The following is a 72,089-nucleotide window of genomic DNA, read 5'->3' on the forward strand; positions in this document are numbered from 1 at the left end:
GCCTTACCACCAGGTGGCAGGCTTACTCTACACAGATGCCTTGGCTGGAGCATTTACCTGGCAATGGCCAGAGGGGTCGGAGGATGCCAAATCTGCCCGCAGTCCTGGGATTGTTGAGACCATAGTTTGTGGTTTCAGAAGCAGAGCCGAGACACCTCAAATAGGAATTGGGTTCCTGCTGGGATTCTAGCCCCTAGGGCACTTTGGTTTTCTGGAAGAGCCTCTAGGCTGCCAGGTGTTTGGGGGTGAGCGCCCCCTGGAGTAGGAAGGCTGACTGGCCTCCCTTGGGTGTGTGTGTTAGCTGGGTTAGTGGAGGACTAAGGGGGCAGAAGGAGATCTAATACATTTGAGGGCCTTCCAAGGACTCCGCTTCTGGATGCAACAGTATCTCCTAGCCAGCGGGTGCCAGTTTTAGGAGTGGTGATGCCTGATTACTGCGGTGACTCACCTGTCTCCACCTATCACCTGGACCTCTCCTGAGCCCACGTATAGCAGGCAGCCTGAACAACTGTTCACCTCTCCCACTGTCTGACTGCCAGTGGTGGCAGCATGGTCCCTTCGGTGCTCTGGGCTCTCCCTGGAGCCAGGGGTCCAACCACACCTAAGCCCAGGACCCTCTCTGCCCCAAGAGGCAAACAGGGAAAGACCCAAGCCCTGGTTGGTCCAGTGCCAAGGAGAGAAAGGAAGAGCTGGAAATGAAAGGGCGAGGCAGAGTTCTGGCCTAGGCTTACTGGAAACGCTTGAGATACTTCAGGTCCTGGAAGCTGCGGGAGGCCACCATGTCTGGCTCCTCTTTCTAGGGGAGGACAGGTTCTCTCCAGAGCCTGAGTCCTCCCAGGATTCTCGAGTGGCATCCCCTTCCTTGGCTGGTTGCCATCCCCACCCCAGTCCTCACCAACTTCCTCGGTTTTTAGCTCCTGTTCCAAAATCCACAGTGCCCCCTGTGCAGGGGTCTCTCTGCCCCATCCCAATGGCGTCTGACTGCGGGTGCCCCTCTCGGACACCCCACGCCAGCGCCTCCGTGCCCCTTCCTCTGTGGGCACAGAACTCACAGCGGCCTGCGGAGCCGCATGCTCAGGCTGACCCAGGGGTCTCCCGTGATGAGGGTTCCAGGGGGACGAGTGTGAAGTGAAGCTCATCAGAGACAAAGGAAGGAAACCAAAGCAGAGCGGCAGAGAGAGAAGGGCTGGGGTGGAGGGAGGAGGAACCAACCAACAAACAAACCAAAAGACAGTGTGGGTGCAGGGAAAGAGAGCGAGACAGAAAAGCGGGAGTGCAGAGAGACGGAGAGAGAGAAAGGAAAAGAGACAGAAAAGAAGAAGAAAAATAACAAAAGAAGGAAAGAGTGGAAATTAGATATATTGCAAAATAAGGAGGGAGAGAAACAAAAGGAGGAAGTACCCAAGTGCGGAGAAGGCCAAGCATGCAGCCGGGCACACGCAGCCGGGCATGCGGGCGGCCGAGGGCACCAGGATGCACAGGTGAGGGCCAGGCCATGCCGTGCCCTCTGTGCCTCATCTCTTGCCCTGCCCTGGGCTCCTGGTATTGGCAGTGCCTGTGCCCAGCCCAGCCCCAAATATTCCACTTAGTCTGGGATGCACAGAGGCCAGAATCTTCACGCCTCACACTTGTCACCCCAAATTGGATCTAACCGTCTCTCTCCCTTCCTCTCTCCTCCTAGTTTCCTTAGTAACTGACAGTTCCCCAGTGAATGCCAGACCCCAGGTGACAGACCGCCGTCACTGTCACAGAGCACTCTGCCTCTGTCTCTTTCTCTCTCCACTGCCCCCCCCAACCCACACAGACTCACAGATTTGGGCGGGGGTGTGTGAGGACGCCTGGGCAGGCTCAGGGGTAATTAAAACATGTACCATTGATTCCATAACAGGGAGCCGAACTTTAATTACTCACTCTGACGGTGAGGGCGTGAGCGAGGGGGTGGCTATTGGGGTAGCGGGGAGGGGGCCCCCAGACGTGTCAGCTTTTCTTCTTCCCTTTCTGTTTGCCGTCTTGGGTTAGAGAGGAGAGGTGGGAGGTGGGTCTGGGGAAGCGAGGGGGCGCTGAGTGTGTGTGGGGGGGCAGCAGAGGGTGAAACCTGATTGTGTTCATTAAGGCAACACAAAACTGGGAGCCGTAATAATAATTAAATTAATTATAAAAGCAATTTGCTTTTGAAAATTTGATTTGACAGCTTACTAGTGGCTGCACTGATCTAGCAGCTCTGGCTTAAAAATAGTCAGAACAAAAACCAACTAGAAGAACCATCAGCTAATTTTAATTAGACGCCAGGATTGGTAAACAAAATCCTGCACCTCCCTTTCATTGTGGCTGACTTCGATTTAAGGGGATGTCGGGATTGATTTGGGGACCAGCAGAGGAAAGGAAGGTGCCTTTCTTTTCTCGGAGAGGGGACGGAGGCTCTGGGGTCCAGGGTGGCGTCCCTCCCTCACCTGCCACATCAGCTCAGAGGCGCGTTTTAGGCCACTCCCTGTTCCCTGTGTGACCTTGAGAAAAGTGGCCTTGCTTTGCTGCACTTACTACACTGAGCTGGGTGACAACGTGTGTGTGTGTGTGTGTGTGTGTGTGTGTGTGTGTGTGTGTGTGTGTGTTGAGGGGACATCGTGTAGACAGTGTTCAGCAAAGGGAGAGAAACTCTGCTGAGAAGGAAAAAGAGGGAGAGAGCTGGTGGAGTGTTGGCCATTCTCTCTCTTCCTGCCTCAGTTCCATCCAGAGTGATCTAAGGTGCCAGGAAGCAGACACAGTAGCTGAGAGCTCTTATGAAGACTGAAAAAGGCTGGATCCCTGCAGCCCATGGTCCCTAGGCCCCACACTCCCCCAGCCTCCAGGGCCTGTCCTGGCATCTTTAGTGCCCGCTCTGGTCTCCGGAGCCACATGGGCATGCCCTGGCTCAGGCCTTTGCCATGGTACCCCTTTCCTTCCCTCCCTGCCATGCACAGGAATTCCATTCACCCCTGGGCCCACCTGCCTGGCACACAGCGGTGTGTAACCAACACCCAGCAGGCGTCTGTTGAGTGGAACAAAGCACCATCTAATCGTGACCTTTCCATCCACCTCTCCCAGCTAACACCTGATTGCACACTGCTCTCTTTCTCTCTTCCCTGAGCCCATTCACTCCCTGCGGTGCTGTGTTGGCTGAAGACTCTCCAAGCACGCCCAGGTCTCCTCATCCCATCCAGGGTTCCTCCCCTTCCTCACCCCTGGGGCTCTGGCCAGCCCTGTAGACCACTCCTAGGAGCTGCTGCCTGCTGAGTCTCCACACCCCTACCTTAGTGATCCTCTGGGCCCTGGGCACCCTTGGGGGACAGAGCCAGAGCTGTTGTAAACCATGGCCACTGACAGGATGTGGTCACAGGCCTTCATTCAGTAGCTTTCTTTGGAGGCCTGTGGTGTCAGCCCCTGGCTGTGTAGGCTCAGCTCAGGGGAGAGAAGACATGGTCCCTCCCTCCCTCCCTTAGGCAGCTCACAGAAAGGCCCTAAGGTCCCTGTCCTGCATTTTCCCTGCTGTTCTGGGCATGTTTTTTCTAAATCTCTCAATAGAAATTTTTCACTTGAAAATCCTTCTGTCATTTCAAGACTGGTGTTTGAAACTAACTCTCTCTCTCTCTCTCTCTCTCTCTCTCTCTCTCTCTTTCTCTCACTCTCTTAAACACACACACACACACACACACACACACACACACACACCCCACAGCCTTGGCTCCCTTCTGCTCCCCCTTCTGTTTTTCAGGGTCATCATCCATCACAAACCCAGTGGCTTCTTGCCTTAAAATTCCTCTCCACTTTTGGGGGAATCCCTGACTCTCTCTCCTTTGCTGTCCTCAGGCCAAGCCAGTGACTGCCTGTCCTTCAGGCTTTTCCCCTCCAACCCACCAACATCCTAAGTTGCTGTTAAGCCCACATAGATAGAGAGGTGCTGGCTGTGGGGGCTCCAGGCACTTGCCCATCCGGCCCCCTCTAGGTCCCCAGCACAAGGCCTCATGTGGGGCCATGTTCCAGATGGTATGGAGAAAAAAGGTGGAATTCCCACAGTGCCAAGGGAGGCTGGACATCAGCATGCCAAGGGCCTTGAAACACTCAGGACCGCACTGGGAAGACATTGGAATAGCAGGGATTGGGTGAGGCAGGGCATGGAACACACAAGGTACAGTTCTGGGATGGAGCCACGGGCTGCAGGGAGGATGGGAGGGAGCTCGGAGGAGCCAGGGAAAAGATTTGAAGCAAAAGGCAGGAAGTGAATAATAAGATTATGGGGAATGGAGCTATTTCCTCTGGCACAGAAAGTTAGACTGGTGCTCTGACAAATCTATGGGATTGGGACTGTGCCGTAAAGTTAGGGCCATACTGATATCAGAGGAGAGGTGAGGAGGCCAGAATAATCCTCCAGGATGACTGTGGGAGGCAGTCTCCACTGCATCTCTGCAGCCACCAGCTGAAAGAGGAGAGAGAGAGAGAGAGAGAGAGAGAGAGAGAGAGAGAGAGAGAGAGAGAGAGAGAGAGAGAGGTGGGAAGAAGAGGAGGAGAGAAACCACATAGTTGCAGCCTCACTGATTACAAGCTGTATGACCTCGGACAATCACTTAATCTCTCTGAGCCTCAGTTGCATCATTTATAAGATAAAGATAATTATAGTATCTGGGAGATTGTTGTGAGGATCAAAGGAAAGACAGTGGAGCCCAGAGCTGGGTTCTTGGATGCTGTCCGGTGTTTAGTGCTCTGAGCTGTGACTGCTGCTCAGCCCCGTCTCCTTCAGAGCTTGCATTTTTACCCCTCCTCTTCTCTTCTTCCCACAGCTGCAGAGCACGGTGTGGCAGAGCTGAGGTATGGGGGTTGGAATGACTTAGTCCAACAGCCTTCAGCTCACAGGTGGGGCCACAGACACCCTGAACATTTAGGTGGCTTATCTGAGGTTGCCTGGGAGTAGGTTCAGAACCGAAGTTGGGCCCAGGACTCTTGGACTCCCAGTCTAGTGCTGTGCTCAGGATGTCTCAGTTTTGAGGACATAAACCAATGAAATAGAGGTTGAAGTAGGGACCTCAAAGTCCATCCCTGCTTGTAGATCACAGCCTGTGGGACAGAAGTGGGAACATGCCCTCCTCTCTGTCCTGCTTCCCAGCACAGCCTGAACAGGCCTGCCTGGAGGGGGTGAGGACCATTGCAGAGCACTGTCAGGCACTTGCAATCTTCTTGCTGAAAATCCTTCACACGTCTCTGTGATGCAGGATGCATGTGAGAATGAGAGCGAGCAGTGCAAAGTTGCCTCTTCCCCCAAATCCCACCATATGCTCCAATACAACTGGAAGCAAATGCCATCCACCCCAGCCCTGCCCGGGCTCTGGTAGAAGTGAGGGCAAGATCTGGGCTTCGTGAGCTCACGATGCAGGACCTGGGTCCAACTCCAGGGCCCATCCTAGCTCTTCTACTGTGAGACCCTGGACAAGCTAATTCACCTCTCTGGACCCCATATGGGCTCCTCATAAGTAAAACAACAGGCTCAGAGAATCTCTCAAATATTCTGTGATTCTCCACCCTTGGAAAATGTTAGTTTCCTTTTCTAAAGAATACTTTATGGTTGGATCCCTTTGTGCCATTAGGCAATAGCAGGGACAATTCTGGCAGTGTCGCATGGTGGTCTGTGTCAGGAAAACGTTTGGCTAAGGCCTGACCCTGTCTTGTAGAAGAAGTCAGGAGTCAAGAGAACCAGTCTTTCTGGATTTTGTTTCTGCCCTTGACCACTATGTCTCATCTAGAAATGGGATCATGTACCTACCTGAATGTAACTCACTGTAAGATTCAATTAAGATAATAGGAAGATCTGGGGGAATCTTCAAGATTCTTTAAATGTTTTTATTTCTGATGAGTAAAAGCCAACTGTTTCTTTGGCTATGAGGCAGACCCAGAAGAGCAGGCAAAGCAGGGCTGTCCCAGAGAGCTGGATTTTCCTTCTTTGGAAAGGAACTTTAACAGGGATCCTATCAAGAGTCCGAGCCAGGAGACAGGTCCTGTCACTCCATCAAAGCTGCCAGTGGCCAGGGGCTATATATAGCTGCTGGGATTTGTCCATCCCTGTGTCTCCCTGGAGCCCCTCCTCACCCTGCTCTGGCACATCCTATGGCCAGGGGGCGCTCCACTTTATCTACAGGACAGCCTCAGTAGACCTGTGGGGCGGAGCTGCTGATGCCCTGTGGTTGGACACCAGAGTCTTGGCATCTGATTCTGTCAGAGGTGGATGAAGTTGGGTGGAGCTGGGCTGGGAGATCAGGAGGTCTTATCCAGAGGGCCAGGAACATTTCCATTCAGCATTGGAAGGGAAGGGGGCTGGAGTAGGGCTGGTTTCTTGAAACTGCTTCTCTCCCCCCATTTTTTATTTTATTTGTTTGTTTGTTTGTTTATTTTCCAGTACCAAGGATGCAACCCAGGGCACTCTACCTCCAAGCTATACCCCCAGCCCTATTTTTTATTTTTTATTTTGAAACAGGGTCTCACTGAGATGCCAAGGACCTCATTAAGTAGCTGAGGCTGTACTCAGACCGCAGTCCTTCTGTCTCAGCTCCCAGATGCTGGGATTGTAAGCATGCGCCACCATGTCTGGCTTTCCCCCCATCCTTTTACCTCCATCCTCACTACTTTTTATGGTTTGAATATAGAATGTCCCCTGAAAATGCTCATGCATTGGCAGTGGAAAAAGGTTCAGAGGTGAAATCATTGAATCATGAGAGCTCTAAAATCATCAGTGGATAAATCCATTGATGGGTTAATAATTTGAATGGACTTACTGGGTGGTCAGGTAAGCAGGCAGGGTGTAGGTGAGGAGGCAGGTCACTGAGGATATGGCCTTGGGGGCAATATATGTCCCTCATCCCCTCCCCTTGCTTTCTGCTTGCGGACCTTTGCACACCCCTAGTGCCGAGGCCAACGTGTATGCTTTCGAGCTGAGCCTATGAATGGTCACCTCTGAAATCGTGAGACCCCATACATGTCTCATCCTCTAAGTTGTTCTTGTCGGGTTTTTGGGTTACAATGAACTGACTTAAACTCTCCACATCTCTCTAAGGAGGTGCTGGAGAGGTCAGGGGTCTGAAAGGACTAGGTTATGGTTATTATTCATGGCCAAAAGCTTTGGCCAAAGTATCTCCTTATTTTAGAATTGTTTTGCCCTTTTACCAACCTTGGCAGAGAGAGGCCCAGGCCAAGGGGGCAGCAGTCAAAGAGCTCTGTACTTTTCTTTCACAGTGAGTTCTGTTTATGAGTGAGGATACATGTATTTTTTAAAGAGGTTCTCTTTTTTTGTGTCTTTTTTGGAACCGGTGATCGAACCCAGAGTGCCACACCTGCAAAGCAGGCACTTTGCCACTGAGCTACATCCCGGCCCCTGGGATACATGTATTTTAATTAAAATTGTATATCCCTTCCTCCTCCCTTCATGGATGTTTTGTTTATTTTAAATATAAAACTACACCAAGTATATTGTATTTCCACATACTTTGTTTAATTGACTGCTTTGGGGGAACTTTTCATGTCAGTACCTATTGCTTCTCTTCACTCAGTTTCCACGGCCATCTAATGATCCACAATATGACTGTCGGATGGCATCATTTCACAATTCCCTCATCCGTTGTGAGCTTCTGTTGTTTATTGTTATAAACAATGCTGAATCACACATCCTTATGCATATGTCTTCAGGTGGAATGCGAAGGGTTTTAGATAGTAATTCCTTGAAGAAGCTTTGGATCAGGAAGCATGTGATTTCTTAGCTTGGGATATCCTTCCTTTTTACCCTGAGCTTAGAGGTTGGAACATTCTTTGTTTGGAGATGAATCTGCCTGAATTGAAAGGAGCAGAGATTAGCCAAACCCAGGACCTTCTGCCATCCCCATGGATTATTGACCCCTCCATGAAAAGCAAAGAGATGAAAGCAAAGGGAACCTGTCCCCATCCCAGGGCAGCTGAGAGTGCCTGCCAAGGGGCCTCTGAGGCTCTAGAGCCCTGCTGACCAGGGCCAAGGTGCCCATGGGGGCCCCTTGCAGAGGGCCTTTCGATAAGCACATGCAGAGGCCAGGGTAACCTAAAACCAAAGGATGATCCGCAATTAATTTCATTTTTTATTGGAATTCATGAAATGATTAGATTTTCAAAAGAGATTGACCTACTCTTCCATGCTTGAATTTGACTGAGATTAGACAGCAGATCTGCATCCTCCTAGTGTGTTCCTGAAGCCAACCACACTGGGAAGTGGGCAGATGTGCAGTGTGGACAGAGACCCTCATGCTGACCTGAGCAGGGGCCCAAGGGCAGACTTCTGAGGTTGTTGTGTTTATCATTGCATCTCCAGTGCCCAAACAGACCCCAGAATGCACAGAGGGGGCTCATCGTGTATTTGCTAAGTGAGCACAGAAGCTTTGGAAGTAACATAACAACAAGAGCCCAGACTCAACATCCAGAAACAGACCCTGTGGGCCAGCCATAGGCTCTAAATGACTGACTCTCTTGAAAGTTCAGTTGTCTCACCTGTATAATGGGAATAGTAATATTCTCTAACAGCACCAACCTCATCGGATTGTTATGAAGATTTATAGTAAAAGCTAATAATACCATATATTATTATTATTTATTATTATTATTATTATTATTATTATTATTATTATTATTATTATTATTTTGGTAGTACTGGGGTTCCTGGAAGCCCTTCTACCTCCGGGCTACACTCCCAGACCTATTTTACATTTTTATTTAGAAACAGGGTCTCCTAAACCAGCGCGCACGGCTGACTTCGAACCTGTGTGATCCTCTTGTCTCTGCTTGTTGTCCCAAGCGCGGGGATTACAAGCGTGCGCCACCACGCCCGGCACCATGTATTATTTTAAGGATGATACATCCTTAGCCTAACTGCTCAGAAATTTCACCTTCTCAAATTTCTTTCAATCTCTATCTCATCTCATTTTTCTTGAATATTGTTGAAAGCCCCATAAGGACCCCACAATTTATTTTCCTCTGCCTGTTAGCAGCCAAGTTCAGAGTGTTAATCTTTAGACCAGCAGGGTGCAAAGTCACAGGGCGGGAGTAGTAGGTCGTATGGCCACCATAGCCCAGACTTTCTGTTGCTCTGATTTCAGACTCCCTCAGGCTCTTGCCAGGCTGGGAATCTCTAGCAATGGAGCCAGCTCCTCCCGCCGTAGGACTGGACTGCTTACGTTATAATCACCAGGCACTGGGGACCCCACCCAGTTGTCATTGGTGGACCCAAGGAATCTGTGAGCAGGATGAGATTCCTCCTCCCAGCTCTTTCTAGGAAACCAGGAGGACAATCACCATTACTGAGCACCTACTATGTGCCAGGCATGGATGTAAAGCATCCATTATGATCCCTCGCCTAAGGGATCATATGATGAGAGACATAGCCCCTGAGAGTCGAGGTGAGGACCCACTTCCTGAGCCAGGAAGTGTCAGAGGCGGGTCTACGCCTGGCCTAGGTGTACTCACTGCAGAGCGCAGAGCGCAGAGGTCTGCTCCTGCAGCGCTGCTCACCAAGCTCTTGTTCCTTCATCCCTGGCTGTGTCACTCTGGCAGCCCCAGCTATGCCTGGCCCTGGAAGAAGGGATGCTGAAATCTTATATAATTACCCAAATTATGGCTCCTAAATGGCCTCTGATTACAGCACTATAGCCCCTTTCTGCAGTGTGGCCCTGGCTTTCCTGACTAGAGCTGCGGCCACTTTGTTTCGGAATTTCATTTTTCTTCTAATGCGAAGAAGATGGCTTATCCGCATGCAAAGTAGGTCAGAACCTTAGCAAAGATCTTTTCAAACACTTGGCTTTTTTGAAGTCCCGCTACGAAACTCCTTTTGTTTCTCTTGCCTTTGCTTCTTCCCTCCCACCCTTCTCCTTTTTCCAAAGGCTCAACGACATCAAATGGTTCTAACCGACAGCTACAGTAAGAGTTGCACATGATAAGCTCAATTATAAATAATGCCTGGTTAGCCTCGCTGGCCAAGGGTGCCGGCTACAGCCAGGCAGCCTCGGGCAGGCACCGCCCAGGCAGGCAGCATAACAGGCGCCTGTCCAGTGGGTCTGGAACATGAATGCCCCTTGTCCTCCGTCTCACCAGCCCAGCTGAGAGGTGGGGAATGCACTCATGCCTGAGCCTGTGGCATGCCTTATTAATCCAGACTTGCAGAAAGTATTTCCTCCAGGAAGAAATCAATCAGCCAATTTGGTTGGTTGATCAAAGGACCAATTTGGCACTTTGCCTCATGGTTTGCCTTCTTGGGGGTATTTCTTCTCCTTTTCTACTTGCTATTTTATCATCCCCCAGTGCCACCATTATCAGCTATAGGCAGCAATCAAAAATATGTGTAGGCCTTAAGGATGTTTTCAGTAGGATGCTATGCCTGATGTGGTCACACCCGATGCCATACCTCAGCCAATCTGAATGAGCAGGTGGGGTGAATCAAGCGAGGTCATTGCTGGCACTTAAGACTGCAAAACTCGGAGACTAGAACCAGAGTCTGCAGCTCTTTTCCTCAAACTTCAATAACTAGGTGAGGGGAATGGGTTGCATGTGCCTGTACATATGTGTTCATATGTGTATGTGTGTGTCCTCAATGCAGGAGAGACTAGTGAGCAAGACGAATTTTTTCTTTGTACATGGGTGAGGGTGTCATCTGGGATTATGAGGGACTTTCACCAGAGTGTGTCACTCACCCACATCCCACTTTTTCTGGACCTTCAGGAGGATGTCCTTATCCTTTTAGCCCCTGCTGCCTTTCAACCTGCCCAGGCTCAAGTGGGTCGAAAGAACAGGTAGTTTTCCAGAAACATTGGTACCTTCAGAGGCAATTAGAGGGGTCATTGTTATCCAGACTTGTAGTGGAAGGCATAGGAGCAGTCATAGGGATGTTTCCTTTATTTGATGAATAGCTATTGAGCTCCTGCCATCTGCCAAAAGGTTTCTCAGTGTTGAGGATACAACAGTGAACAAAAGAGTCCAAACCCCCTGCATTCACCCAGTGTGGACTCCAGTGAGGGATACAGATATTCAGCGAGGTATATAAAAGTAGTCATTAAAACAAAGAAAAATGAAACAGGGAAGAGGGATAGGAATTTGGGGGCTTGGCTGCAGATTTAGACAGATTGAAACACAGGACTGAAAGAATGAAGTGTGAGAACATCTGGGGACTGACTGTTCTGCAGGCAGATGGAAGCAAGTGCCAAGGTCCTGAGGCCCAAGGGTGTCAGTGTGACTGGGGAGTATAGTCCAGAGGAGACACTGTGACTGGGTCCGAGCAGAGCTGAAACCGTGTCTATGGGGGTTGGATGGGTAATGGGTTGGAGGAAGGTGTGTGTGCAGATTTGGGCCTTGATGTAAGTAAGCACTTCTGCCTTGCTCAGGAGTATCGATGCAAGGCTCTGTGTGTAAGGCAAGGCTCTGTTAGTAGCAAGCACTCCTCCTACTAAGACTATTCCGGGGAACCCCACATCCCCGCCCTAGCCTCCTACTTTACATCTCTGTGCTCTTGAAAGAGACCGGAGGGGAAGTTGAGTCCTTTTCTGTTATGGAAGGCAGAGAAAGAGTAACAAAGTTCAGGTATGGGGACTTTGGCCACTGGTACCCCTGAGGCTTTACTGGATTGCAGTAGTACTGGTCCATCAGCCACTCCCAGGAGTCAGGACTTGGGAGCTGGGACTGCTCCAAGGACCAGGGTGACGCCCATCTTTCTTTCAAGATGTTCAAGTGCACGTCTATCTGTCCACATCGCTTTCCTTTCATTTCCCACTCTTCGGGGTGTCCGGCTTCCATCCATCCTGTGGGTTCTCTCTAATGACTGTGAGATGAGGTACTGCGTGCTGCCGAGGAGCCAGCAGTGTGGGCAGGTCTGAAGATGCTGGATTTCTCACCTCTCCTGCTTGCTCCCTCTCTTGGCGCCACCTCTCCCCCGCCCCTCTTCTCACCCCTTTGCAGAAGAGAACGACAATACATGTGTGAAGATTGCTGGCTGGCTGGAGCTATTCCAGCGCCTCCCTCACTCGCAGCAACAGTCTTTCTTTCCACATCCACCCTGGCCCTGCCTGTTCCAGGGGTCCTGGTGCCGTCATCCCTCCCCTCCCCATCCAACTGCCTTTGGAGGATACACCCATCCCTTCCTCCTGTAGGAGGATTCCCATGTTGCTGGATGTGGACTGGTGGCACTGTGATGCTTAATCTATGATGCAGTGTCTGGCCAGGGAAAAGACTGGAGATACTAGTGTACCTAGTTGGCGTTACTTCTCCCTGTGTAAGGGATCCGGGCCTCCTGGTCAATTACAAGTCCAAAGCTAATGGCTAAAGACTTCCACTTGCATTCGCAATACATGTGTGGCTCTGAGCTTCCTCCTCCCCAAGGGCGAGAGGAAAGGGAAAGATTCTAGGTTTCCTTTTGGCCTCCCCAGCCCTCTTTCTCTCCCTGGGGAACTCCTTCCAGTTGTAGGACACAGATCCAGGGTGCTCCCTTCCTCTCTCAGAAGCAGGTCAGCCACCATGGAAAGGCAGCTTCCCACACCCCCTTTCAGGGGCAGGGTGGGGTTTGTTTGCCTGTGTAAATTGCCTCTGCTTTTTGAGAGACACCAAGAAGAGAGAAAATGAAACACTGCTGCCACCTCCTCCTTAGCCGGGGTCCCAGGTGAGCTGGGAGCCTCTCAGCTCCTTTTGTGTGGCTGCGGCGTCTCCATGGCGATGCCTGGAGGCTGCAGCTGGGGGCCAGCCTCCCACAGCACATTTGCCAGGCTGCTGGCATTGGGGTGGGTGGGGCAGAGGGGCCAGAGGAGCCCTGCAGAATCAATAGGGGTCTAGATTGGGTTGGCTTGGGGGCCAGCAGTGTCTTCTGCTGAGGCCTGGGACCCAATAAAAAAACACAAGCACGGTGAGACAGCAAGACAGTCCAGAACTTGGGTCACACTATCCAGGTTTGCCCCCTATGACTTTCCTACCCCAAGCCACTTTGTGAGCCTGGCCGAGCTCACTGCTTCCCTCTGAAACAGTCTTTGTTTCTAACTCTGTATTTGCCCCATCAGCACCTCTTGCCTGGGGCCTTTCACTTCCTTACGATTTCTCTGACTCCATTACAGAGCCACTGTCTCCAGGAAGACTTTCCTGGTACAGACCTGAACCCTCAGGCTTTCCTCTCCCTCCTCTTAATCCAGAGAACACCCACTGCTTCTGTGGGTCTGGCTTGCTCCTGGGAACACATGACAACTTGTGCTAGTGGGGACAGATGGTTCTTTGGGGCTGACAGACCTGGGCTTGAATCATGACTCTAGCACCTTGTTAATGTGCCCCAAAGGACCAGTGCCACTTGCCAGCTGTCTTCCAGGGCTGTCGGGCAGCCTGTGGGCTTTAGTTTCTTCACCTGCAAAATGGGGCTGTTAGTAACTTCTAGACTTCTTAGGATAATTATTGCAGGTGAAGGTAAAAGTGTTGGCATGTATCTGGCACAGCATGGGAATAGTCCTTACTCTGTCTCCTGCCCCTCCTCTGCTTTAGACACCATCTTTTGCTCCTCCAATACCTTATCTTCCCCTTGAGGACTTTTGCTCACATCCATTGTAGTTAATCATTGGTTTATTGTATTGATTTACTACATGCTTCTCTTGGAGGGGGCTACAGAGAACTCCCTCTAATAGGTCTGATAGGTTCACCATGTGTTATCTCTCTATACTTTGCATAGAATCTGGGTAAGTAGGTGCTTGAGAAATGTTGGTTGATTGGCTGTCTGAACATGGATGAGGGATGCTGCATAGCTGGAGAAGATGCTCCTAAAATGCTGGGACTGTTTTTTTTTTTTAATTTCTTTGATCTTCATGAAGCCTTGCGTCTATAAAGTGTTCAACAGGTGACACGCTGGAAACAGTCTTTGGTTGGACATCATGCCTTATAGGAATGGGTGATCTTCTGGGTGATTTCTAGAATCTGGCATTTGGGAGGCAGAAAGGTAGACCCACTGAATATCTCAGCGTCTTTTCTAATCTTGAAGTTTATGGTCCAGAGGAGCAGGAAACATTTTTTCCAGAATCTATTAGTCATGCCAGTAAGACCACTTCCTGGGGCCAGATGGAGGGGATAGAGCCTTGTCCTCTTAGAGATTAGGTCTAGAGATAAGTCCTATGAGCATTGCTGAAGTTGGGACAAACTCAATTGTAAGTTAAGTGGAAATATTTTGATTTGAGTTAATGTACATTGGATCTGGTAAACACACAGAGTATATTACTACGCACTCTGGAAAACGTACAGTCCGATCAGCAAACAGATTAGTTTTAAGTGAAAAGACACTGGCAGACGTTAAAATTCATTGACTTGTTGAGAATGTCTAGATTTGGATACAAATGCACTGGAACGCTAGATCAGTTTGGTGTCTCAGCCCATCCGCACGGAGAAACTATTGATTTTAGTTGATATGCATTGATTCCCAGAAAACAGGACGGCTTTTGAAAATGAACTTCCAGTAATTTCAGGGAGAAGCTGGCGCGTTCATCTCCATGCGAGGCTGACTTGTTTTGTTAAACGCGCCTCTGCCCCTCGAAAGAAGGGAGCAGCAGACAAATATCTTTGTATGAATTAAAATGCATTGATTCTTGGAAGGAAATGATGGTCTGTGTTAAAAGCTTTTTGGAGATGTTAGCATGCAAGAGTTTGAATAAGGCCTTTGTTCAGCAGCCTTCCTCTCTCTCCACCTTCTCCTTTCCCCTAAAGAGTGGCAGTTTTCAGAGTCCTCCCAAAGTAGTAGGAGTGGTCGTGGGGATGTGGGGATAAAGGAGGAGGACACCGGTTGTACTGACAATCTCCTAAAGAGCAAGGACACTAACAGCTCTCCTCTGGGAAAAGATTGTGGAGAGGAAAAGCCTCAATGCTGTTGATCTTATAACAAGGCAGAGTCAGATATGATCAGGTGCCAAGGTAGGAAGGAAAAACACAGGTTCCATTCATAAAGGAAAGGGAGAGGCCCGGAGGTCACATGTGGGATGCAGAAATGAAGGTGGGGGCGTGCAGTTTGGGTCATTTGGTCAATGGCCTCTCTGTGCTGAAGGGGAAACTACTCAATGATAATCATCCAAATGATGCGGGAGTGAGTTATCTTACTTTCTTACCATCTGAATGAGTTGGACATGAACCAGAGGTGTAATTTAGGCATTTCTCACCCTTGTTAATGAATAGCTCCCATGGGGTGTGCAGACAGCAGGGCTGGAAAAATGATTCCAGGAGCCAGGAAGGAAGCGACTAGCCCGGAACTTATTTTTCATGTGTTGAGACTCCCTGGATCTTTCTGGATCACAGCCACCTAGGGAAACTCTGAGGGCCCATCATGGAGGATATTATACATACATATACATGTACATATACATATACATATACACATATAATAGGTACTATTATATGTGTATATGTATAGGGATCAAGTCCAGAGATATTCTATCTCCAAGCTATGTTCCAGCCCTTTTAATTTCAAAACAGGGTCTCACTAAGTTACTGATGTTGGCCTTGAACCTGCAATCATCCTATCTCAGCCTCCCAAGTACTGGAATTACAAGTATATGCTATTATGCCCTGCTGAGATTCAGCTTCTTTTAGTTAGCTCCTCTCTAGCCCCCAGATACATCCTGGGTGGGCAATTATACTAATTTGAGGTGGATTTGTTGATTGGGATGCCATAGAAAAACACTGACTGATAACACTGTCGATGGAGGCCAAACCTCCTATCTGGGCATCAGGAGGGAACTCAGTTGAGAAAGACCTTGGGAGAGGGGGTTAACTGTGAAGCTTCTACCTTTTGCCATTGGCTGCACCTGTTATAAATCAAGGGTCAGAGGTCCACATATACTTACCCCAGGCTGTAGATTCCCTCCCCCTGCACTCCTTTCCACTCCCTTCCATTTGCCTTTTCTCTGCTTAGAATGGTTGTGCCAACTATTCACAATGGCCAAGATGTGAAATCAACTTAGGTGTCCATCAGTGGAAGAATATATTACAAGATCAAATGAAATCCAGGCCCCATAACACATGCCTGTAATCTCAAGTACTAGGGAGGCTGAGGCACAAGTTCAAGGCCATCTTGGGCAAGTTAGTGAGGTCCTGTCTCAAAATAAAAGAAATATAAAAAGTGAGTAGATGTAGCTTAGTGGTAAAGTGCCTTTGAGTTCTATCATTACTAACAACAATAATCATCCATATGATGCGGGAGTGAGTTATCTTACTTTCTTACCATCTGAATGAGTTGGACATGAACCAGAGGTGTAATTTAGGCATTTCTTGCCCTTGTTAATGAATAGCTCCCATGGAGCTATTCATTATACAATGGAATATTGTCCAACCATAAAAAGGAATGGAATCCTGTTATTTGTGTCAACATGGAACGAAGTGGAGGACATTAAATAAAACAAGTCAGATATAGACAATTACTGCATGTTCTTACTCAGGAGTGAGCTAAAAATGTTATTTCATGTATGTAGAGAGTAAAATGTGGTCACTAGAGTTAGGAAGAGTAAATGGGAGAGGAGACAAAAGAGAGGTTAGATAACAGGTTTTAAAATATAATTACATAGGAATGAACTCTAGTGTTCTACAGCACAGTAGGATGACTATAGTTGATAGCAATTTATTATAGATTTTATAGAAAACTAGAAGAAAAGAGTTTTGAGTTTCCTAATGCGTGATAAATGTTTAAGGAGATGGAAATGCTACTTACTCTGATTTGATCATTATACATTGTATATATGTGTTGAATAAATATATACTGTACCCCACAAATACATATAATTATTATATGTCAATTCAAAATCACAAAAGAAAAGAAGAGAGGGGATTGCTTAGCCATGGAAACTGCTAATAGTTGAAATGTTTGTCCTCTCTAAAATTCATGTGATTTCCTTCCCCATGTGACGGTACTGGGAGGTGGGAGCTTTACAGTGCTTGGGTCACCAGGGTTCTGCCCTCATGAATAGACTAATGCTGTCACAGCAGGAGTGCGTTTGTCTCTGTTTACTTTCTCTTTTGCACTGTCAGCCATAAGAGGAAGCAATAAGAAGACCTTCATCGGATACTGGCAGCTTGGTGTTGGACTTTCCAGCCTTCACATCTGCAAAGTAATAAAGTTCTGTTCATTATAAATCCCTCAGAGTTGAGGATTCTGCTATAGCAACATGAATGGACCAAGTCAGAAGCAAGGGGTTAAAGCACCAGAAGGGATTTTGGGAGTCCTTCAGTCCAACCCCCATTTGACGCTCCAACCTTTATCTCTACAATATCCTATGGCAAATATAGTTCTCATTTGAGTTTCTCTGATCATAGGCTGCACATCACCATTCAGGCACATTTTTTCCTATAATTCTACTCAATGTAAAATACCTCCCCATCCCCGCCTGCCAGCACCAACACCAAACCCTAAAGGGCCTTAACTCCATGGCTCTGGCTCTGTCCCTTGGGGTCACGCAAAGGCAGCCTCATTCTCTCACATGCCTTGGTTTGGGCTTTGGAAGATAGTTAACATGCCATAGCTAAGGTGTCCCTTCTTCAGGCAACAACATCTTAGGTCTTTATCCATTTTTCATATGACATGGTATCATGTCCCTCCACCATATGCAAGACCAGCTACATAATAATTTGTGGTGCTTCCCAGTGCAAAATTGAAAGGCAGGTCTCTTTATTAAATAATTATAGAAATTTCAAGATGGTAACATCAGCCAGCATGAAAGCCCAGGACCCTTCTGAGCAACTTTCCAGGTTATATACCATGAATTCACCCTACCTTCATGGGAAATATTTTGTCAGCAATGTCCTTCAAAGCTAATGTTCCAGGGTTAGTCTCGCCAGGGGAGAAGAACTATCACATTTTTTCCCTGGATATATCCTTTGGTGTTATTGAAGCAATGGACGATCATATCAGTTTTATAGGCTGGAAGTGCATTCAGGTGAGTCACACTCAGTGTTTACTCAGCCTCTCGGTTTGATGCAAACCTGAAGCAGCTGAGCCATTTCTCTCACTCATGTGTAGTTTCACGAATCTATAGTGAAGAATCTTGCTTTGCCCATGGAGCTCATCCCAGCGTCTAAACACGGGCATTGTCCTTTAGGAAATCTTTTCTCTCATTCATTCCATTGACAGACTTTACTGACAGCCGCCTATGTTTCAGTCAACATTCTTACTACTCTAACTCAAAATACCTGACAGCCACAACTTAGGGGAAAGAAAATTTATTTACTCCCAGTTCTGGAAGTTTCAGTCCACCTTAGGAAAGGTCAAGTCTGAAGAGTTCAGCACATGGTGAGAGAAAGAGAGAAGAAAGCTTGTTGCCAACTCATGGAGGCAGGGAAGGAAGGGAAGCAGGAAACTGCAGCAGCCTGTCCTGGAAACACTGTGCCTGGCTGCACCCCAGCAACCAAGTCCTGTCTCCAATATGGCTGCTTTGTCTGCCATGAGAGGCCTGGGGGACATTCTAAATAAAAACCATGACAGACTATGGTTTAAACACAGTGATAGAAGCCAGAATACAATATAGAGCCTGACCTTGGCCTTAACGATTTATGGTTTAAAAAATAAAAGATATTTAAAGAATGATTAGATGAAAACATACCAATTTCCATAATAGAGAAGTACTAGAGAAGAGGGAAGGTAATCAATTATTCTGTGTTGGAAGTTATGGGGAGTTTCAAAGAAGAGGTCTCATTTGAGTTCTTGGAGGATGAGTACAAATTTGACATGTAGAGACAGGAGGAAGCACAGGCCACTTTTTGAGAGCCTGGCTCCCTCCTGATGAATTCTCAACTTATTGTTTCTGCCCATTCTTCTGTGGCAGCATCTCTTCCTGAAACTTGTCCCTTGCGGCTTTCCAGAGATTTCCACGGCCTCTTCCCTCTCCGAGGCCTTTCAGGCAGACCCCACTGCCTTGATGAGAAGACACTGCTGAAGTTTCTGCTGCAGTTTTAATTTCTCGACATCATCTGGGTGCGTTGGGAAAAATGAGATCTAATAATGAATGATTACAACTCTCAAGTTAAGTCTAGTTGGTTGACTAATCAATTTGGTTAAGTGAAAATCCATAGCAAATGAGTCGACCGCAGTATGACATTTCTCCATCCAATTTAAATTAAAATCACCAACCATAATAATTTCACAATTACTCAGGGAGGGCACACTGGAGACTTGACCCCCGGAGCAGAGAAATTGCAAATGCCGCAAAGAACGGGCTGAGAGTGGGCTGATGAGGGAGTCACTTAAGATGAACTCTGCCTGAACTGCTGAGCTTCGTCAGCTCCCGGGGGTGGTGGGTCTGTAAAGCACACTGAGTTGCAGTTTCATGTTCTTGGGTGCAGCCCTTCTCCCATTCGTATGAAGCCACGAATTCATTTCTCCTGGCTAGAAAGCCTGCCATGGCCTCAGAGCGCACTGTAGTCCACTAAAAGAGCAGGGCCTTTCTTCTCTGGATAAGTAGGTGGGTAAAGAGAACTGCCTTTCTTTCCATTTTAAATTTTCCTAAATTTAGACTATAAAGGTCCTGGACAGTGGATGCTATGTCTGTTTATCTTGAGTTATAGTGCTAAGTGCATGAAACAGCTAATTAGTAATTTCTGATAATGAGAGTCATGAGGATAGACCAAAGGAAAAGGTGAACTTGATTTCATATGACAAATGTATATTTGCTGAATATCTATTTTATGCCAAGCATAATATTATGCACCAAGAAGAGATGAATTAAACATGTACCCCATTCACTCAAGGAGCTCATAATTTCTTGTTGCTGATAGTTAAACAGTTAATATTAATACAGGGTAGAACGTTATTGTGTTTATTTTTGATTTTTAAAAAAAATATTGGTGCACTATCATTGTTTGTAATAGTGAGATTCATAGTTTGTTGACATGTATTAAGTAAGTTGAAAGATAATGTTTTTCAACAAGGAGTTTCATGCAAAAATTTTGCATGTCATTTACTTGATCTGTTAGGGGCATTGGACAACAGTACTCCCTCAAAATGTTGTCATGAAGTAAATAATGTGATTGATGTTGCTCACTGTCTCATTGTCTCTCAGTCACTCTCTCTGTGTCTTTCACAGTAGTAAAATTCCCATATGCTAGTTAATCATATGACTTCTGGAAACCAGGACTACATTTCCTAGCCTCCTTTGCTTAGTCAGCCACATGACTAAGTTCAGCCCAATGGGATGCAAATGGAAGCATGTGCAACTTCCAGGAAGTGTTCCTAAAGAGAGGGATGGTGCTCTTTCCCTTTTATTTCCTCTCTGCTGGAAGAAATTCAGACATTCTGGCTAGAGCTGGAACATAAAGCATAAATTGGAGCATTAAGAGAATTTGGAAATGGAGGGCAGGCAGGCAGAGCAACAACATAGAAAGAACCTGGGTTATGACCCCCCCTGTGATGAGCATACCAGTCCTGGACAGCTTAACATACAGAGCTGTAATAAACTATCTGTCTTGCTTATACCACTGTTATTTGGGTTTTGCTATCACTGCAAGCCAAGACTAATTCTAATTAAGTCAAATGAGTTGTTGGGTTTACAGCATTTAGAAGATTTTTTAGCACAAAATAAAGGTTTGAGAAAAATGATTGATAATATTTTTAGTCATTAGTCTAGAGGAGACAGAGAAGCAAGATGCTTGCTTTATTTATCTAAGGGAACTGGTGGCTAGGTGGCCCAGTATTTTGCAATGTGGTCAAATCTAGCTTTTTAGCCTCCCCTCCTCCCACCATCTGCTCTTCTTATCCTCTCTGCTTACCACCCTGACCTTCCTTCCCTTCCTCATACCAGACTTAAATTCTACTGTCACCTGCTTAGCCATTACTTGTTGAGAGAAGGAGCAATGGCAGCCCAGGAGAAGTATGAGCAGAGAGTTGGTCCTGTGGATCAATTTGTAATTTTTCTTGTGGCAGCAAGAGGAGCATGAGAGATGTGTGCACTAAATTCCCAGCAATAGCAGCAGCACTGCGGCATGTCTTGGCTTGAATTATTTATATCTTTGGGTCCTTTGGCCAAGTGGGACTCTGTCCCTGGGAGGATGAAAAACAGAGGGTCCATGTCAGTACTTCCCAGCTTAGGCCATCATGGGAGTTTGGAGAAGTGGCAAAGCTGTTGACATTTTTTCTGGGGGTCCTCTTAACTACCGAGTCCCTTGCTATAGAAGAGGCCAAGGGAATTTGGTCACTTGGAAGGTGCAGGAACATCCCATTTCTGGACAGTTGATAATCAGAGCCACTCCTTTCTACTGCTGGGAGGTATATTAGAGAAATGCTGAGATGATTGACTTAGAAATAATGGATGGCTCTTTGCCTGTTGTTAGGCCTGTGTGTTGAGAATATTTAACTAGACATTCTGTTTCTGGCAGGGGGAAAGAGAATGCAGGGGCTTTTCTGGCTAGAGGGGACTCAAGGTTTTTAGATAAAAGTCTGAGGCATGGACATTATTAGTATTTACCAATATTTATGAATCTTCCTTTCTGACACACACAAGAGAGTCAAGAATAGGTGGCTAGTTCTAGTCAACAGAATGTAACAGAAATGATCTCTGAGCATTTAAGAGTTGGTGTATATTTTTCAACTCCCCCCACCCACTACCCTCTGGCAGAGAACTCTAAAATAGTGATGTTACAATCTATGGAATTTAAATCAGCCTGGGTTCCCAAGTGACTGTGTGGAGCATATCCCCATGCCCAACAGTGTTGGAAATATAGATTAGTGAGAAATAAACTTGTTGTCTTAAGTGACTGATATTTTGCAACTGTTAGTAACTGCAGCACAGTCTAATCTATCCTAATGAGTGATGAGAAAACCAAAGGAGTGTGCATATCCTTTTGCTTCAGCAGGAGGCCAAGGCTAGCAAACCAGAAACTGGAGTCTGCATGGGCCACTGGACCCATATGAAAGTGTCCTGGGCAAAGAAAAGGCCAATAGCCCATGCTGACATAGAGTGGGGGTGGGCGGGCCTGGAAGTGATAACAGTAGCAGTGTCAGTGTCAGTGTCAGTGACTGAGCGTGTTCCTGGGTCAGATGACATAGTCATGCTGACATTCTGCTGTGACACAGATCATGGGAGGGTGGGTCCAGGTAAAGGCCCAAGGCCAGAGGGACTATTCCAGAACCCTTCTTAGACTTGGGTCCCTCAAAATTCATACATTGAAGCCCTAGCCCTGATCCCTCAGAGAATGACCTTATTTAGAGAGAGAATATTTATAGAAGTAGTTGAATTAAAATGAAGTCACTAGAATGGGCCTTACCCCAACATGATTGGTGCTCTGGACTGAATGTGCCCCTCTAAAATTCACACATTGAAGCCCAACCCTCAATGGGACAATATTTGTAAATAGAGCCTTTAGGGATATAATTAAAGTTAAATGAGCTGGCCTTATGGAAAGAGAAGACACTAGAGACCTATCTTACCCATGTCAGGCTACAGCAAAAAAGGTACCTCTACAAGCCAGGAGGAGAGGCCAGGAAGCGAGGCCTTACCAGACCCCAGCTCTGACTATGCCTGGAACTTGGATGCCTCATCTTTCAAGCTATTAGACAATGAATTTACTGTTTAATCCTGGAACCTAATGTGATGTATTTTTTATGGAAGCCTGAGTCAACTAAGAAGGACCTTGGCCTTGCCTCCTAATATTCTCTCCTCTACTCAGAAGCCCCCAAGTTTTCTGAGCCAGACCAGGTAAGCCCTGGGTGGGACTTTCTGTAAGGAGTTGGATTTTCTTGAGGTAGAGAAGAGAGAGGAGTCGTGAAGATATTAACACCTCCTCGCACTTTTAACAAAATGCTTTTCTCTACATTATCACTCTAGATTTCTATTACAGCCTTGTAAAATAGGGATAATTATCCTGGGCTTATGGATTTTATTCATTTACTTGGTAACATTTTTTGGCACCTACTACATGTTGGGTAATTGTGCTAAGGGCTGGTTGGGGTGCAGGGTGGAGTACATACTCTGAGAAGGTGCTAGCTTGATCTGACAAGGCTAGTTCGCATCCCATTCTGGATGTTCAGCTCTGTGCTCAGGTGCTTGGCAAAGGAGGAAGAAAGTAAAGATGTAGGCTATAACAAATGCTGACAGATTCTTGTGTTTCTGCAAGAGCTGTCTCTTCATTGTCTCCAGGAAGCCAGAAACCATCATCACACCTAGCAGCACATTCAGCGATTGGAGGCCTCCATTTCCGTCAGCTCTCAGCTTCTCCTTTGTTTGCTGGAAGAATCCTTACTTTGTCCAGCTCTCCTACACCCAGTTCTTCATGGAAAGCTGGTTTCCCTCAGAGAGTAAGTCATGTAGAGAGCCAACCAAGCAATAGAAATCGATTCTATTGATAATTCTAACCAACAAGACACTGTGTTGCCAGCAGGGGAGTCTTGGAAGAATTTTCACCCTAAAATGGGCACAAAAGAAGGACATCCTATTTTTTTAGTGACATTACTGTGTGCAATCATGATATTTAGGGTTATTACTGTGTGACTTACTGATGATTAGGGTCACTACAGCCACTTTGCTACCACAAACAGACAAGCCTGAGGACATTAGCAATAGACTGAGGATTGCAGAGCGAGGATTGCAGAGCAGAGAGAAAAAGAACCTAAGTTTTAGATATTGACTGAATTAACAATGCTTCCTATTATATCAGATAATACATTTTCTTGTTCTTAAATCCTTTTGGCTTGGGCATTTTGTTACTTGCAACTAAAAGCTTCCTAACAGATATGGGCAGAAACAATCAGCCAGCATGTACTTACTGAGTGGTCGTAGCACCCGTGACTACCTGTGTAACCAAGGCAGGTTGCATGACCTTTCTGAGCCTAGATCTTCTCCTCTGTAAGGAGGGTAGAGATGAGCTCCATTCCAGAACTAACCCATCCCCTTTGTACTCTAGATTCAGCACTGGGGAGAGAAACCCCGAGGTATACAGAGGAAGATGAGAAGAGCTCCCTGGAATTAGAGAAAGCCATATGTAATGTGGCCAGTGGAGGAGAAGAGGAAGGTCTCCCTCCTCAGATCAGAAGGAAGGAAAGCTTGTGTGAGGATGGAAGTGTGGGCTGCCTGCTAAGGTCACATTTGGGTTGCATGGAGCCCCCAAAGTTGTGGCATGGCCCCCTCTCCTGGCTTTTCTCTGACAAGTGTCAACCAGCATTTGGTTTGCTCAGATCCTCTGTGCCTGGTACCTTTCTTGGACTGGGCTAGCTCTTCCTGGAGGGCTGAGTATAGTGACACATCTTGCTGGTGTTTGTTAAGGGAAAGAGGCAATGGGAGTTCATGATAGGCATAGAGTTTTCTACCTAGCCTTAGAGCCACCTTGCTATGGTTAATTTTATGCATTGATTTGATGAGGCTAAATAATGCCCGGACAGCCATTAAGGCATGATTTCTGGGCATGTCTAAGAGGTTGTCTCTGGTACATATTAGTATTTGAATTGATAGAATGGGGAAAGAAGGTCTCCCTCCTAGTGTGATCAAATTACTCCTGAGGACCTAATTAGAACAAAAAGGTAGAAAAAGGGCACATTCTCTCTCTCTCCTCTCTCTCTCTCTCTCTCTCTCTCTCTCTCTCTCTCTCTCTCTCTCTCTCTCTCTCTCTGTGTGTGTGTGTGTGTGTTGGGAATTTGTCTTGTCCTACCTTGGACACTGGCTGTTCTGGTTCTTGGGCCTTCAGACTTTAATCAATACTCACACCATTGGCTACTTGGCTCTTTGGACTTGGGCTGGAACTTACCACCAGCTTTCCTGGGCTCACAGCTGGTAAGTGGTAGATGGTGGGACTGTTCAGCCTCCATAATAGTTCAAGATAATCCCTCATAATAAATTTTTTCCATATATCCTATTGGTTCTGATTCTTTGGAGGACCTTGACTAATCTACACCCGAATCAGAATTATCAGGTTCCCTATAAAAGCAGGTTCTGGCTTCTACCCCAAACCTAAAACTCTGCTAATCTGCTAAACCCAGACTGTGCTTTACACTTACGTGTATTATGATATCTCATCATCCTCACAACGCATCTTTAAGGTACATGGTAACTAGTAGTGACCATGTTCCACAGAGAAGGAAACTGAGGTTTGGCAAAGTTATATATCTTGACCAAGCTCTCACCTAGTTGCCAAATGGTGCAACTAGAACTCAAGTAGGCTTGTCTGAATCCTCCCATTCCTGGCCTGGCATGAGTGAGGCTGGGTTCATTGGGGCTGACATACTTTTACAGATTGCTCTCCTTTCTCTAAGCCCCAGAGCCCCTAATTTTCTTTAGAGTCCCTAAATTCTCTGTGTTCTTCATGCTTCTCTGGCGCTCATTGCTGTGGCAAGGAGTTTCTTCCTGTGCCTTGCCTTTTTCTGTGAAATCTTACTTCTGTGTTCCTTTGGGGAGAGCTCCACTGCTTCTTTTGCCTTAAGGGCCCCTGTGACACAGGCTCCTCCCCACCAAATAAAACAAAACAAATTGCTTTCCACTGTACTTAAAGATTTTAGCATTCATTTATATTTTCACTCAATATCCATCAACTCTAATTGATCACTTATTATGTTCAGATATGATTGAGTCCTCGTTATAACAAGAGTGAGCCTAAATAGACATGATGCCAACAATCACAGAGTTTCAGTCAAGTGCACTTCTCATACTGAATCTCAACTCTGTCCCTCTACAGACACAGGCATGCACTGTATAACCACACTTTGATCAACAATGAACTATGTATACAATGGCAGTTCCATAAGATTATATTATCTAGTGAATTTGTAGCTGTCTTGGTTTGCATTAAGTACAATCTAAGATGTTTGCACAATGGTGAAATCACATAATGATGCACTTTTCAGGATGCATCCCCATTGTTAAGCAATGTATGACTGTGTGTATATATACATATATCACCTCATCAGTGCTCCGTAGTTGGTGGTAAGAAAAGTCTTCTAATGTTAGAATTTCCAGAACAATGACTACCACATAGTAGGTGCTACTGGAATAAAGAAATTAAGCAAAATGGAGAAAAGGGCCATGGAGGGAAAGGTAGGTACAAGGAGGTCAGGCAGCTTGCTTTTTGTTACTGCCTCCTTGGAAGAGGTTAAATTGTCTAATAAATAGTTTTTCAGCCTGGGGCTCTGGAGAAGCCGGCTGATATGCCCGAGGCCTGAGGCCAGCGCCCAGCCCAAGCCCATGTTAGGAAGATGCATTATGAATGCAAGGTGGAGGAAATAGAAATTATTAAACTCACAGATAGGGACAGAAACGCTTTTGTGTGGCTGCAGAGTTTGGAAATTATGCTAAAGCAATGCATTGCAAATCAGCCTGTGCTCGGCAGAGGGGAGCTTTTATTCTCCAGGTCCCGAAGTTCCTTCAGCAGCTTTTGTGTGCAGCCTCTGAGGCCCTTCTGGGAAGAGAGAGAAACTGGTAATTTTGTGGCTGATTGGCAGACTGTCCAGAGCCAATAAAGATATTTGTTTTCTTGACGAAATGCTCACTAACTCAAATCTCAGCTCTTCAATTTTATCTTTCTTTCTCTCTGTGTGATCCCCCTCCCACTTCTTTTCCATTATGGAGAGAAACAAAATCTGGGCTGTCTTTCTCCATTGGCACGGCTCAATGTGGATCCAATGGGGACAGCAGTCCTCATCCTGGGACCCAGGAGGACAAGGACATTTGTCTAGTGTATCTGCCATTTTCTCCAGACATCTCATTTGCTTTGACACCATCTACATAGCTTAACTGTGCAACTTTGACGCCTGGGAGATTAATGTTTATATGCTCAAGAGTTCGCCCAACATCTCTGCACTGTATGATATTATTTATCCCATCTTAAGAATGAAGACTGGTGTCTTGTCCAAGGTCCCAGAGTTAGTATATCTGGGTTCTTAAGTTGAGTTTCTCTGGCTCTGAAGTCTGTGTCTTGAGTTTCTTGTATGCCCCTAACTAGTAGCCTTGTCCCAGTAGTATTCTTGGCATTCCTGCTAGTGGAAAATGTCCTCCCTGGTGATTCCAGAGCTGGAGTCTTCAACTGGTCAAACCCAAGTCACAGAAACAGCTTGAAATTTTACCAAAAGTTTTGAGTTTAGAAACTGAATGGAACTCTGAAATTGCAATTAATTCCTTTTTTCTGACTAGGCTCATTTTATAGGTAAGGAAACTCAGGCCAGATAGTTTAGAGACTGGCCCAAGGACTCAGCCAATTCTTTAATGGCAGATCCAGGAATCGTCCAGTCCAGTATTATGTCCATTTCATCTGCAGTATCAATTAGATCTTGGTTTGACTTTAAGTAATACACAACAAAACAATGAAAACAATAATAACAATGCCTTTACAAAGTAAGACTATACCGGTAAAAATAAATCTAAAACAAGCAAATCAAATATAAAATAAATTAAAAAAATCACTGTGGAAGACCATTCTTATGTACAATAAATCAGAAGTTATGACAGCTTCACTGCTTTAGAACAAAGATTCTTTCTATTATGTCCTTTTTGCTATAGAAGGTCTCCTTCCCGAATTCACATCATGGTCCAAGATGGCTCCTGGACCTCCAGCCATTACATACAGCAGCTGAAAAAAAAAGAGGTCCTTCTTTTAATTGAGACTTTTTGGAATTTTAATACACTTTTTCTATATTACTGGCTAAATTTTCATCTATGACCACATTAATCAATTGGGAGGCTAAAATGTGTCATCTTTTATCTAGGTGATTACTTGATGGTCAAGATTCTGCTCTTTTACTAAGAAAACATGAGAAGAGCTACTGAGAAGCAGCTGGACGCCTTTCCCATAGCTCATTCATCTCTAACCTGGCTGCCAACATCACGCCTCCTTGTCTGCAGGTTTAGGAATTCCCAGTTGAGAGAACAGCTGAAGCAGTAGGTCTTTACTACCATAGAAACAAGTTCCCATGCATTCTGTTCTTCTTCTGCAGATAAAGGCAGGGAACTTTACCTCTGGAAGAGTTTGTATCATGGGACTTTGTCATAGAATCCCATTTAGCATAAGCTTTTTCAGTCCTAATATATTTATTTAGTCTATTTCAAAGGCACTGTTGGTGTAGTCTTGATGACTTTTGGATTTTGTAGAGCATGAGGACAGATGTTGAATACAGGCAAAGGCAGATGTGATATATATGATTGTATGATGTGTGTGTTTGTGTGTGTGTGTGTGCGTGTGTGTGTGTTCTTGAAATGAAGGGAAGTCTTCACACCCAGTGTCCTGGTACATTTTCTAGTCATGTCCCAGGCTGAGCATGAAGCAACAATTTTGTTCATGTGTCTTCAAGTAACATGAAGCCAAGGTTGCTTCTTTAAATGCCTTGAGTCAATTAGGGGCTTGGAATAAGAGAATCAGAATGTGAAACCTGGAGAAGCATCCTAGAGATGGTTGAACACAGACAGCCACCTGACTTTATGAGGCCCAAAGATGTTACAAGTTTGCCTAGAGTGTACAGAGCTGGGGCCAGGATCTCATCTGTATGATTCCCGGGCTAAGGCTGGTTTCCCTTCCTGAAATAGATAGATTATAAGGTGCTCTACCCGTTTCATGTGTGTTACTATTGTTTCCCCAGCTAAAGACTCTGAACCTCTATTATGTTCAAAGCACTATGCAAGGCTTTGGTGTAGGAAGATAAAAAGATGAATAAGGCACAATTCCCTTCTTAGAGAATTTACAGTCCAGAGAGGAATGCAGATGTATTGCCAGCTTGCGATAAGGCAAGGCAGAAGGCACAGAGGGTGACATAGACATATAAGTGATGATTGCTGAGGAAAGAGTGATTGATTTGGCTGGGGTGGGGTTGTGGATGACCTCATGGAATCTGTCTTTGAAGAAGAGAGATTGAGGGGAAGAGGTAATCTACATTAGAAGAAAGTGCAGATGGGGTTTGAGAGTCATGTTGGTACTTAATACCTTCCTTTCTTGGCCATTCTTGATGGAATCTGAGAGGATTCAATTGAAGGACTCAAAGAAAACAAGCTTAGAAGGGTCTCTTTTGCCTCCAGGGAGGACCTGCAAGTCTTACAAATTTGCCTTGCAGTGGTCTCCATGCTGTTAGGCCATGGCAATGGCTAAAACAAACAAAGTTGATGCAAGGGTTCTTACCAAGATAAGATGAGCCAGAATCTCAATGGGTGGTGCTCATCAGAGGCACCTGCCTCTGCTTACAGATCCCTGAGTGGTTCTGATGCCCGCTGAGACATTTTAGAGTCAAAGAAGAAGTGAGTCTGCCCTATAATGGATGACAGAAAAGGGTGTGTGAGCCATTGGCTGACCACTAAGCAGGACATCCAGAGGGATGGACCAGTTGGAGAACCAAGTTATCAGCTCTCAGGTGGCACCTGCTTCCTCCCCACTTTGCATATGAAGAGACAGGACTCGGGCAAGGAGGAGCTTTGTCCAGGCCCTGCAGCTTGTTAGAGAGCCACCACCCTCAGTCACCTGCCTCTCCTAACCCAGCACAGGGCCATCTTTGATTCAGCATACCATTACTCCCTCTTCTGGTGCTCAGACTATGCTGAAGCCTTCCCATAGCAAACAACAAGGAAAAAGACTCTCTTGTGGCTGTGGGAACCTCTCCTCATTTGTGTATGGGGCAGGTGTGACTGTTTCCAAGGGTGCTTATTAGGAAGTTGTTTGGTTCATAATTTTGCTTGCCTTTCTCCCTACTTCTGGGATGGGCTTACAGGGCTGGGATGTAAAGAATAAATATCCCATTATGGTAGTGATGGGGGCGATGGGGGTTGTCACTCTGCCATCCGTGTTTGGGGGCTAAGAATGGGGCAAAAAGGACAGTGCTCCATGGCTAATGGGGCAAGGGTTGACGAGAAGGGCTCAAGAGGATCACATCACTGGTTAGATGGTTGGATGTGGCAAAGATTCCCAGGACAGAAGGGCAGGAGACCAACCCCAGATCTGTTGTTGGTTTCTTGGCTGTGGGGGAAGACATTGTTTGTCCAGTTGCCTTACCTTGGGGTCAATGGAATCTAGACTTTTTACATTCCTCTTCTTATCTACTCTCATGAGCCTCCATACTTCTTCTTGAAAATTCTTTTGTCAGTATCAAAGTGTCTGCAGTAACACATTCAGTTTGTGCTTCCTGCCACCCATGGGGGCCTCCTGAGGGGCTAGTGCATTCTACTCTAAACGTTCAGTGCCTCATGCAGAGCCAGCAAGCAGTGGGCATGATAAACAGGGGTAGAAACACCCAGCTGGACCTGTGGGTGCAGGCTCTTGTCTGACTCTGTCTCTCTGCTGCTCTGGGGGATCATGAACAAGTCATCCCTCTCTGTATCTGGTGTCTCACCAACAACAAGCAGGACTAAATATCCAAAGACTGTCACAATGTTTTCAACACTAAAAGCTCATAAGATAGGACAGATAACTGAGTTTGAGGGGCCTCGGCTCTAGTTCCAGATCCATCTGTTATTGTTGCTGTCACCACTGAACTTTGTGGCTCTAGGAGGTCCCAGGCTCAATCCATAGAGCAGACATACGGTGGTCAGAAGCCTCGTCTTGCAAAACACTTGGATGATTTTATTCATAGGCAAAATGAACCCCATTTATTTTAACAAAAAGTCTATTCAGTAAATATTTGAGACATCAGCCAGAACTTATCAAGAGTTAGTCCAAATGAACATGAAAACTAGAATTACAGGAAGAAAATGTGTGTGAGAGCATGGGGGTTTAGAGCATAGCTGCTTTAATCTGGGGAAAAGGACTGGATTAGAGGTCTCAGGAGGACTGCCACTTGCCAGGGTCAACAGCTGAGCAAGTTTGGGGACAGAGAAATCTACCCCTTTGTGGATTTCCCAGAAGCTCTGGGTAATGGTGTTTGCATGGCTGTAGATTCCCAGCAAACACCTGCTGAAAGCCCTTGCCTGGGACAGGCTCCAGCAAGATCCCAGCTTTGGGGAAAAGCCTGTCAGGCAGGCAGCCTGCTTTGCTGTTTCCTGCAATGTCCCCCAGGCCTCACTAACAGGGGACCAAGGACCTAGGTAGGTGTCTTTTCCAGGTTCCTGCAGCCATCTCAGCCCCTTTCCCCAGCAATTCGGGGCTCATCCCTCTTGGCTCTTGCGTGGCTCGGGAGGGACCCAGCCCCAATCATCTCAGCTCCAAGAGAGAAAGAAGAACATCTGTTAACACAAATGCTTTTCTAATTTCTTTTTAAATCTCACTCAGCATCTGCGTTAAACAAGGCTGATCGGCTTGTACAATATTTAATTTTGGAACCATTTCAAAAGGCGCTCGTGAGAGGGGGGCAACGGGGAGAGCAGCAGCCTCCTAAATCTTTAATAGCATGCCGGTTAGGAGCTTCCGCCGGGCTCCGTCCTAATCACACGGAGGAGAATAAGCAGAGACAGAATTTCTTAATAACAAATACCTTTGCAGCACCTCATTAAATCACTGCATTTCAGAGACACAGCAGGACACTTGGGTGAATAAATAGTGCAATCTCCTAGTCTGAAGGATTTTCACATCTGAGTTATTTCTCCTGCATATGATCAGTTCCTTTTCTCTCTCGCTCTCTCTCTTTTTTATATCCACAAATGATTTTAGCTGATGAGTTCAATTAACGAAGACATTAGAGGCAAAGTTGAAAAAGCGCCTCTTTTTCTCTCTTTCTTTCCCATCTCTTCCTCCCTCACACCCTATAACCATAGAGCCTTGTTTTGTGTGTTCTTGAATTTTAACAAATAGCACTGCCAAATGAGAGATGAGAGAGGGAGAGGGGGTGGGGAGGGCTGTGCTGGTTGATGTAAAAACAAAGCATTTCCAGTCTAGGTGTTTATGAGAATGAGGATAAATAGATCCTAAGGGGAAAGACAGGCAGGAAAGGACCGTGGAGGAGGTACAGGCCACCTGTGGACATGAGTCCTTTGCCACGGCCACACCTGATCTCCAGACGGACCTGTGGTATGGAGCTGAGGAATACCTTTGGATCTCAGCTGTAATCTTTACTGTTTATTGAGCACCTATTGTGTACCAGGTCCTGTACCAGATGCTTAGAGTTAATGCTGTCAGCACAAATCTAAGCCAAAGAAGCTCTTCCCACACTCTGTCCTTAGTGCAGTCGAATCAATCCATCCACTACTCAGTACATCAAGTTTTTAATGAAGAGACCATGAACTGGCAGTCCATGGATGGTGTCCAGCTCAAAGCATTTTTTTATTGTTCCAAATATAGTTGATGACCTGTTTTGGTTGTTTAATGGAATCAGTTACTCTAGTGAAATCTTTTAAATATTTATGATATTTATAAGCCCTTAGAGGGTGTTGAAATCAGTTTAGAAAAGATCCCAAGTTGTTCATGCTTAAATTTTGATTATTTTTTTTTGGGGGGGGGGAATTGATCTCTAAGTACTTTTGTAGTATATTTTCTAAATCTTTCAATGTATGGGCAATTATTTTCTCTTTAAATGGATATCTCTCAGAACGAAAGTGAAATGGAAAAAGTAAAGTAGAACAGGATGAGATAGAATGGAAAAGGATAAAAAGAGAAGGGAGAAGGTCAGGGAAGTGGTGGGGAGGGGGATGCCAGCCTGCATCACACACATCAGGATCAGTATTCTGGTTTTATGTGGGGGCCTGTGGTCTAAAATGCATTTCTCTTTGTGGATCCCAGAGGACAAGGCTCAATTGCTCGCACCCATGTGCAGTGTCTAGCGCCTGTGCTTGTGCCTTGCCACAGAGCATTCCCAGCTCTGCCCATCCTACTGGCAAGGGTTCAGACTCTGGGTCTCCTATCAGGTTTCAAGCCCACTTGGCCACATGTTTCCTGTGTGATGTGACCTCTGTGTTGACATTCAGTGGCTGCCAGTGGCTGGTGGCATCAATGTCCTGAGTGGGGGTCCCTGTAGTCTGGAAATGGCATACCCTGTATCCCTCGGATCCTGCCTGTTTCCCATTTTGTTCTTTAGCATTCTCTTTGGTTCTGTGAGCTCATCAAAGTCCTTCCAATAAAGTATTTATTACTAACTGGAATTGGTTTCTGTGCTTGCAACCAAGAACCCAGACTGCAACTCTTAGAAATCAGGAGATTTACAACCTCACCACAGTGTATAAAAATTCCTATGGAAGCACCATAGGACCCAGCTGTACTACTTTTTGGTATATTTCTAAAAGAATCAAGGTCAGAATGCTATGGTGATACATGCATATCCATGTTTATAGAAATACAATTCACAATAGCCAAATTATGAAACCAACCTAGATGTCCATCAGTAGGTGAATGGATGAAAAAAATGTGGTGTATGAGCATGATGGAATTTTACTCAGCCATAAAGAACAAAATTATGTCATTGTAAGAAAATGCATGGAACTAGAGAATATTATGCTAATTGAGATTAGCTAGTCTTAGATCAAGGACTGAATGTTTTCTCTCATATGTGGAAGCTAGAGAGAAAATCAGAAGCAAAAGGGACTTTACATAATTGAGGACCTAGAGCTCTGTAGAGTGATGGAAGGGGATGGGGAAGGGAGATAGGGTAAAAGAAAGCCTGATGAAGGAAACAATTCAAATAATGCTGTGTGCAAATATGAAGGTATCACTAACAATCTCACTAACACGTAGAGGGGCTAGTGGGGTGGGATCCAGGGGGAATCACACCAAGTGCTGTGTGCACTTATATTTGTCTCACTTTGACCTTTGCTATGATATAGAATTCCAATACACCATAAAAGCATTTTTAAAAATAAATCAGGAGATTTTACACGACAGTTTGAACCTGTCATGGTTTCTTTAGAGGAAAAACAGAAGATCGAGTTTTAGGCCTGTGTGTCTTCGCAGAAAGCCTAGAGGTGGGGTGTGAGCTTCTTGTGGTTGCTGTAACAAATGATCAAAAATTGGGGTGCCTTCGAAGCTAGGCTTGCTGGCTTAAGAGGCTCCTTTTCCAAATAAAAATATAAAATAGGTCTGGGAGTATAGCCCGGAAGTAGAAGGGTTCCATCCCCAGTACCACACAAAAAAATGGGGGTGCTTATAACAAGAGAAACTTATTTTTTATAGCTCCAGAGATCAAAGGTCCCAAATGTCCTGGGGCTCTTGGGTAAAACTTTTTCCTTGCCTCTTCCCACTTCTGATGGTCCCTGACATCCCTTGCCTTATGGCTGCACCATTCCAATCTCCACCCTCCCTCTTCATATGGCCTTCTCCTTCACGTGCTGGGTCGCTTCCTTTGCCTCTTCTATAAGGACACTGTGCTAGTATTTGGGGCCTCCACTGACAAACCAGACTGACTCCTCATCTCAGGAGCCTTAACTCTATCATGTCTGCAAAGATCTCTTTCCCAAAAAAAGTTCACATGCACAGGTTCTGAAGATGACGTGAGCACATCTTTTGGGGGGCCGTCTTTTATCCCACTGAAGATGGGTACTTCTAATCTCATCCAGCCTCCTTCATCCAGCCTCCCTGACTTTGCAACCTCCCCCAGACACAGTGGGGGCAGGAAGAAACAAAAAGCATGGCTTCCATCCTCTGCGGCTCTATCTCCCTCAACATGGATATTCAGAGAAAGCCGGAGTAGTGGTGAGAACTTCATGGAGCTTGTGGGCTTTATATGGGCTTTGAAGGACTTAAATATGTGGAAGGGTGTAGAGACGAATAGTCTCCCAGTGTGAACTGTATGATGGGCACTGCTCCAAGTGCTGGGACAGAGCAGTGAATAAAATACACAAAGTCTGTGCAAACGCAGAGCTTCCATTCTAGCGGGCTGAGAAAGACAATACGCCAAATCATACAAATGCCTGACTCTACAAGTTACTTGAGAGAAATAAAGCAGAGGCTGAGGGTCTGAGTACTGGGAGAAAGAGGGTGTTGTTATTTAAGAGGGTGACCAGAAAAGTCCTAAGAGAAGGTGGAGGGGACATGCATATGTTTTTCTAGGAACAGTAACCAAAGCAAAGAAATTAGCCTGTGCAAGGGTCTTGAGGGAACTGTGTGTTTGGGGATTAGCAAGGAAGCTGCTCTAGTTTGAAAAGAGTGGATTCGTGGGCAAGAGGCAAGTAATGAGGACTGGGGAGGGGGTTAGGGTCACAGTAGGAACTTTTAGGAATTCAAGATCAGTTGCACTCCTCAACAAGTCTTTAAAGCAGAGGGAACCCAAACGCAGTTCAGAAAAAATAAAAGGCTTTATCTTCACTAACCTTTGGTTTAGGTTTAGCATTTTCTTTAATTATGAAAGTAGTCATGATTCCACAGCATCTAATCCATGCAATTTGGGTAGTAATTGTGACTCTGTCACCGATAGAAATTGCAGGTATTTTTATATCATATTACAGTTACTACACTTACCTTGAAATATTGTTTTCTCTCAGCACTACTTCAAAATTGTGTAATTAGACTTGCCACTAGTACTTATTATTTAATGTGTTAATAAAAAGCCCATATATTACTATATCTCAAATTAGTTTTTAAAAAATATTTTCATAACTGCACTTCAATAAAATTTATTTCCTATGTAATCCTATGTATTTTATTTTATGCATTTAAAGACATTACTCTGGGAAGAAATCCAAAGGCTTCTCCAGGCGGCCTGAGGAGTTCACGCTGTGTACAGAAGCCAAAGAGCCTGGCCTTAAAGTCTGCAGAGCAAAGACCCTGCTCCCCAGTGGCTCATTTCTGGCTGCTCCTGGCCCCTTCCCCTATGATTCTGTGCTTCATCTGTACTGACACAGAGCGCTTCTGCACACATCCCGCTCTTGATTGCCATGAGCCTTGGTACTAGCTGTCTCTTCCAATTTGAATGCTCTCGTCCTTCCCTAAGTTCTGCTTGGTCTAGGCTGAGCTTTCTCAGAAAGTGGTCACTTTCTCCAGGAAAACTTCCTCGTTTCCCCTCTGCAATATAGAAGCCATCCATGTGTTCAAGTGGACTGTGAGCTTGTCCCCACTGGACTGAGAACTCTCCAAAGTTGTAGTCCATGTCACCAGCCCCAGGGTCCCAATCTCTGGATATAGTGGGAGCTCAGGAAATACTTCTATATATATGTCATCACATTGAATTCCCAAACAATCTTGAGATGTAGCTGGAATTCATTGCATTTCATATGTGAATAAAGAGAAGACAGGCTTAGCTGGAGCGAAGCTGGAGGTAGATGTGGAGGAAGTTAGATGCTGTTTGAAGCATCGGTACTCCAGGGCCTGGCGCGGTGGTGCATAGCTGTCATCTTGGTACTTGGGAGGCTGAGACAGGAGGACTGTAGGTTTGAAGCCAGCTTCAGCGACTTTAGCGAGACCATATTCAAAATTAAAATAGATAGAAAGATGATAGATAGATAGATAGATAGATAGATAAAAAAGAAAGCATGGGGAGTGTCCCCAGTACCAAAAAAATAAAAGGCACTGCAGGCAAAAGCAGAAGATGAGGCCACACAGAGAGAGTGAGGCCAGATGGATGTGGAGATTAAATGCTAAGCTACGAAGTTAAGGGAAGGACAGGCTCAGACAATTTTAACCATTTCCATTTTCCTACTCTTTAGGGAAAACAGACGAGAAGGTTATCGGGCTTTGTGATAATTCTTATTATCTCATTTCTTAGTCTCTTCTTCTCTAAGCTTTATATTCCTCCTACTTTTTTGCACGCAAATTCCCTACCTAGACACATGCTTCTGGAAGGCTCCCTCCTGAGTGACATGTGACTGTGGTCAGCCTCCCTGTCTTTGCTCATCTTAGCCTCTTGGCTTATGCTATGGCTCTGCCTGGGAGGCCAGGGCTCTTTCCAGGCTACTTCTTGTCTGTAGAAATTCTTTCCATTTTTCCAGACCCAATATATAGGTTGGGTTTTTCTTTTTTCTTTTCTTTTTTTTTAATACTGTCTAGCACCAGGCCAGTGACTTAACCTTTCTGGCCTCATTTTCTTCATCCCACTACACAGAATTGTCATGAAGGTCAAGTGAGCTGTCACAGGTAAGGGGCCTTGCACACAGTGGTCTACAACCGCTTTGCTCCCTCCCCATCCCGGTGGCTGAGAGGCTGGTACGGACAGTCTCTGTTACTGTGCACAGGTGTGTGATCCCTCCTTTCAGTGGCTCCGTCGGGTGCGTGCACTTTCTTGCTCTCCTGCTTGCCTTCCTCTTGCTATGTCCCACACAGACCTCGACCTTAAATCTTTTAGCACCTTCTTCATAAGCAATGAGGCTGCGGGCCAGGGTCGCATCCACATCAAAGGTTTTCTCTGGGAGTTGGAGATGAATCTATGGTCTTTGGAGGCAGATAGGAGGCCTCTCCATCTGTCCGTGCCCCTGGGGAAAAGGCCCAGGGCTACCTGTCTCTATCTGGCCTAGCACTCTGGGAAAAGATTAAATGACACTGAGTGGGTTCTCTAAACACCTGTCTGAGAAGAGGGCTTAAGGGGGAGGTCTGCCATGGCCAGAGGGTCTTTGAGATAGGCAGTATCCTACTGACCCCAACAGTTCTCTGTTCTGCATGGTAGGCATCATTAACTCCCATTTTATAGACTTGGAAGCTGAGGTTTGGAGAGATGATGGGATTTTTCCAGGTTACACAGCTGGTGAATGGCATCACCTAGAATAATATCTAGAGTGATCTGCCTTCAAAGCTCAAGTTTTTTTCCATTGTAACACTCCATCCACACACTCCGTGCACTAGTAAGTAAGAAGGGTCAGAGTACAGCTCACTTTGTAAGGTGCACAGAGAAGCTGCCAGCAGTGTTCTGGCCTGCACAGCAGAGGCAGAGCAGTGCTGTGGTGAAGGCTACCCTCTGCCTCAAGGATCAAGGGTGAGGGACCATCTGAACTCCCAGCCACCATGGCCCAGGATCAGGGGACCTGCAGAGGGCTGGGCCCTAACCAGGCCATTGGTGCAACGCTGGTACCTGCTCCCCTGTCCCCTGCCCAAGCTGTTCCTGCTGGCCTGTGCACCCACAAAGTTTGCTGCCAGCATGCATAGGGTGGGACTTTTTAAAAAAAGCCTAGGAAAAAGTCTCAGGAACATTCAGCAGGACTTGTACTGACTGGTTCTTCTCATCCCATTAATTGCCAGGCCTCTGCAGACCTCCTCCTGGGTTTTCTTCCTATAGCCACCAAGAGACTGGGCCCAGGATTATCTGTGGCATGGACTTTGGTGTCACATAGCTGAATGTGAGACTTTTCACTTGCTGTCACTTCTGTAGCAGTTTTGTGACTCAGTTTCTCCATCTGTCCAATGGGATTCTAGCTGCTCCAGTTAAAATCTCTCCTGTGTATACATGGCTTCAACCTATCTAGACTCTGCCCTTCTCTGGTTTTTCAGTCTCTATTTTTCTTTCAGCTTTTCTTCCACCCAGAGAACTCCTGCTCACCCCTAACCAGCCTCCACATCCTGCTTACCCACCTTCTCATTCTCTTCCTGGAGGTTGAAGGCAAACACTCTTCAAGACAATTCTTCCTCCACCTTGAACCTGAGCCCCAAAGGACTCTGTAAGGTATTGCTTTCCTCTTCTTGGTCTCCTCTTCAGATCCTCCGCCTTTGATGTAGTAGGGATGTGATCCTCGTGTGTTAAATGAGACTGTAGTCCTCTTACTACTCAACTTATTTCTTTGAGCAAGTGCTCCTTAATGACAATTCCTAACACTTTATTATCACTTTATGGTGGAGAGGCTCATGAGGCTGTATCTAAACTCATCCTCAGAGCAGCCCTGAGAAGGCTGTTATCATGACAGCCCATTTTACAGATGGGGAAAATGAGTATTGGAGGCATTTGGATCTTGGTCATGGTCACCAGGCTGACAGGTGACCATGAATCCTGGCTCTAAATCCCAGAATTTCCCACTTCCAGAATCCCCCCCCACCTCCTTGGCCCAGATGAGGACAAAAGAAACACCCCAGGTAGACTGAAGGCCTTTCAGAGTATCAGCTCTTGAACTGGACACTGAGGCCCATCAGCCTCTCTTTCTTCGCTGTGAAGTCCCCCTCTTCTAGGGTCTGCCGAGTTAGCCTGGGAGGAAAACTGAGACCACAGAAAACAGATGGCAGCCCTGGGTACCAGCCCTTGTGGGCAGTACAGTTTGATGGTTTGCAGCCTCATGGACCTGGCTTTCTATCTTTCTCTCTGTGTTTTCATCTCCATCACTGGGAAATGGGGATGGCACCGCTTACCTCATGTGGCTGCAGGAAAGATTGAATGGTGTAATATTTGTAAATCCTATAGCACAGTGCCAGGCACACCAGGGATGCTCAGCCAACAGAAGTCAGCGTTTATGAAGGCTCTACTCTGAACCGGGCACCATACTGAGTTGTTTTCATGTTTACCATTTATTCCCCCCACAATCCCTTGCCATAAAATTACCACCACTTTTTTTTCTATAGATGAGGCAACTGAGTCTCAAATGCAGCAGAGTTGCTCCGTGTCGCAGTTTTTCAATAGTGCTGCCAGGCCTAGTGGGGCTATGTACCGGAGGCCTCCCCCGCTTCCCATACCTGGGGCGGTGCCTGAGCTCCGTAGCATGGATGGATGGGAACTGTTACTATTAATGCGATGCAGCAACCAGATGGAGGTGGCCGTTCTCGTCTGCTTTGCCTGCCAATATGGGTTGGAAGTTTGAGCTTGGGAATGTGTTGCTAGGAGTGTGATATGGAAGAGGACGGAGGCTGGCACTGGCCTATAGCTCTGGCAAGATCATGGAGCCTGGGAAGAGAAGAAGTCATCTTTTGTTTCTGAGCACCTGGGCTGGAGGCAGAGCCCTGGGCCACTTGTGCCTGAGGTGCTGCCCAGGACATCCTGACGGATGGGATTTGACAGTGTCTTCCTTCCCTCCCAGTGCAGGGAATCCAACCCCCAGCCAGCTGTGACTGAGTCCAGGTGAGTGGCGGGCCTTAGGCGATGACAGACACAGCCAAACAATGCCTCCTCCTGGGGGCTACCTCCCTGGGCAGCCCTCTGGAAAGAATAATAGCCCGGTACTCAGAACCTACAGAAACTGTCTGCCCAGAGCGGCCTTGACCCTGCATCCATAGCCAGCCTGCTCCAATGTCAACTCTGTTCCCTCCCTGGAGCTCAGGAGGAGCAAGGAGGCTATTGGGAGATGGAGACTTTTGGTGATCCAGGTAGAACACTAAATTGATGAAAGCTCTTCTGGCTTTGGGTCCACTCCTTAGCCTTCCAATTATAATGCAGTTGTCCTCTGTTTCCAAGGACTGACACAATGCTAGAACTGGAGGAGCCTTGGGAATTGTCTAGTCTAACATTGTGTAAATTTGAAGAAGCACTTTTCCCTAGATGAACAAGATTCTGAGGGCCTGGCCAATAGATGATACCTGGGGAAATGTGAACAAGGTCCCCCTATTTTGGGGGGTGCCCTGTGCTGGGATGCACCAGCTGATGTGTGCAAAGTGGGTGGCATTTCAGCTCTTACTTGTCCCCTTGACCAGGCACCCTCATCGTATATAACCTCCACAACTGCACACAGTCATCCTGTAAAACCAGAGCCCGGAAAGAAGTCCAAATCCTGGTCATGGGCCACAAGTGATGTGGACTTCTGCATACTCAGCATCTTCTCCCACCCTCTGTGGCCATGCTGGATTCCTTGTAGAGCCTCTTGCTGCCTCCAGGCTCTTTCACTGCTCTCTCTCTCTCTCTCTCTCTCTCTCTCTCTCTCTCTCTCTCTCTCTCTCTTTCCCTCCCTTCCTTTCTCCCTCCCTCCCTCCCTCCCTCCCTCATGGAACATTCTTCCTATTCTGACCAGCAAACTGCTACTCTTGTTATTGGTCTCAGGATGAATGTTACCTCCTCAAGGAAGCCTTCTCTGACTTGCGAGACTGGATCAGGACCCTGTTCTAGGTTCTCATGACAGAGACAGTATTCTATGCAATTGTCACAATTTGTGCACCAACCTCTCCCCATCCACCTCCGAACTGGAAGATTCATGGGGGCCATGTCTATTTCACTTATCACTGTTTCTCTAGCATGGGGAACAGTGCCTGACAGATACTCAATAAATAAGCATTTGTTGCATGACTAAAAGGCTTTCCTTTGATTCCTTTCTGGTCCTGTAGGAAGCTTGGGGCACATGTTGGCAATAGGAATTTTGGAAAGGTGACTTTCCCCGTTTTCCCCCAAATCCTCTCGTGGGTGTTTTTTGTTTGTTTGTTTGTTTGTTTGTTTTTTGTTTTGTTTTTTGGTTTTTTTTTCTGATGCAGCACTTCAGTCTATTCCTTTTTGTCCCAAAGGAAACACAGGTCAGGTTCCAAGCTCTGGCTTGTGCGCCTTTCCGCCTTTCCCTCTTTCCCATGATCCCTTTTCTTTGCTAACTTATCAGTGTCCTGGGAGAGAAGGACTTGGCTGCCTGTGCACTGGGCTTAGGAAACCACAGGATCAGCGCCACCTCAACTTTTATTTTTAACCGACAATTGATCTTGCTTCCAACAGATTTATTTTCAGCATAGGGCTTGTAGGCCAGTGCTAATTTGCATGCCCAAGTCTGCGCTCCCGGGACTGCACGTCTTAGGTAATGTCCTGAAACACAGAGACTTGTCCCCCTATCCCTTCTCATCTCCCATGTGGACAATGGGGACTACCTCTGCCAAATGCAAAATTCAGGCCTAGAATTCCAAATACTTTCTCTGTGATTGAGATGCATCTGAGAACTACATCCAGCCCTTACCCTTTCTTCTAAGTTTGTCAAAGATCCAGCTTGTGTTATTATTTGTACTTTATTCTTCCAAATAACATTTATTGAGCACTTACTTGGATAAGTGGATGGTGCTAGGAGCTGAAATTAAGGGTGGGATGAGATCCAGGATTCTAAGATAAGTTGATCTTTCCTTGCCTCAGAGTTATAGTCCAGAAAAAGGAAAAAAAGATTTTGAGATAAATATGTGCTAAGTAGAAATTTTGCATAAAGGTTTGCAAAGAGAGGGGAGCTGGTTAATCCACTTGGAGACTTCTCAAAGCGAGTTTTCTGAAGAGAATGCTATTTGTACTATGTCTTTGCGAATTGAGGCTTTATAGGGACAGGGACATTCCAGGCACTTGCAAAGGTAGTGAGGCCACAAGGTAGATGGAGCTTGAGAAAGGGCCTGCTCGATGTGGCTAGAGAATAGTGTCCATGAAGGTGGAAGATAACATAGGAAAAAAGGCATCTCTGCTACTTTGAGATGATCATGATCTCCCCCGATTCTTTATGCACACTCTTTCCCTAAATAAACTGCAAGGGCCTTGAGGAGAAAGTCCAAGTTTCTGCTACTGCCTGGCCACTACCTCATAGCTCCAGGCCCAGAGTTACATGGGCAGCAACCAAAGGAAGGGCCTGGGCCTGGCTGCACCAGCAGGAAGGTCCACCTGGAGCCAGAACAGATCCTCCCACATGAAGTGTGAAAGGAAGCATCTTGCAGCTTTGTCTAATTACAGGGTAAGTGAGCGGGCCTCCCTCATGGTTAATTTGCTTTGTGCCTTTATTGCCAGCAGAAGACAGATGACTCACGGAGGGTATTCCATATAGGCCTGCCAGTAATTGTCTTTATGACTTCATGAGCCTTTTATGGCCCCCGCTGGGAAAGGTGTTTTATTTTTCTTCTCTTCGTTCTCCGTTTTCAGTCGGTAAATAACCAACTTTCTGAGATCAGGAGGAATGTCAGGTTCAGGCTCTAGGTGAGGCAATCCTGAGATAGGCCATGGCTGTGGGAACTGAGGCTGAGTCAAAGACACAGGACAGAGAGAAGGGGGAAATGGTGACTGGCCCTGGGGTATGGAAAGTGGGTAATCCCCAACAGTGATTAATACACATATCATCAAAATTTAAAAATGAACAAATGTTTCTTTTCAGCAGATTTACTTTCTCAATGATGCTTGGCTCAGATTAATGATAATGTGAGTTTATGTTTCCAAAGTACACAGACTGCTCTACCTGCAGGGCTGGGGGAAGGAGGTGGAATTGGGTGGGTGGGGAACTGTGTGGTGGCCCAAAGGAGCGTCATATGGGAGGGTGGCCACAAATACATCACATTTTAAAATTAATATCTGCTCTCTGTATGTGCAAGAGATACAACAGCCAGATACCGGCTTAAATAGGAGACAATACTGCATTTCAGCGGGGCTCAGGGACTGGCTCGTACCAGCTTGCAAAAACCAATTGTGCAATTTTCAGGAATTTTGTGAGCTGTTTTACATCATGTCGGCAGCCTGAAATCAGCCAAGATGGGATTTTTTTCACCACAGTAATCGGCAAAACCTATAAAGCAGAGCCCCACCCCCACTCCTGGCTTGTTGCTAAACATTTGTGGGCACGCCTTTGTTGTAGCTATCTATACACTGAAGTGTTCAAGCAGGAGTGATAGGCTATTTGGCAGAATAAAAATTATATTTATTGATCACCTACGATGTGCCAGGTACTGTTCCAAGCGCTTTGCATCTATTTACTCGTGAATCTTCCCCACCCTATGAGTCAGTGCTATTCTAGAACCTAAAACCATACCCAGAAGGCTGAGACTTAGAGCCCAAAGGGATTATTACATGCTATCCCCATGTTTGTTTTTTTTTTTTTTTGCAGACAAGAGAACTGAGAGCCAGAGGAAAGGATGGCTCGGCCAGTGGCTGGAGGTCAGCAGCCTGGTGATGGGTCTCCTGACATCGTAGCTTATGCCTGTTTATTCTTTGCTCTTACTCCTCCAGGGTGCTGTGCTATATAGCCCCACCTAGATCCAGGCAAGAGCTGAATCCAAAGGCCTGGGGCTGACCAAAAGAGCCCTCCCGCCCCAATCCAGAGTCTATGGAATGAGCCCCATGGGCTCTGTTTGTGTTGTTCCTGTTGCCTCTGTCTGCATGATTGGGGCCTGACTGCTCCCTGGTGCCCAAGCTCCATCCAGAGCTGCCTTTCCTTCCACTCTGCCATTGTCTGAGGATCCCTCTGGAAGCAATTCAGACTTCAGTCTTTCAGCAACAACCATCTGGAATAACAAGAACAAATAAATAAAAATAAAAACCCAAACTGGGTTAGTACAGAGTCCTTAGTTAGCAGGGGAACACAGAGACCTTAGTTAATGGGGAAAGGGGTGGGCAATGGTGGGCTGAAACACTCCTGGCCAAATCATCCTCTTGGAGAATTCACTGTTAACTACAGAGGGGTTCCAGGGGAACCCAATGTGGATGAGGTTGGTAAAACAGCTCTCCCTGGGAGCCAAAGCTCTGCAGCTTTCTTTGATGATTGCTTTTGGTGTGAAAAAGGTGGCCTGAGTCAAGAAAAAGAAGAGACTCAAGATGAAAATCCCCTCAATTCTTAAACATATAGGTATATTCTAATGTAGATATTCTAATGTAGAGCGCATTCTAATATGGTAAACATTCCAATGTAGACTATAGGATCAGGCAGTCCCAGGGCTGAAAGGGCCTTGCAGAAATCAGAGGGATTGATAGTAGGCAGATTGCTGCAGAGGAAAGTGGTTGTTAGTGCCAGCATGTCCCTGCCACCTGGCCCAAGTAATTTCACCTTTTGAGGCTCAAGTTTTTAATCAGTTAAAGTATGGGCTTCAAACTATATGATCCTTTCCAGCACTAATATTCTAGATCCTAAACAAAAGGAAATATTTCAAAGCTGGAACTACACACACACACACACACACACACACACACACACACACATTGACAAATGGAAAAAGCTCTCAAAAATCTCATTCAAATTATTGCTGGATTTGTCTATTAGTGAGATTTGTTTCTTTGCATGTGCTAATTGGTCTTGGCATTAATTAATCTGATTTCATTATATTCTCTTTAATTTGTCAAGATATCATTTTGTTATTGGGTGACGGAACACTTTGGAGGATTGTTAGAATTGGAATATATTTTTTCCCCTTTTAAAGATCCTGGAGAAAAGTCGTTATCAATTAAGTTAATTTGCATACACATTAGGTTAATCGTTTCAGTTTAGCCAAATTTGTGGAATTTACATAGCAAATTGACCCTCCACATTTCACTTAAACATATGTAGCACACCGAGTAGTGCATTTTGAGTTGCTAATGAAACTGAGGTTATTTTACACGCTTCTTTTAGTAAAAGAGGTCTAATTAGACCAAGTAATTTTTTATTTCATCCGTAATTGCAAAACAAATAAGCTTCTTGGCATTTTTTTTCCAGCAGCAGCATCATGCGGACAGCAACGTTAATAGGGAAGTCATGTTTTCCTAATTAAGCCTGGTTTGATTCTTGCTCACTGTTCCGACGTCAGCCCTCTCCGCTTTCTCCTAGGTGCTCTTCTGCCAGAGTTGCTAAGCCTCCTGGTATACCTATTAATAGAAGACTCCCCCACATGGAGCCAACTGAATTAAAAAATGTAACTAGGAAGGCAGAGTGGGAATTTTGACAGATTTGTTTTTAAATTTTTTTTATGCCAGGGAGGAGAAAGTTGAATTCAAAAGGGGGTCTTGCTTCTTTCCATCAGGGGAAGAAAAGAGAGAAAAATAGCTTTTGTTCTCCCCCAGAAAAGAAGTTGGCATAACACATTTGTGGTGTTTCAAAAGTGGCTCCAGGGGCTATCTTATTCAGTGTTGGAAAATTGGCTGTCGTCTCCCTCGCCAGGATTGTGGAGCTGTAGAGAGCTTACAATAATGTGGAATAGTTGCAGAAAGTCAGATCTGGGATCTGAGCCTTTGTAGAGCAGAGACAGAAGGGGAACTTTCTCAGACCTTCTTCTGGACGAAGTGGGAGCTGAGGGCTACATGTATTGAGGGGATAGTGGCATAGCGGTAGCAAAGTAGTTTTTTTATTAGTCCTCCTCTCTATCTTGGTCACTGCCTATGCTGGATTTGTTTCTTTCTTCTGTCATACTTGATTTGACTGAGTTCAAAGGAGGTTGAAATGGAAGTAGGTAAGGGTCAGGCAGAAGGGACCAGAAGAGGGCACTGTACCTTCTTCAGAGAGTCAAGAAATGTGAGTTCTGTCCTGACTACAATTGAAAAAAGTGGCCACAACCCCTTACATCTCTCTGTGTCCTCATCGTTTGCAATGTGGTGTTGTGGCTCTCATCATCAAGAGGGGAGTCCATTTCCATCTTCTTTGAATTTGAGCTGTCCTTGGCTTGCATGGGCCAATTGAATGCCCCAGAAGTGAAGATGTACCAGCTCTCAGCCTGGTCCTCAAAAGATCTACCTGCTTCCTTTTGTTTACTTTTGCGGAACTCTGCAATCACCACAACAGCCTGCTGCATGAGATGGCGAGACACATGTGGCCCAGTGGTCCCCCTGGCCCAATTGACAGTCAGTCCATCCTCAGAAGCAGAGCCATCTTGCTGACCTGCAGGTGGTAGCAGATTGCATGAGGGATCCCAGCTGAGCCATGCTTAAATTTCCAATCCTCAAATTGTGAGCTAAATAAATGGTTGTTACTTTTAGGCATTAAGTTTTGGAATGATTTGCTAAGCAGTCAGAACTAACTGATATAGTCGTTAAACAGTCCTGGATCCTTGGAAAAATTCCTCTATCTGTCTGAACTTCAACCTCCTCATCCAGAAAACCAGTTGAGATGAGAGGATCTGAGTTTCTTCCAGTTTCACAAGGCATCTAAGAAGCTTGGCATTTTACTAGAAAGGACTCCAGGTATGCCACTCTGGGCTGTTACTGAGCCCTTAGTACACTAGGGGAAATGAGTTTATCTGCCCTCCTCTGGGTGGAAAGGAGATATAATACATATACAGAGGGAAGAAAGCTTCTTTTTCTTTGGACAAAGGGTGAGAAAATAGTGCTTGGCCCTGCAATGTGACATGATGAAGAGGTGGTGTATGGGGTATGTACATGTGAGCTTTTTAAAAGATGGAGTTATTGAACTTCAGTTACTAAAGTCAGAGTTATTGGAAGAAGTATACTTTTAAAAACCACGAATCCATTAAGATCAGCAATGGAACCTCCACCTTGTGAGCTGCAGGATCAACATAGGTCCCAGAAGTCTAGGGCCACTGGAAATGTGGGCTGGTTCAAAAAGTGCCTAGTAACCTGGGCGTGGTGGCACAGGCTTGTAATCTCAGCATTCCAGAGGCTGAGACGGGAGGATTGCGGTTTACGGACAGCCTCAGCTACTTAGTGAGGCTCTCTGCAACTCAGTGACACCCGGTTTCAAAATAAAGAATAAAAAATAGGGCACGGGGTATAGCTCAGAGGTCAAATGCCCCTGGGTTCTATCTCCAAACCTGCAAAAAAAAAAAAAAAAGTGCCTAGTAGCCTTTAGAATGGGGTGTCTCAACCGTAGTCCATCCTCCTTCATACAGATACCAGGCAATACCAGACACGTATGGCTTGTCTGAATTATGTGCAATTATTGAGATGGACTCTTAACCTTTTTCTTTACTTTTCAAGAATACACTAAGGCCATCATTGACAAATGAATAACCAAAATGTTGACTTCCCATATAATGCAATATTATTTCCTTTAAAAAGTAGTGAAGTACTGATACATACTACAACATGGAGGAACCTTAGAAACATTATGTTAATCGAAAGAAGCCAGTCACAGAAGAACACAAGCTATATGGCTCCATTCGTATGAATCCCAGAAAAGGGAAAAAGTGTATTAGTGGATGCTTAGGTCGGGGGCTGGAGTGATGGAGGGATAGAGGAGTGACAGCTAAGAGTTGTGTGGTTTCTTTTGGGGTGATAAAATGTTCTAAAAGTTGTTTGTCATTAATATATTAAAATCACCAAATTTACATATTACGAATGAGCTGATTGTGTGGATGAGGATTATATCTCAGTAAAGCTATTCTAATAACTGGAAGCACAATGGTCGAGAATGAGCAGTATGGTACTTAGCCTACATATGAGTAAATGAATGAATGAGTCAATGCATGAATGCTATTCTATGGCCAAATAAATTCATTTGGGTTTAATCAAATAAGTTATTTGCAAACTTTGATTTTTATTATTTGGAATGCATCACTTCAGAAACACCTCTAAATTCATAGAGATCTGTGGGTTCAGCCTCCTCAGGGTTGCAACCCTTCTAGAAATACCTACATTGTATGAAATTCCTGCTGCAGGGCTCACCCACTGGATCAGGCCCTTGGATGATAGTGTAGACACAAGTCAGGTCTGAGCATTCCCTGGTCTCTTGACTTTCTGAGAACAAAGTTGACCTGGAGTGTTTTGTTTTGTGTTTTGTTTTGTTTTGTTTTGTTTTGTTTTGTTTTGTTTTGTTGGGCCATACCTATGTGTGGACCCTGCCTCCTTTTCCACCAGCTCTTGCTACCAAGGTCTCCACATTCCTTGTGTTCAAGCAAAAATCTGGCAGCTTCTCTGCTTCACTGATGCTAGTCCAGAGAAGGCAGCCTCACCTAGGCATGGCCTCTAGGGTCAAATATGGGGGCTGAGGAACCACCCTGACCTCAGGAGTACAGCTGCATCCTGGTGGGAGAGAGGGACACAGAGCCCTGGGTTAGGAGCAGACTTATTCTCTTAGGTCTGAGGCATGCAGGCAATATAGCCAAGTTTTCTTTTGGGGTCCTATCACATTTCCTCACCCCTCATCACTGTATGTTCTACCCTGATTTCTTCCCCAGAGCCCCTCAGTTACCCTGGTCACATGACATCTTTGTACTCAGGCCATCAGCTTAGATGTAATTATTGTGTCTGCTCTGTGACTGACTACTTTGCTGGAGGGAAAGGGCCATGCATTCATCTTCTTAGCTACCCAATGCCTAACAGACTGCTGTTCACATAGTATTAATATGTGTCAAAATGAGGGAGCAATTTTTCAGCAAAGGGGGCTGGCCAGCATCCCAGAGATCACGCTGCCTCTGTACCCCATTTTCTGTGTGAATGTGGAACTGGCTTTATGTGGAAAAAAAAAACCTCATGTGAAGGTCAAATTCTACAGTCAGGCAGGAAATGGACATAGGACCTAACCCTATCTCAAAGCAGGGAGTGGGGACGATGTGACACTGGACAGCTTCAGCTCTTAGACATTCAGATCCTCATTTTTCCAAAACAATCCAGACAAGAAAGCAGAGACCTGCTCCAAGGTCAAACCTGAACCCTCCCATTCTAGAAGAAAGATGACCTTGCCTGGGATTGACCTAGTAGCAGCAAGGTCAGCTGGCATGAAGTGGACCTGGAGTCAGAATATAAGAGTATTGCTTTGATTCTATCATTATTAGCTGTGTGGTACCTAGGTAAAACATTTCAGATATTTGTGCCTTAGTCTTCACATAAATCAAATGGGTATATGAATGACAAAATAATGTAAGAAAATGTAATTTGTACAATGTAGGTTGTTACCTAAAGGCAAGTACAGGGTTCTTTGTAGAATCCCATAAAACTTCTCCTCTTGGGAGACTGATGGCAAGATTTGTCATCAAGTCAAGGACCAGCGAGGATTGGGTGTGCCATCTCCCACCTCCACGGGCCCCACAACTTGTCTCCTTACAGAACCAGGAGCAAAGTAGAAAATGGCATTTTTGAATGAGGCTGATAGTTCACTAGGCACAAAAACCCACCCAGTTGTGACTCAGAGTTTTGGAGGCACAGATAGAATTAAGGAAATGTTAATGTATTCGCATCGCTTTGCTTCCTGCCTACACAGGCATAAGCAGCAAGGAGGGAGGATGGGGTGGAAGAGAGGCTAGGATATGAGGAGATGCATCACGCAGCTCTGGGGGTGGGTGGGCATGGGGCTGTAGGGTCTCATGGCTGCCTGCCTGTTACCACTGGGCCCAAGATCCCCAGGGGACAGGGAAAGCTGTGCTGGCATCTGGTCTCTGCCAAGCGAGCCTGCCTCCTGGAAAGCAGTATCAGCTGGGACACAGGGCTAGAACAAGTGGGGTCTTGGGGTGCGTGCGTGTGCAGCCATGCAGGGAATTGAGAGGTGGGGGTTGAAAGGCAGATAACCCAGAGCTGTCTGTTTTAGCCTTAGTGATGTGGCTCGCCAATGGCAAGCAGCCACTTAAAATCAATGTCTTTTCCAAATGAGGTCCCCCAAATGCTGTATGCTTAATCCTATCTGTCTACCTGTGCGTTTATACAGCGAGCTTGTTCCCCAGGGCACAGCAGCAGCCAGTGTGCTACCTCAGCACCGAATAATCCCCAGAGAGGCTGCTTCCTTTGCTTCTCCTCCTATGGGGGCTCCAGGACTGAGCCCCGAGGGGCTGAGATGAGTGGCTGCCAGTTTGATGGGTGTACCTTGAATTGCTGATTCTGTGTGTCTTCTCTTTCTGTTGCTGACTGTGAGTGTCTATTGTAGCATTTGCCAAGTGTCAAAGGATTCCAGGGTGGGCACCAGAATAGAAGATATAGTCTTGTTCTACAGGTCACCTGTGACCTAGGTCTGTGACCCCTCGCCAAATTCCTTTCATCTACTACATCTGGTTGTGGGAGGCCTCAATAAACATTACTAACAGAAAAAGATATTGCCTACTGTATCCTGCCAAGAGTCAGGGGTGGCCTCTGTTCAATTCAATTATGGGGCCACTAAAGGAACCTCTGGGGACCCCTGGGAGAATATGGCAAATGGACTTTCTGGAATGGAGGATGTTCTAGAATTGGTGTGGTGGCTTCCTGGTAGAAAGGTGAGTGTGGGTGTCATCAAGAAATGAAAGGGCAGCCGGGTATGGTGGCGCACTCTTGTAATCCCAGCATTCGGGAGGCTGAGACCAGAGGATCGCAGTTTGCGGGCAGCCTCAGCTACTTAGTGAGGCCCTCTGCAACTCAGTGAGACCCGGTTTCAAAATAAAGAATAAAAAATAGGGCAGGGGGTGTAACTTGTAGGTCAAATGCCTCTGGGTTCCATCCCCAGACCCGCAAAAACAAAAAACAAAAAACAAAAAACAAAACAACAACAAAAACAAAACAAAACAAAAAAAAAAACAGGGCATGTTTGCCCTGGGGAGATTCTGCCTTACTTTTCCTGCTGTCTGACAACTTCAGCATCATCTAAAAGGAGGGCCTAGCATACGGTGAGTGACCCAAAGAGGCCCTGTGAGCCATTTGGAATGGCAAACGAGGAGGCCCAACCAGGAGCATCCACACTGGCTTTGAGAATCCCGGGTGGTGGGACTCCTCTCTGCTTCCAGAGGCTGGGAAACCTCTTGAACGTTACTTGCCAGGAAAAGCAATGGTTGTCTCTTGCTTTTTCTGTCCTCTCCTCCCCTTCTCGGGTCTTGAATGTTTTAAATGCCAGTCTTCATGGTTTGATGGAGAATTTTACACTAATGCAGAGTATTACCTAGCTAATTTGACTAGAATAGACTGTGATTTTACACGGTGAGGCTGTTGCCTCCTGAGCTAACAGTTCCATTACCGAGGGCCAGGTGTCCTGCTCTCCTGGAATTTGAGATCTGAGGGCCATAGGAAAATGGCATTCTGGGGAGCACCCTAAGAGGCCAGGGAACAGGATGGGGGACCTAGGACCTGCATCTATTCATTTCTTCCTTCAGTCATTTATGCATGTATTCATTTTCTTCTTTATTCAACAATTGACTCATTCATTATTTTTCAAATTCATTCATTCATTTCTTCATTCAATAAATTTTTATTGTGGACCTGAGAGGTACAAGATCCAGTGTCTAGTCCTAGACAACAGAGATGTAGACACTCCAGTTCATGCCTTTGAGATGTTCACAGTCATGCCAAGAGAAAAGGTTGCAAACAGCTAAGGACACCACAGTGTGCCAAAAATTAACCCAAAGCCCTATGGGAGCCAAGGAGAGCTGGCTGTATGGCTGGCGGCAGCAGCCTAAATGAGACAGAACCTGACTTTCCCTTGAAGCACTTCTGGGAGGCAAATGTATGGTAGGGGATCACAGCTGTGGCAAGAGAACTACTTGCTAAAGAGAGGCACTGGCCATTGGGACCTCTTCAGGGGTTATTAAGAGGCAGATCTGGCCCTATTACCATCCCTTCACCACACCCTGTGCCAACCCCCCAGCCTGTGGGAGAAGAGAAGAGCAATTTATCAGTCTCGTGGAGATTTTTTTTTTCTCTCTTCCTTCCCTAAGCCAGATTGGGGGCAGGGGTGTCTCATAAAATTACATATGGAGTACCTGAAAGAAGAGAGACTGATACCTCACTCCTGGCCCAAATGAAACACTCCAGTGCTTCAACTAGAGTCGAGCATGGTGAGAAGTCCTTGGGGAAGCATGGCTCACATTTTCTGCTGACTTCTTTCCTGGAGAGTCCCAAAGTGGGAGCAGAGATGATGGGAAAGAAGGGCAGAGTGGCTTGGTGTAACAGCTTGGAGGAAGGGAAAAGGGAGCTGGAGCACAGCGAGGCTGAGGAGATAGTGTTCCCTCTATCCTCAACCTCCCCAGCCCTCAGAGAGGAACAAAGGTGGCCCAGAGTGTGTCATGGGGCTTAAAGAGCAAGGAACAGAGAAGAGCAGCTGCAGGACTGTCTGAGTGGCCACTAAATAAAGAAGATCTGTCTCCATAGGGGCTTGAGAAACTTAGGCAGGGCGATCAGGTAGCCACAGCTACCTTACACTGACATAATCTCCAGAAGTAAGGAGGGCAGGTGAAACTGAATGCCTACCTAAGACAACCATGTGTGTCTCCTGTACAGAGGTTGCCACATTGGTAGAGCCATCTTCAGGAAACAAAATCATTTTTTTTTTTTTTGGTGGTACTGGGGTCCCTGGAAGCCCTTCTACCTCTGGGATACACTCCCAGACCTATTTTTACATTTTTATTTGGAAACAGTGTCTCCTAAGCTAGGGCTCACGGCTGGCTTCGAACCTGCGTGATCCTCCTGTCTCTGCCTCCCAAGCGCGGGGATTACAAGCGTGCGCCACCACGCCCGGCAAAACAAAATCATTTTGAAACCACTGCAGACTCACCCAGGGAACCAGGCCACTTACTACTCACAATGACTCTCCCCATCTCTCCTCTTCCCCTTCCCTGCTCCAGTATTGGTGGATCCAGACCCAAGAAAGTGTTTAGAAAGTTAGGGCGACTGTTCATGAGGTTCTTAGTAACAGGTTCTGGATAACATGTTGGAAGATATGACCAGAAAAACCATATATTTATGCCCTCCCCGAGCATAAAGTGTTTAATACATGAATTACCAAAACGAAGGAGACTGTTTATATAGTCTGTTCATGAATTACTAAAAAAGAGGGAGACTGTTCATATATTCTGTGAGCATCATCAGTCTGTGACTATTTGAACAGAATCACAGAAAGGGGATCTCTCTGTGAGGTGGAGTGGTCTAGTGAGATTGGTGGGCAACTGCTTGGGGCTAGAAAGATGACGTGTGAGGTCATCACATGCTCTCAGAGAGAAGATGGCAATGGTTCCCCAGAACACCCTTATCTGGGCAGGGGGAGAACTTTAGAAGGCTGGATGTAGCTTCACTTCTACCACTAAAAAGTCTATCAGAGAACACAGGGGTGCTTCTGATATTGGGGTCCAGTGTTCAAGGCTAGCTTGCAGTGATCCATACCCCTAAGCATCCACTCCCATGATCAACACTACTTAGGCTCCAGAGACACAATTCCACATGTCTTTTGCCTTGTGCATTTGAAACAAAAGACAGCTGAGTTAATAATACCTTGAAGGTTTCTGGAGAATACTGTTGCACACATCAAGGAGACAGTGCTACGGAGTGGGTGGTGAGGGGCCGGGATTTAAGCAGTGGAGGTGCTTAGATATAAGACCCATTAATTAACTTGTCAAATCCCTCTTCTCAGATAGCATGGGTGCAATAGATTCTTTCATAATGAAGTATCCATAGTGCTGAGCATCCATTTTCTTGTTTTCTTTGTGTTCAAATTCACATTTCCGGAGGTATTCACTAATTAGTGTGGTATTTGCATTAGTCGCTTGGAAAAACTGAAAAATATTTTACAATATTAAGCAATTCACATTTCTCTTAAATTCGTATGCATAGTCATCCCTTGGTATCTGCAAGGAATTGGGTTCAGGACCCCCTATAGATGCCAAAATCCACAGATAATCAAGTCCCTTATATAACATTGCATACTATTTGCATATAACCTGTGCACATCTTCCTGTATACTTTAAATCATTTCTAGATGACTTATGATACCTGATACATCGCGAAAGCTATGCAAATAGTTGCTATACTGTAGTGTTTAGAGAATAATGATGAGAAAAACAGTTCATATATCTTCAGTGCAGATGCAAATTTTTTTTAGTATTTTCAACCTATGGTTGGTTGCAGAATTCACGGATGCAGAACCTGTGGACACAGAGGGCTGACCTGTGTTAGGTCTAGACATAACATGCATAAGCCATGATTCCATATTCTTTATATTTCTATATTTCTATAGATATTTTTGTAGGAAATGGTGATAAAAATGAACTATTTTATATTTTCTGAGATAATAATTTATCATCTGTAACCACATTACAATGTTTAAAAAGAAATAAATTCCATGGTCATTTCTGAATAATAGGAATGTGACTTAGGAATTTTATTATCATTTTCCATTTTTATTGCCTCAGCAGAGAAATTTCTTCAAGTTGAAATTAATAAAAATCTAAGAACTATGATGACTCAAGAAATATTATCTATTTTAGCATTGCTTTCAATAGAGCACAAATTATACAAACATCTTGATTGTTACAAAACAATTTGACGTTCTGTTTGAATAAAGGCAAGAAAAATAATTTTGGAGTAAATATATAATTGTTTTCAAATTATTTTATCTTTGTTTTCTTATTCATCCAAACATTGTCAGCACCCAAACATGTATAATAATAAATTTAGCTATCTTTGATATGTGCCAACTTTCAGTCATAATAGAAAAAATTCATGGCTTTATACTAATATTTTGAATTTGTAATCATGAAGGTATATTTGCCAAGGTAGGAAGATGTCTTAGTTCACTTAGGCCACAAATTATCATAAACTGGGTGACTTACAAATAACAAATGTATTAATTACAGGTCTGTAGACTGGGAAGTCCAAGATCAAAAGACCAGCAGACCTGGTGGCTTGGGGAGGGTCTGCTTTCTGGCCTTCTCATTGTGTCTCACATAGTGGAAGGAGAAGTGCACTAGCTTCAATTCTGGGTCTCCAACCTTATGGCCTGTTATGGTTAGACACAAAATGTCCCCTGAAGAGTTCATGTATCACTGTTCAAAATTGATGTGATGAAGTCATAAGGGTTTAAATCTCAGTGGATAAATCCATTTTGATGGATTTGCTGTGTGGTAGTCTAGGCATGTGGCTGGAGATGGTGGTTCCTGGTACTATGGCCTTAGAGACTGTGCTTTTGTCTTTCAATCGCCTTACTTGTGCTCTCTCTTTTGCTTTCAGCCTCCATGATGTGAAAGCAGAACCTTTCTCTCTCCCTCTCTCTCTGCTTCCCACCTCCATGTTCTGAGCTCTGGGGATCCAGCCTGACATGGATGGACTGAAGCTCTGAAATCTTTCAAACTGTGAGCAAATAAATCATCCTTCCTTTAAGTTGTGTGGTCAGGTGTTTTGGATTACAGCAATAAGAATGCTGACCTAGACATGACTGATCACATCCTAGAGGTCCCACCTCCTGACACCATCAGCCTGGGGGCTAGCATTTCAAAATATGATTTTTTTGGGGGGGACAATAAGATCTCAATCTACTTCAGAGGATAAATGTATTTTTATCAAACCATTTCTTAATTTATACCGTTTAAATAGTGAGACCTATGGTGTATCAGCCTCTGCCCTTGCTCTAGGACCTGCCAGTGTTGGAGGGGACCTGCTCATTCCTTGTCTCAATCTTGATCAACTCTTCCAATCTCAGTCTTTACACTCACATTGTATCCCATGAAGGTACTGGCGAATGGTTAAACTCTTCAGAGGCACAGCACTGGGACCTAGAGATTTTCTTGTTTTACTCCACCATTTTACTGGAGAAGAAGGAGAAGAAGAAGAAGAAGAAGAAGAAGAAGAAGAAGAAGAAGAAGAAGAAGAAGAAGAAGAAGGAGGAGGAGGAGGAGGAGGAGGAGGAGGAGGAGGAGGAGGAGGAGGAGGAGGAGGAGGAGGAGGAGAGGGAGCAAAGGAAGAACAAGTGAGTTGCAGAGAGGCAAAATATCTTATCAGGTTCACAAAGCTTGTGAAGCTTGGGAGCCCTGGGATGGTGACTGTGTACTGAGGGGAGGGGACAGGGAGATTTAGGGAGATTGGGATGCAGGCATCTGCACCAGCCTCTAGCTAGTGGAAACTCAGCTAAGCAGATGCAAAAGGAAGAAGCAAAGGTGGCCCTGTATGTTTCTACCATCCATCTGTGATCTAGGATATGGTCCCAGCCCTCCCACTAATTTACGGTGTCCAAGTCTCAGTTTCCCTCATTATTGAATGAGTGGTATGGATGGGATGCTCTGTAAGATACTTTCCAGTCTCAAAGTCCTATGTCTGAGTGATTCCCCAGAGGCTGCAGGTTTGTGGAACCCTGAGGACTGAATTTGGCCTTAATCCATATTTCTCCTTTATTTCTGAAACCACATGCACTTGCTGGAACAGTAACTCCATCTGGTCTTGATTCCCTTCCTCCTGATTTCACTCCCTGCTGGAAAGCACTGCATCTTGCCCGAGGCACCTTAGGGAGCTGCTCTCATAAACTCCCTGGTTTTTCTCCCCTGAGGCTTAGCACGTCAAGCATTGCCAACAGCTCCCTTCCTTCTGCCCCAGCCACCGTCTGGGCAAGCAGACTTTTGCCTTCTCTCCTTGGGGAGGCTGCCTAGCTGCATCACTGGCCTCCCTCCCATGGGCACCTGGAGGCCCCTCTTGCTTTCTGTGGCCTGCTTCTTCTTCTCCTAAAGTCCAGCCTTATGACATTTTGCTCTCTCTTTACAATGACATTTTATACTTTCCCACCCTCATCCCAAACTCTTTCTTGCTACTAACTTCTTACTTTTATACTCATTATTGCTTTTAGGCAGGAGGCCACAGTGGTTACAACATGCTTGAACTTGAACCTGATCTCCTATTGATGGGCTGTGTAACTGGTATGATTTTTTTTTTTGGGGGGGTGTGGGATGGGGATTACTGGATATTGAACATAAGGCTATTCTGTCTCTGAGCTACACCCTCAGAGTCTCAATAAGTTGTGGAGGATGTCACTAAGTTTCTGAAGCTGGCCTTGAACCTGTGGTTCTCCTATCTCAGCTGCCCAAGGACTGAGATTATGGGCATGTACCACCAAACCTGGTTTAGATGATTTTCTTATCTGTCAATTGGGTATAATTCTCACCTGATGGAGCTGTTGGAAAAAAAAAAACAGTTTTTAGTATGCAATACTAAACAGTGTCCCTTGATCTTCAATCTAATGAAACTCTGTGAAGCACATTGTATTAGATTCTTCATTAATTTCCCCAGGTATCCTCTGGGTTTTATTAATAGCCCTCCACATTTCCTTTAATATCCAAATACAATGATCTGAGGTTCCATCCTACACACCTGTGGGCAGTCACAATCCTCAGGAGTTTAGAGGATTTTCAGAGTGGCCTGATGCTCTGCTGGTGACTTTGTGGCTCTGACTTCCTATCCCTGTCCCTGTCCCAGGTGTGGAGTCCGCTTGGATGATTCGCTTTCTGCCTTTATGTGCTATATTCCCTCATTTGCCCAATACAAGATCAAAACCCCATCCTGTCTTCCTAAAAAACTACTGGTGCAAATTATGTCATGACTGACAATTTTTATGACTTTTGAAAATGAAGGGTGTTATATAGTCCAAGGAAGAAAAAAAATAATATTGACTACTATGCATCATTGCTTATAAAAGCATAGGATTTGTTAGGTGGAAAGATGGAGAAGTTGGGCAAGATGAGGTGTTTCAAACAGAGGCAACATAGTGTGCAAAGACCCCCACAGCCCAGTTGTGACAGCCTACTGCCTCCTTACCAACTCCATGGCCTGGTCTTCCTCCCTGGATCCCTGCTCTCTCTTGGAGTTTGATGCAGGTGCAGCATGTAGCTGAGGTCTACTCACTACAATGTGTGAGTAGAAAGCATTTTGGCTACTCCCAGCCTGGCCCTTGAAAACCTTTGTACACACTTCTCCTTGCAAAAGAAGAAAACTGAAATGGTGGCTTTTGGCTGAGTAGGAGGTAACCCCTAGGGAGCCTTAGGGTATACACTTTGAAGAGACAGAGCTCTGTCAGTCTGTCTGTGAAAGAAATGAAAAAGATAGCTACTCCTCCAAACCATGAACATTCATGTTTCTCGTTATGTTAGTGAGAAATATAATTCTTGAGTTTGAGCCAGAACATATTTTGGGGTCGGATTTTATAGTTAGCATCACCCTAATAATATCTATGTAATATCAACCTTTCTTGACAGACTGTACGCAACACTAGGGCAGGGTGCATCCTCTTCTATCACTGTATCCTCCATTTCTGGTGTATAGTAGGTGCTCCAAGAAGATGTATTTAGTTAAACAGATTGGATGGGTACTTTGGGAAAACAGCACAGCGCCATCTTGTGATCATGGGGAGCAACATTGCTTTGTTCCTAGGCTTTATTGTCCTTGGTACAATGTTCCTGCTCCCTTGATTCTTCCCTGTCCCTCGATTTGCCTGATTCTGACTTATGAATTATGCACGTACCCTTAGTAATAAAAACATATATGACTTGTGTGGTGCTTTGCTTTGGTCTCCAGTTTTTATGGTGCTGGGAAGTGCATGGACCTGATGCTTCCTGCTTTTTGCAAAGGTGTGCCAGTTCCAAATGACCATATAATAGCTAATAACACTTGTGAAACACTGGTGTTTAAATCCTGGCTCTACTTACTTATTATATGAACAGGCTTCTGGAATTTAGAGAACCTCTATGCCTCAGTGTTCTGATCTGAATCATCAGGATATTATATAGGATCTGTATCCTAGAATTATTGTCAGGACTGAATGGTGCGTGGCACACAGAGAGTGCTCAATAAATGTTGTTATTGTTAGAATTAGTATTGCGCTTTCCAGTTTATAAAGCAGTTTCATGAATTTCAATAAAATATCCTTCCTATAACCACTAGAGAAGTAAAACCCCCAAACCCTTTATAAGTAAAATGACCACTCAACATATTCAGATGCAGTATTACTGTTAGCAAGTTGCTGGATCATGTCAGCCTATTATATGCTAAGACAGTAGGAGAAACTGAGGCCCGGGAGGTTATGAGAACTGCTAGGGAGTAGTAGAAAGGAACCCAGACTCACATCCCGGGTACTAAGTCCCAACTGTAATTTATTAGAGTAGGCTAGTTTCCATATCTGCTGGATATTCTCTTGCCCACAATGACAGTGCCAAAAACATCTCAAAGAAGGGTCTCTATGCCCTAACCATGGGGTCTTTCATGCACACTCACACCTACACACACATGCATACCAGTATCTCTGACCTGACCGGTAGTAAGGGGGCAGGGGGCATTTACACCATTGCTCAGTGTACACTTGTGCCAGTACTCCATATATTTGTGGTACATTTCTCTTTCAACAGTCAGCCTCTACTAGGTGACTATTAAGCCAACAAAAGGGCTCCAGCAATATGCTAGGGGGTGCTAAGGGGGCAGTAGTGATTCATCACTACTATTAAAAAAAAAATCCAATACACCAGACCATGTATTGGCTTTTAACACAGGTGAGTGTTTAAGACATGGCCCTGGGCTTGAGGGTGCAGAAATGGGAGTGGTGGACAAGGAAAGCTTTCCACAGTAGGGAAGACTTTCAAAGAGCCTGCCTCAGCCCATGCAGCTACAGAAAATTGACCTGGCCCTCATTACCTCTCCTCCCTTAACTCACATCTTGCCTCCCCTCTGGGTGCCGGGAAGCAGACATCTGGCTGCAGATTCCAATCTTGTAACAGCCGGTACCTGTGCTCTTCCCAGACTCCTGCTTGCTCTCTGGCCCAGCCTAGGGAAGCCTGCTCACAGGATCCCTGCAAAGGTTTCTGGGGAGGGTGCTGTGCTAGCAGCAAACAGCTGCCGTGGCTAATCCATTTTCTCTGTGCATTTGTGAAATGCATAATTAAGAGTTCTGCTGAGGGGGGAAATAAAGCACACCATTAGATTTGTTTAGCACATTACACCAGGTCTAGTGCCCGCCTGAGCCCTAACGCCACACAAGACATTAAGGTAGGACTCCGGAAACGGCCCCAAGGTTGCTTGATGGGATGTGCTCCATGTTAATTCCAAGTAAATATTTGCTATTCCAGTTTTTATATGCCTCACCACCAGCGGGGATTTTGAAAGGTGGGCTTTCCTAACAAACACTGTTCATTTAATTATCAGACCACTTAAACATTGCGCTCCTAAGGCTCCCCTCTCGCCCCTGTATGTGCCTTGCATAGTTTACATCTACATTCCTTCAAGAGTTTTGTCTTTCTTCCTTCTTCCCACAGCTTCTTGTTTCCTTTACCTTCTCCCATGTCCTCGGTGTCCAGAGCTGGGAGCTCCGATGGCATGAAGTGAGCAAGGAGCAGGTGTGAGGAGCCTGTATAAAGGATGGGCAGAGCTTTGATGTGCTCCTCTGACTCTTCTGCAAGGTGGGATCCGGCATGGCCCTGTGGCTGAACCCGAGAGGAGAGTTGCTGGAAGGCTCAGACTAGGCTTGGGAAAATTGGAGCTGAAAAGGAAAGCAAGTGGAAAGACGCTGAGGTTCAACATGAAAAGGGGAGATGGAGGGTCTAAGGGTCTTCCTAGGAGCTAGCTGGTATGGAAACATACTTTCAGGGCCAGTGAGGTTTAATGAGTAAACTATGATGATCAGAGAAATGGTGGAAATCTTTATAACACTTTGTGAAGGTGCTATTCATGGCCAACTAAGAATCAGTTCAGGAGAGGTTGTCCTTCCATCTGCCATAGAGAAGCAAGGGCTATTGGAAAGGAGGAAGGTTGTTAAGAGAGCTGAGCCTGGTGCTATCTTGAGAAGGAGTATAAGCTTCAGACTTGGGCTTATGGCCACTTGAGAGCAGGACCTCAGAGATGACAGAAACCCATTCTCTATGGCCAGCTCTGATACTGATGTTTCTTTCCCCATAGTGTGGAGCTCTCCCTTCTGAGAAGCAGGGGCCACTGTGGGGAGTTAGGAGGGGAGAAAGTTCACCCTCACATTGAGCCAGCATCGCCCCTCATGCTGTGACAGGGAACTCAGAGGGCTTGCTCGATCCCTGTGTCATGTCATCCCCTCACAGGCTTCTTAAGTTCCACTGTCAAAGTTCACCTCAGTTTCTTTTCCTGATTTCAACAATCCCCATTTCCCCTTCTCAATGGTTATCACAATTCTCATTATATAGTGGCGTATGTAAGTTGTAAGACTCCCCATGCAATGTATACTTTTGGGTTGGAGCTTTACTCTGTTTACTACTGTGCTAGTTCCCAGCAGAGTTCTGGTAAATAGCTATTTCATACACATTTGTTGAATGGATTAGACATAATTTGGATTCCTTTATTTTTTTTCTTCTGCCTCTGAAAATCCTAGTTTCTCTCTATACTTCTTAAAGTACATATGATTCCATTCTGACCAGAGTGGGCCTACCATCTCCCATGCTTTGCACTAGGTTGGCAAGCTTTTTCTATAAAGGGTCAGATAATAAATATTTATAGTCTCAATTCTAACTACTGAACTCTGGCCTGACAGTGCTAAAGCAGCCATAGATAACATATAAAAAGTGGATATGACTATGCTCCAATAAACTTTGTTTACAAATATAGCTGGTAGACCATGTTTGTCCTGCAGGCCATAGTTTACTCCTATAGACACTAAAGTTTTAGGAATTCAGACTAGAATTGGATTAGCCTTTGAAAATAATCCTGTCAGAGAACTATTAGTGCCAACCACCCCAGCAAGGAGGAGTGAGCAGAAAAGAGCCCTTGGGCCCTGATGGCAATAGCAGCCTCCATAAGAGGCAAAGAAAAGTAGGTTAACTGCAAGACTTGCAGCTTGTGCGGGGTTAGGCTGAGAATAAAGTTGTGCCACTACTGGGGAGACAACTCTTGCCCCTGAACGCCTGTCTCTACTGAACTAGGGACTTGGGGTGCAGTCGAGGTGAGGAGATTCCACCCGAGCAATGACAGCGGTCACAGGTGAACCTCCTGGCTATAGTGCGGCCACCTAAGGAGGAGCCAGATGGGGAATACTTTAAGCCACCATGTCTAAATGAAAAACTGATCACAGTTAAAATTGTGGAGTTTGAGCACAGAGTGGGGATGTGTGAGAATACGATTAGGCGGTGCCCATTTGTGCATCTAAAATGCGCATGTAGAATGTTCCAGTAAATTTGGAGTTACGGAAGCTATGTGTCTGTGTGTGCATATTTCTATTAACTGTGCTTACCACTCCCTGCTATAACTGTCTGCCTTCTTGTCCATTTTCTTTTTTTTTTTTTTTTTTCGGGTCTGGGGATGGAACCCAGGGGCATTCAACCTCTGAGCTACACCCCTGCCCTATTTTTTATTCTTTATTTTTTTGAAACTGGGTCTCACCAAGTTGCAGAGGGCCTCACTGAGTAGCTGAGGCTGTCTGCGGACTGCTATCCTCCAGTCTCAGCCCCCTGAATGCTGGGATTACAAGCGTGCGCCACCACGCCTGGCTTCCATTCTCTTTTGAGAGAAGGAACTCCTTGAGGGCAAGAGTTGTTCTTCATATACTCATTCCCAGCATTTAGCGCAGGGGGCTTAGCCAAGGTGCAGCAGTTTGGCCTTAATTAGTTTAGTTTAATGAAATTGAATTGAAGATAGACATTCAGTGTAGCCATAGGATGTTATTTTATATGTCTGTGTTTGCACATGGAGATGGCAGGCTTGGATACATGTTCCTACATTAGGGTATATATAAGCAGACATGAAATTACTGCAAGGCATATATGCATGCATATACAGAATAAAGCTTTGGGTGATAGATATTTGAAATATGCACACAGACTGGAAAATGTTGAAGTATGGTCATGGGGATAATGTGAATGTGCAGACAATAAAATAATGTGGAATATTTACATGAGACATACAGGAAATAGAATATGAAGAGTTTGGGTGTGAGGGATGTAACATGTATAATGAGATATAGTGTTCAAGTGTACACAAGGTGTGCATAAATATACCTGACGTCTACATTAAAGACCTCCTTAAAAATAGCTAGTGGAAATATTGTTAATGCAATATATATTTGAGTTTAAGAGATATACAGAGGGAGTGCAATGTGCACATGGTGGCTGTGCATGCAGATATGGTTGCCTGTGCATGCAGGAATGTGTGCTGTGGATATGGCTGTTGAGACATTTTATCTGGTCTGTTGGAGGTATATATATACACAATGGAGTGTGCCATTAGGCTTTGTGTAAACAGTGAGGTGGGCATGTAGAAATGAAGAATTGTGATAACATGGATGGGACTCTGGCTGTTAACATCAGCATTGCAAAGGTACATGCGCTAAAATGAACACCAATAGTGCTCTTTGGTGACGTGTTATCTGAGGGAGTGAATGCAGATGTGGGCTGTATAGTGTGTGTAAACTTGGTGGGCAGGAAGAGCTGTGCTATTAAGAATGTGCATGAGAAGTGTGTTTGCAGACTTGAGAATGCATCTCAGGGAGCTACAGAGCCAGATCCATTGTGGGGTGTGCATGCAGCTGTGAGCCCTTTTAAGTGTAAATATTCAGGAGCACCCATTTGGAATGTGGATTTCGTGATGAGGCTTGTGCTTGGAAGACCATACATGCAGCTATGACTGAGTGTGTGCATGCAGACATGGGGATCAGGGTAGTCTGTACCTGGAGTTGTGTGTGCATCCTCAGTCTGTTGAGAGTGGGTGCACAGTGGTACAGTGGTAGGCACCCCAGGTGTGTCCGTGCAGAGGATGGTGTCCACATTTGTCAAATGCTTCCAAGATACATGCCTCCTCTTTTCTCAAGCCGGAGTTCTCTGGGATGCTGCTTGGCCTCTCGTGTAGGAATAGAGGAAAAATCATCAAATCCACAAAAGCAGATGAGCTTCCATGGTGGGGACTTCTCTGGAACTGGCTCCCCAGGAAAATAATTAAAAATAAATAAATAAAAATATTCTCAGACATCCCTTAGCTGTGGGGAAGGAGGGAGGTGTGGATTGGGGTGGACAGAGAAGGAGTTTAAGAAAAAAAAATGCAACCAAGGAAAGCCAGAAAGGGAGAAAGGAGAGAGCAAGCGGGTGAGCAATTTAGCTGAGCCTGAGGCAGGAGAGCTGCTCTGGTGATGGCAGCAGCTAACGGGCTGACAAGATGTGTATGTTTTACATGCCCATTAACTCGCATATGCCATAAAAAATGCATAGTTACCACGACTCAGACGTTCCACTGCTAGAGGAGGCTTGCCTGGGCCACCTGCCTCTGGTCTGTGATCCCAGGGACAGCTCAGGCTGGGGCAGTCTCTGTCAGGCAGTTGGACAGAAGTCCCCAGCCTGTGAATGAGAGGAATTAGGCAGGTCTCAGAGGAAATCAGGCACCAGCATCACAAAAATTCCAATCAGCTCTGCCTCTCTGGGATTCTTTTGTACAATATTAACTTCTCAGGGGACGCTATCTTTGGTTAGGAATGTGAAATATTCTTAGAAGGAAAAGGAGGAAAGGAAAAGAGGGGAAGGAGTAGGTGGGCTGAATGAAGAAGATGGGGAGAGAGAAACAACAGGGCCCAGGGAATAGAGACTTGTGTTTCCCCTTGGGCCCAGGCTGGCAATACCAATGGCCTGTGCATAAGCTTGGTGCTCCCAATACCCAAGGGAAACTTGAGTCTACATCTCAACATGCACTGCTTCCTCTCCTGCAGGGAATTGACATCAACTTGCCATCTGGGATAGAATGAGTGCCTACTGTGTGCTTTCCTTTGTGCTGGGTTCCAGGTGCCAAATACAAGAAAAGAGTGGAGCAGGGTTTCTGGCCTCAGTCCTCTGGAAAGGGACAGAAAAGCATCCAGATGTTTAGGAAGGAGATGAGATTGGGGGGATTTGGGTTCTAATTCCAGCTCTGTGACTTCTTAGGCAGGTAGCTGAGGAAGGGGACTTATTCTTCTGGGGTCTCAGTTTCTTCTTCTCATTTGGCTTTTCTTATGTCTCAGATAGGAGAGACACCGAGATGAAATGATCAAAATAAACCTTTTAAAAATTTGGCATTCAGGTTAACAGTGGCATCAGGCTTCCCCAAGAAGAAGAGCTGCAGAAAACTAAGTCTCATGGTGATACCTCTCAGAACAAAGGGGAGTCTGTCTATAGTTAAATTCAAATCACTTTGGTGACCAATGTAGCGGGGTGTCATGTCTGAGCAGATGACTCCCTGTCTTTGAGCCATGATTTTATCAATGAAATGGAGTTCATGATAATTTCTAACCTCATCGTCTTGTGGGGATTAAATGAGATAATATGTGAAAAGCAGTTGGGCTGCCGTCATCAGCTACTGGGGTCTCTGGGTGACTTCTAAGGATGTCCTGACATTTTGATGTTTTAAGTTGGAAAGTGTTAAGAAGGCTGGACAAATAGGAATCCTTTATAATCAAACCCAGTCTCCTGGAGAGGTCCAGTGGACAGCAGCCTTAAAAGTAACCTACAGCCTGGACTATTTCAGTGAGGGGGAAGGAGGTGTCGGACACATGACCTCTGCAGGGCAAGGACAGAGACCTGACTGGTGATGCTTAGCTCACTGTCCTCTCAGAGAGACATCCTGTTTTTCCCACTTGTTACACAGCTGAGTGCTTTAGCTCCCCACAGCTGCAGTCCTTACAAGCCATTTTTCATGGGGAAGATGTAACAATTTTTTTTGGTGGTACTGGGGTTCCTGGAAGCCCTTCTACCTCCAGGCTACACTCCCAGACCTATTTTATACTTTTTTTTTTTTTAAACAGGGTCTCAAGCCAGAGCTGCTGACTTCGAACCTGCGTGATCCTCCTGTCTCCGCCTCCCAAGCGCGGGGATTACAAGAGTGCGCCAACACGCCCAGCTGTAACAAACAATTTTATTACCAATGACAGTGCCACCATGTTTTTTGCAAGCTAATATATACGGCCACTGTCCTAAGTACTTTACATATAGAAATGCTCACAATCACCAGAGATAGGTACCATTATCATCTCCTTTTTATAGTTGAGCAAACACAGCAGACGCATTAAGAAAGGGACCCTCCTGCTCCAGTGGGCCATGAGTTAGAAACCCTTCCTTTCCCATGCAGGAGGTCTCTTACAGGCAGAAGACCCCATACAGGTCTCCGGTACAAGTCCAAAAGCAAGCTCTAAATCAACACTTTAAAGAAAAAAACAATGTTGGAAGAAAATGAATTGAAATATTACCATTGGTTGATGCAGGTTATGGCCTCCCCTTCTACTTTTTAATATTTATATTTTATATTGATTGTCCATATTTTTCTAAAGTAAAATATGCTTGTTTTTTTATCTAAAAAATGCATTTTATTGAAAGAGTAAAATCACCTCTGTCTTCCTTGGCTTTGCCCAGCTCTCCAAGGCCATCAGGGCCACGGGGGAAGCTGGACCCACTAGGGAGGGCCTTGGGCCCTGCTGATCTGCACCTCCATGTGTCAACATGCGGCATTAAACATCTCAGGCCATTTGGATTGTTTTCTGGAGTCAGAGGCCAAACTCAAGGCTCTGAGCTTGCTGTTGCCTCAGGGAGTTTGCTGGGAGGTTCAGGCAGAAGCTGCCAGGCAGTTTATACTGTAGTTTCCTGAACAACTTCCCGTGTGAGACAGAAGCCTTGGAGCCTTCCCAAAGCCAGCACAGGGCCACTGCTTGGCTCACATCTGGGCCTTAAAGACTCAGAGATGAATGTGGAGGTAGAAGGAGGAAGGCTTTTGTGGACTAGACCCTCCTCATCCTCCTGTGTGTTTTCTTCCTCCAGGGTTCCCATCTCTGGACCTACCTCCACCTGAGGAGATGGCAAGAGAAGAGGAAGAGAGGAATGGGGAGGTACAAGGTCCGGACAAACTGGTTTGAGAGTGCTCTGAGTGACAGGCCCAGAGGCTGACCTTCAGGAACATTTACTTCTTCCCTTGGCCACCAGGATCCTCCCTCCAGAACCCAGCTTCACTCTAGGGAGAAAGAAGCAGTAAGAAGAACAAAAGAGATGCCCCAAATACAGAAGTAAGAGGCAGGCATGGTGGTACACCTGTAACTCTAGACTGGAGAGGCTAAGGAAGGAAGATTACAGGTATGTGGCCAGCCTCAGACACTTAGCAAGGCCTCCTGAAACTTAGCATGACCCTGTTTCAAAAAAATAATAAACAAAATAGGGTTGGGAGTGTAGCTCAGAGGCAGAATGCCCTTGGGTTCAATTTCCAATACAAAAAGAAAAATGGCAGAGTTGCAGAAGCAGGGCTACTGAAACCATCAGCAACAGGGTTCTTTCTAGATTGGCAGCTGCTGGATCCCGCAGAGCACTTGGGGCAGCTTGTGAATCCAAGGCCCAGGGGCTCATCCTGTCCCCTCCCACCCACCCAGACAGCACTCTCTGGGGGCTGTTCCTCCATAGCCATTCCCACACGGAGTGAAGGTGTCTCCAGGGGACTGAAAGGGTCTCCTTTGTCTCTCCTGAAACTCAGAGTGGTGGTGGTGAGGGGTGGCAGATCACTGGGCCCAGGCACGCTCTGCCTGAATGTACAGTGTTTATTATGCCTGGCTAAAGATCATTAAAGCCTTTGTTGGGGGGCTGACTGACATGGAGAGTGGATTAATATTAGAACGCCCTGTCACAACTGGTGGGAAGGCAGGATTGATTTTATAGGGAGTTTAGTCTGAGCTGCGTGTAAAGTCCCTGGGGTTGCTCTGGAGTGTATCCATCTCCTCCATTAGGCAGGCCCCGCGGGAATATTCAGCTGCAGTGTTTATTACGACCAAAGCTGCATATCATAGATAGAGTATTAGCTGCTTTTATTCAGCTCCCTTTCTCTCCATTGCCCAAGCTCCTAGTGACTCAGTCCCTTGGGCCCAAACAGCAGTCCTGGTTGAAGAAGACAGTCTTGGGTTGGACCAAGTCGGAGCATGTATGTGTACCTGTGCATGCATAAGCATGTAAGTCTGTGTGTGCGCATGGGCGTGCTTGCTGTCTCTGGGATGGAAGTAGGGACATTTTTAGTGCACCCCCTTGATGGTCAACATCCTCTCCTGTCCCTGCCCTAGATTGTCCAGCATGGCTCATTGATTTCTTTTCATCCATCATGGAAGCTGAGGATTGAACCAAGAAAATGAGGTCTGTTCTCCTTTGACAAAACACGAATTGGAGCTTAGAAAACTTGCACCTCTGAGAGCCTGCCTAAATATTCAGTAAATGCTTTTTTTCAGAAGACACACCGGAGTGAGGGCTTGGGACTGCATACCAGACCAGGAGTCAGCTGCAACGCATTTTCTGTGTGACCTTATACAAGTCTGTTAACTTCTCTGGGGTTAGTTTCTTCATTATGGGGATAATGAAAATGGTACCCATCTCACAGAGCTACTCAAAGAATGACATGGTCATTACAGGCAAAGTTCCCAGTACAGAAGAAACACTCGATGCTAGTTAATGCTATGGATAATCAGCTGACAATTCAAATATATTCTAAATGGGATTCAATTTTCAAACATTAAGTTTAAACAAAGCTTTTCTGGAATACCTTTATTGCACAAAGCGTGGCTACCTTTTCAAGAAGAACTGAGGGCATGTTTATTGGTCCTTTTTCCAACTAGGGGGCTCATGAAAGGTGGGTAGGAAGCCCAGAGCCAAGTGGGACAGCTCTAAAGCCAGCTATGTCTTTTCTGCACCACACTCTCCAGGGTGAGAACCAGGCACTGGGCCCTCTGGGTCTGAGCAGTGTGGAGCAGAGTGTGGGTCAGCCAGCTCAGCCAATGAGCCATCAGTGGTGCAAGAGAGCGGCACAGAAGTTGGGTGTATGTCTGAGTATCATGCAAAAAGACAGAATTCGTGACTCATTTTACTAAACTTCCATAGCTCTTTGCACAGATGTCTGTCAGAGCAGGTGGCTTCATTGTTCCATTCCCCTCCTTGCCATGGAATATAGTGTTTAAGACTTGATATTTCTGTAGCCATATTACCTAGGTCCCAATACTTCACCAGCCACTCACTTCTCTGTCACTTGAGGAAAGTTAGTTTTTATGCCTCATTTCCTAGTCTTTCAAATGGGTACAGTAGCACTCATTGCATGGAGTTACAGTGAGACTTAGATAATACATTCAAAACATTTAAGACAGTGCTGGGAAGTAATAAACGTATACTTTCAGCTACAATCACAGTGGTCATCCCTTAGTCTCCTCTAACACACTGAGCTCCCTCAAAGGGCAGGGGCCTAAATTCATGGTTTCCATGTCCACAAGACCCATTCCAGGAACCCCACACACAGTGAACCCTCAATAGCTGTCGTTTGAACTGTTGGATCAAGTGGGATAAAACACGGGTACACAGGGGGTGTCCTGAAACTGCCAGGAATCAGCAAAGCCGAAGATGAAAGACAAAACATGTTTAAGGTCAGATGCCAGGTGGCGTATTGCCAGGATCAACCAGCCAAGGTCAGGAGCCCTCGGTGATGAGAGCTCAGTGGCAGAATCAGAGTCCAAGGGGCCATGTGAGGAAAGAGAGGCAGAAGACCCAAAGCTGGGAAGTGCTCCTGGGCAGCCCAGGCAGAGAGAGGCTTAAAAGGGATGGTGGAGCTCCTTCTGGTGGCCATGGGAAGGCCAACGAAGGGTGCAGGTAGAATATCAGAATGGAGCTTCCCACGGGCTTGTACCTGCCTGTAGACCCCAAGCCTGTTGAGAGAACTGAAGTTCTTGGGGGAGGGGGAACTGCTAGATGGGGAAGGTATACCAGATTTCAGGGGTTGACACACAGGATGCAGAAATCAAGCTATTGGGATATTATAAACTCAAAATCAAAAGCCAAAAAAAAAAAAAACCACCCCAAAACAAAAACTCCTGGCACTTGGGAACCTTCCCTAACAGCAAATATTACAAAATTGTTTTGTAAAATATTTCAATAATAACCAGAAGTTTAGAGCAGAAATTAAAACATTCCAAATCCCACCTCTAAGAGATAATCACTACTAACATTTGGGTCAACACTTGTCAGCAGATGGAGGTATTCCTAATCTCTGTCAGTGTCGCTCCTGGCCGGCTCCAAATGGATGTACATTCTAAGGGGGGGGGTGTCTAATTGTTGGTTAGCAAATGCAGCTTCAAAGTGAGAATCCAGTCCTGCTCCCCTCCCCCACTCCCTCCTTTTAACCAGATTGCAACCTTTAAGCCCCTCCTATCTGAAGCCAAGGACGCTTCAGGCATTTTGTTCTGTAAGACACTTACAGATTTGTGCATATGACTTTACATAAATGGGCTTAGACTTTGCATGCTGTTCTGTTATATGATTTTTTCTTTTTACTCCACAAAATGTCAAAGACATCTTTCCCAGTCAATAAGTATAGAGCCACATTATCGCTTTTAATGATTGCATATTATTTTGCTGTTTATATGTCTCCTGCTTTTCTTAACTATCCTCCTATTGATTGACATTTAGGTTGTCACTAAAATTTTGCTATTATAAATAATGATTCAACATTCTTGTACTTAAATTTTTTCTTTCTTGGGCAAGTACTCCTATAGGTTGAATTCTTACAAAAATTAATAAATAATCATACATATTTTATACTTTGATGCAGAAAATCATCTTCTCGATAAGTAGGTTCTCACCCTTCACCTTGCAAAAGATCATCTATTTCTTCATCCAGATAACATAGTAGATTTTGTGGCTTTTGAAAAAAATCTATGCTCATCAGATATGCAAAAAGAATATCCCATTTCTTGTCCTTGATTATTGTTGGGGCCAAATTTTTTATGTTAACTGACCATTTGTATTTCTTCATTTGTGATTTATTTGAATATCCAAACTCATGATAAAAATGTATGAATATAAAAAAATCAATTTTGTAGAATATTTCTATAAGAAAATATTTACAATGCATTCCAAAGTGATTAAAGTACAGACTATATAATATTATCATAGCATAATATTTCCTTTTAAAAATATATAGGTAGACAGACTAAAGACTTTACACTTTCCAAGAGGTTAACAGACTCATAAATATGTACACCTAAAATAATAGTAAAACAACAAAATCTTATAGATTAATAGAGATTATTTATGGATTGTGTGGGAAACAGGTGTTATTTATAAAAAACATACTCCTGATTTGCAAGTTTTCTGCAGTTAGAATAATGACTTTATTAATATAAAAAATCCCAAGACACATTAATAAAACTATAAGCATCTTTTATGTAACATATACTATTCTGCTGCTTCCTACTTATAGTCATAAAATAATGGATTTTTTTAAGCTAAATTGAATTTTAGTATTTTTAAAAAATGAGTAAGTTGCTGTCCAAGACAGCCGTAGTCTGCCAGCCGGTGAGGATAGAGAGAAAATAAGGGAGTCCCACAAGACACCAGCAGAGAGTGCAGGACACTCCTGGGCCTGTCACTCCCCTCTTTCACAGGAGCCCTGCCTCTCTGAGGGCTACGACTATTCTTAAACTGCATAAGGGCAGATTTTCTTGGATTTTAGATATGATTCCAGAATTGCTGATAGAATCAGCTGCAGAAACCTCAAATATGAAATCCTTAAAGACTAGATCTAGTGCCTGCTCAAAGTAATCAAATCTGGCTATAGTAAGAGGCCCCCAGGTTATTTCTGAAGCCTGGGGGTCTGAGGTATTAAATGGTAGGGAGAGTTCAGTGCATACGTGAGGGTTCCCAGCTGCCCACACCTTGATCGTAATGCCCTGAAGCTGACCTCACAGTGGATCATGGGAGGGTGGCATGGTCCTGCCCAGAAGCCCTGGCCCAGAAGGGGACTCCAGGTCCTCCTAACTTCTAATCCATCCTGCCTCAGAGGTTGTAATTTGTTGCTGGGTTTCCCCCTTCCCTTTCTTTCCTAAGCCTGTCTGGAATTCTGCTCCATGTGGAGGTTGGAAGGAGCAGCACAGCTGCCTCTGGAAATCTTGTTTCCCCTGCCACATGACATCAGTGGGTTATATTGCAACTTTCCACATGGCTGCCCAGACACAGACAGTTGTGTTTATGAAAATTCTCTTGATACCGGCTTGGAGCCTCCCTGGCACTCAAGGCTCCTTCTGAGGCTGTGCTGTGTTCTGCACAGAGGAGCAGGTGACAAAGGGTCGGTGGAAGGCCAGCTTCCCTGCCAAGTGCTGCACAGGGAGGGCGGCTCTTCCTTCATCCTGCATGGAAGCATCTGCTCCTCACAGGCC

This window comes from Muscardinus avellanarius (assembly GCF_963383645.1).
Source record: "Muscardinus avellanarius genome assembly, chromosome: 1".
In the NCBI taxonomy this organism is placed as follows: Eukaryota; Metazoa; Chordata; class Mammalia; order Rodentia; family Gliridae; genus Muscardinus; species Muscardinus avellanarius.